The sequence below is a fragment of the Corella eumyota genome, chromosome 1 (assembly GCF_963082875.1).
Source record: "Corella eumyota chromosome 1, kaCorEumy4.1, whole genome shotgun sequence".
NCBI lineage: Eukaryota > Metazoa > Chordata > Ascidiacea > Phlebobranchia > Corellidae > Corella > Corella eumyota.
Genome location: NC_137490.1, coordinates 456,555 through 526,227, shown reverse-complemented (window position 1 = coordinate 526,227; position 69,673 = coordinate 456,555). Strand labels below are relative to the sequence as shown.

Here is a 69,673-nt window from a genome sequence, read left to right as displayed (position 1 = left end):
CCCGCAAACCACAAATGCCAGTTCTATTATTTACATATACATAGACTATACGGGTTGTTTACTAAGCTTTATTATATGTAATTCATATAAAAAAAATGTAAATTCTTTTTAAATGAAAATGAATAAGTATATTGTTTTTTTGTGGTATGTATTTATAAAAATTTTTTTTAATAAAAACATGTCGTTACCAATAAAAGATTTTAGCAATAATATTTTTAAGAATTTAATTTTATATATATTAAAAATATTTATTTCATTTTTGGATAATTTCAATATCAAATGCTTTAACTTGGAGTTCTAGGAAAATTAATTTAATTAAACATTCAGGCTATTAATAAATCCTATAATTATATTCTTTTTTTGGTAATTGTATTAAATAGTGTAGCTTCATTACAAAAATCATGATTTTTCTTGTAATTATTGACATAATTTTAGTTGCATAAATATATATATATAATATTTTTTTACTATAAAATAAATAAATAGTGTAATAACTGAGTTTAATATATTACTAACACATACAGTTTTATGTTTTTGTATTTTTTAATCAATAAACTATAGAAAGTCTTATGTAAGATGTTGTTATATAAGCGCGATGTATTTTATTGGCAGAACATTCAATATAAATTTTAATCACTTCTGTGGGATTATAACAAAACAATGAAAATCTGTTTTGGGTTATGACATAATAGACAAAATTTTAACACCATTTATGTAACAGGTTAAAAAAATTATTGTAAATAGCTTAAAAAAAAAAATTAGTCAAGCAAATAACACCTATGTTTAGTGAGTCTAAAACCGTAAAATTTACACCAATATTTAATTCCTGGATCATGTAACTTTTACAGTTTTTAAGTTGTCCAAGTAATAACAATGGCCGTGCATATTTTTGGCACTAGACATAATATTTCATAAACCAGTTAAACTAATAAGCAAATTTTGGAACTACAAACATAACATGATCATGATTAAATATCTTACAACAAATCTAACAAAAAAAAGTTTTTTCAAGCATAAAAATTTTAGCATTAACTCTCAACAAAAAATATCTTAAAATAAATAATTCTAAAAAAAAAATTTTAGTTTTTTTTGGCGTAAAGGATTAATTAAAAAATTGTTAATTAAAATGTTTTATTTACCTTCATCTTGTTGGCCTGGTGGTTGGAGTAAAGTCGGGTTGTCGAGTAAATACTTAAGTGTGAGTGAAGTCTCATAAGATTCTCCACTCAAACTGAGTGAAAATGGGTTTAACTCCATTTAAGTCATTAAAGTTTTTTAGAGTAAAGCTTAGCTTTTTATCTATTAAAAAACAAAAAATAATTTTATAAATTGTTTAATCGATTTTTTTAATTTGAATTTGTTAATCAATATAAGGCTAGCAATCTACAAAAAACTAAATTTATTATGTTTACACAAAAAACTATTTTATTTTTTTGTTTTAAGAAAAAAAAAGGTTTTCTCTTGTCATTAAAAAAAGAAAAAAAATTTCAGCAAATAATTATGAGGTCAATTTTGTTTAAAAAGAACATGAAATCAAAACACGTTTTGATTTTGACTTTTAAAAAAAACATGAAATACTAATGATCAATTAAATTTCTATGTACGTCAAATTCACAAAAAAGAGAATTCTAGAAATATAGGAACAAAAAATGTGCACCAATTAAAAATTTCATTTATATATATATTTTTTTTTTTTAGTTTTTATATTGGCAAAGATGTAAATTCAGCTCTAATGAAATATCTCTACAGTAAAAAATTTAACTTTAGAATTTAATAAATCATAAAATATTAATTTAAAACTTTATTAAACCAGTGTTTAAACAAATTTCATGTTAAACTGCTTCCCTCAGGCAATAAATTATTTGTTTTTGTTTGGTTTAACTTAAGGCGATAGAAGCTTAAACAAAATGCATATCCAACTTTAATATAAACTTACTTAATATGTAAAGTTAATATTAAGCGCTGCCCTAAAAATTCCCTATAACATTTCACTAACATATTTTCTTATATTTTTAATCATTTTATATTTATGGAACTATTATTTCAAACCAAACCACAAATTTTATTCAATTTAAACATTATAAGTATATATATAGACTTATACTAAAAAAAATTTTTAAATTTTTTATAAAAAAAAATAGTCATTTTTATATATAAAAAAAATTAACAAAATGCTTTACACGCTATGTTAATTGTACACAGAAAATTAATAAAAAAATGTTGTCCTAAACCAACAAAAAAATGTTTTAAAAAATTTTCAATATTAAAAAAAAATATGTATGTATATTTTATTTTGAAACGCTATCACAAATCTATTTCCTGGATATTTAAATTATTTTCAAATTTAATAATATACATTAATATTTAATCTGTTAATTATTTTAACAAATATTTGATTATTGAATTACTAAATATTTATTTAGAAAAATAATTTCCAAATTTTAATTAATAATTTATTTGAACAAATTAAAATTTTGAATAATTTAAAATGAAAAAAACCTAGAGTTTCGAATAAGTAATAAATTAAAATTTTAAATAATTTAAAAGTGAATAATTCCACAAAATAATGAATTTTCGTAACAATAAAACAAGATTTAATTTCTAGTTCCTGGTATTCTCATTAACCATAGTTGTTAAAATTAACAACTAGTAATTAAAACAAAATTTAGGTAATTGTTATTAAAAACATCACAGTTACGAAAAATATAGATACCAAAAATATTTTAAAAAATTTACAAAACAAAAATGTGCTTTGAAATTTAACAATAAATTAATTTTTATTTATATTAGAACTCTTAGTGTAGCAGTCTAAACCCAAATTTATACAAATTTTAAAACGTTAAAAAATAGAAACCTAACAACTTTATCTGCTTTTTATATGCACAAACACAAAAGCAATTTTTATAAATATTTTAAATTACCATATTTTGATTTTTCAAAAAATGACTACACCTGCAATCTGACAATATTACCAGTCTGACGATTATAAACTTAAAGTCGAGTCGCTCTAGTAGTCTGTGGATTAGACAAGACGAACAAATATCTTATGCTAACAACCCAATATCTGTACATGACCAATAATTTATAAAGCCTTAATGTCAATATAAAAATGCTTTAAAACCAAACTTCACAATTAACCGGCAGCGTGGTGTAGTGGTAAGAACACTTGCTACACCACCATGAGGTCGTGGGTTTAATCCCCACTGATCACATGCTGTAGTGCCCTTGAGTAAGGCGCTATAAATGGTATGAACTCTTGCTGAGCCAGCACTTAATCAGCAGTATAATTATCGGGCAATTATAATCTATAATATCCCAAACTGCCACAGGCAACTCGAGACTGGGTCGGAGTAACTAATGTTACTCTATGTTTAAGTCGCGCATTCGACTTTCCCACATCGAGGATAAAGATATATACAAAAAAAAAATTAAATTTATTATTTTTTTAATAATTCTTTGTCTAAACCCAAATTTATTAGAACTCTAAAATGTTAAAAAAATATAAACAAAACAATTTTTTATAGAAGCCTAAAAAATAGCCACTTAAGTTACCATAAATCACATTTAAGCTAAAAAAAAACGGCTTTACCTGTAAATTAACAGTTTTAACAATCTGACACAGACACTTACAAACTTGAAGTCAGGTCGGTAGTCCGGTGGTCGGTAGATCAGACAAAACGATAAGATATCTCACGATAACAACCCAATATCTTTACGTGACCCCACAATTTATAAAGCCTTAATGTCAACACAGTTTTTGATAGTTACATAACATTTTTAAAACGGGATATTTTGTGCACGAAATTCCCAGAACAATTCCATGACGCAGCAAAACATTTTATTGACGTTTGGATAGTGCAGCAATCACTTTACATGGACATGCAACAAAGTTCGTCATACTTGAACAACTTTATCCTCTATAAGTAATTTTTTTTTGTATATATCTTTATCCTCGATGTGGGAAAGTCGAATGCGCGATTTAAACAAAAAGTAACATCAGTTACTCCGACCCAGTCTCGAGTTGCCTGTGACAGTTTGGGATATTAACAATTATAATTGCCCCATAATTATGCTGATGATTAAGTGCTGGCTCAGCAGGAGTTCATATCGTTAATATCGCCTTACTCAAGGGCGCTACAGCATGAGATCAGTGGGGATTGAACCCACGACCTCATGTGTGGTTTAGCAAGTGTTCTTACCACTACACCACGCACCCAGTTAATTAAAAAAATTAAAAATTTCTTTTTTATTTAATTAAGTTAATATAAACTGTATTTATTATTAGCAAATATTTCAAATAATTCAATCTTTTTGTAAATATTTACGAAATGTTATTTTTTTATGGGTAGTCTGGATTAAAAATAGATTTTACTATGTTTAAAGATAATAATTTTAACACATTTTATTAGAGTAATTTATTGCATAACATTTTTAATATAACAAAGATTTCATTGTAAAATAATTCTTTAAAAAACTGTAAAGTTAAATTAAAGATGTAAAACATTTTCTAATCTTAGAAAATGTTAATTAAAAAATTAATTGTTGATAAATTTTTCATCATTTAACAAATAAAAAAGTTTATATTATTATATAACGGTATCTACATATACCAAATCAAGATATAAGGTTAACAATCATTATTTATACTTTTTGCTGTTAAAACAAAGTCAATTTGAACTACCTTCTCTTAACAATTAAACAAATCAAGTATACGATTACTTATTTTTAAATTGGTTAAAAACAAAAATTAAAAAATTAAAAAAATGAAGTTAAATTTTAGAAAACTGTTTTGGTCAAAAATTGATGAATTTCTTTTCCGATTTCATCGGGAGAATCTTCTTGTAAGAAATGCAATCCTTTTACTGTTACGGTTCGTTGGTTTGGCCAATCACAAACAACCTACATAAATAAGTAAGATTAAGAAAAACCTTGAAGCTAACATCATATAATTGGATTGTTAATTAGTTAAATTTTAAACACACTAATACTAATGATTAGGAGATTTAAATAAATTATCTTCAAAAAAACAACAGAAAAATTTTATTAAAAACTAAACATTTACCTTTCTTATTGCATCAGAAAAAAATCCCGGGTCTGCGTTGATATAAAGTTTTGGAAGATTTTTGGAAGTGGAAAGAAATTCGTTGTAGGATTTTGCATAAGCAACAACATTAGTTGGTCCTATGTTGAAGTTATAAAAGTTTTAATTGTTTAAACTTTTTAATTAATTAATAGCACAAAAAAAAATTTTATACACATAACGTAAAATGGATTTTGGAATTTTGCATCAAAAAAGCAACATAAATTAAATGAGTTGGATAAAAAAACAATTTTGCGTTAAGTATAAATAGTTTGTGCCTTACTATGGTACCAGTCAATATGTTAATAGAGTCAGCAGTAAGGTATTAACTCAAGACTTTTGGCAATGAAGCGTATGTTTATGTTTGATGCATTATTGTTTTGTAAATTTATTATAGCGGCTTATACACAAATATATTTTATTTAAGTAAATCAACAAACCATCTGAAGTAACTGGAATTTCCCTGGGCCATGTTAAAGTAGGTCTCCTATCTTCACCACGGTTCAAGTAAGGTCTGAAATAAACTTCCTTTTCTTTATCCTCTAATTCTCTTATAATAGACCTTGGTAGTAACAGTTCAACAAACAAGTTGTTCTCCAAAACCATTTCTTCACCTGGAAGCAATTGTTAAAATATTACTGGCAAAGTCAATTAAAGACTGGGTCAAGGTAACAAATGTTACTCTATGTTTAAGCTGTTTAAATGAACAGTCCACATAAAGGTACTGTGGTATAGTGGTCAGAATAGTTGGCTTCACTACATAAGGTCCTGGATTTCATCCTATCTGCTTCTATGCTGTAGCACCCTTGTGTTAGGCGCTATAAATGGTATGGAATCCTGCTTTGCCAACACTTAAACAGCAGATTAAATAATAAAAAATATAAGCTAAAGCATCCCAAACTGAAAAGGTCATTTTAAGAATGAATGGGTCTGGGTAACAAATGTTACTCTTAGTTTAAGCCATATAGTCAACCTTCTCACATTAAGAAGAAATAAATACAAAAAATATAAATACCAACATACAAACAAAAAAAAACTGACCAGCTGGGGACCTGAGGGCTTGAAAAACATTCTTTGCAAGTTCTGGAAAGTTGTCCCAAGATGGGATTGGGCCGACCAAGCTCTCCATATGAGTGATGGATTGAACTCTTTCTTGGTTTAGGTTGGCCCAGTGAAAACCTAAACCAGAACCCCAATCATGGATAACCAAGTTGACCTTAAAGAAACAAATAAAAATTATTTTTATTATTATTTTTTTAAAGACATTTAAACATAACAGGACTACAAATCTTCTAAAAAATGTTTAAGGCAAGCGTTAAAAGTGCCACAAGATGTCAGCAGAATTATAAATTTTATAAGTTTCTTTAACAAATTTTATAACATTGAGTAACATCAGTTACCCTGACATAGTCTTAAGTTAACATTATCAGTTTGGAATATTATAGATTATAATTGCCCGATAAATAAACTGCTGATTAAGTGCAAGCTTAGCAGAAGTTCATACCATTTATAGCGCCTTACTCAAGGCTGCTACAGCATGAGAGCAGTGGGGATCAAGCCCTGCCCCTTATTTAACCAAAACACCAGCCGCTGGTCAAATTATGAAATTTGAACTTTTAAGGATCATGTCTTTCATCACCTTTTGTGGCATTCCAATAGTTTCCATCCATTTAGTGAGATATTTGAAATGATCATCGAACGTATATTTCATTCCTTCAACTTTGGTTGATTTTCCCATCCCAATAAGATCGGGGGCAAGACATCGAGCCACATTACTCACATGAGGGATTATATTCCTCCACAAATACGAGGATGTAGGGTTGCCATGAAGAAATAAAACAGTGTTGTCAAAATTTCCACCTAAAAATTGTAACAAACATTTTTATCCAGCAAAAATAAAAAATAAATAAGTGATAAAAAATAATAGTTTAAAAATAACATAACTTAGAATAAAAATTTTTAAAAAAGGCCTATTTATATTTAATTAAAATAATTTGAACCTGTATCTATGTAACTCATTTTTCCATCATAAACATCAACTTGTTTTGTCATAGAACAATAACATTTTGTTTTGTTGACAATTACGTTTGATGAAGTCACATGACCCATTATTCTCTGAAGCCTGGTGTATTTAGAACTCGCTAAAACACTCATTTTAATTGTTTTATTATTAACAAAACCTAGAAATCTCTAAAATTAAATATTCATTACATTTTTCTTTATTTCAAAAAATTTTGCAAGTTGTATTTTTTTCAGAAGTTAAATACATCTTTAATGCCTCAGCAAGCGTTTTTATCCCTTATAGCACTTTATCTAAAGGGCGCTACAGCATGGGAGCAGTGTGGTTCAAACCAAAGATCTCATGTTTGCAAAATAAAAATTTATACTTTATTGCAAACGTGACTTGGCAACTTATTAACGATCTTGAATGTTTGTTTACTTTTTACGGATCAATAAACACCGTTCTTATTTTTTATACTTTATCCTCGATGTGGTAAGGACTGCTTCGCGTCTTATTAATTATATGCAGTTAGTATTTAAACTGTTCTGTATTAAAAAGGTTAATACAACGCCACACCACTTCTTAAATTTTTGCTACTTTATTGTGAGAACACATAAAATTCTCCTTTTCTAGGTAAGAATTCTATTTGACTCGGTTAAAATAAGAAATTCTATTTGACTCGGTTAAAAGGTACACTAAACTTTTTTTATTTTTACTTATTGTTCATGTTAAAAGGTCACTCACAACCTAAACATAAAGTAGCTTTGTTACCTTGATATAAATTATAATTGTTTGTTTACCTGGGTTTGGTTCACTGTCATCAATGCACGAAAAATCGAATAAATAAAAAAAAAAAAATTGATTAATTGATAGCTCAGAAGATGCTTATACTGTTTATGTTTGCTTGTTTAAGGCTGCTTTGGAATGGGAGCAGTTGGGATCAAACACAGGACCTCATTAGTGAAGCCAAATGTTTTAAAAACTTCACCACTCTTTCAATAATCTTGGTGGTTGGTACTTTTTAAGTAATGTTACAACGTTGTTTTTTTTAGGGTTAAAATGAGGACTTGTTGTCCTTTGGACATGAACACTCCAATGTTGGCAACAGCTGACACTGTTGTGTAGGCAACAATGCTAAAACTGAACATCATGAAAATGGTAGCCTTTAATTCTTTAACAGGCAAAAGAAATACAAACAGAAGTAACCAACAAGCAAAGTGCTAAGTTTAATAGATTCCATTGTTACAGAATGTCCAGAAGCCCGATGATTTTTTTAATATGACATTAATAAAAATGTCTATAGGCATTTTTCCCTCTTTAAAAAAGCAGACTTCAACACATTTAAAAAACTTAAATAATTTATCTTGCCAATTTGTAATGTATAAAACATATTTATAATGCCTAACTTCTTTTTTTTTATTTCTTTTTGTTTTAGTGTTTTAACTGGGACTGGGTTTGGTGACCATGCCATAAAATAATTAAAATCTTTATGTAAACATTAATACTTTTGGCATGTTTTAAATCATTAAATTGATTTTGTCATTTTTTTCCGTCACATTGTTGTAATATTAATTGTATATTGTATTTATTATTTACTTTTATCAATGCGCGAAAAAAACAAAATAAAAAAAAATAAAATATATCATATTATGCTAATTTGAATATATATATATTGCATGTAATGTATTATGTAACATCTATACTTAAATTTAGCAAACAAAAATATTTATTTTGTTTGTTTAAGTTTTTTTTATGATTTAATTTATTCAAGTTATCGCATTTTCTAGTTAAGTAGTAAATTTAAATGGAGACCAACTTTGGTTATTTGTTTTAATTAAATGAGTTTTAACGGCCAAATTTTTAAATTGATTTAACAGTATTACAATGCTATTGTTTTTACCGTTATGTTTTACATCTTGAAATTAACTTAGTTAATTGATCAATAAATTTGGGGTTAATTGTGAATTTATTTTGTAATTTTTGCTGGTGAATGAAATCAATAAAAGTTTACATAAAAAAAACTCTTTAAGACATTTTTTTAATTGGATTTTTAAAGATGGTTTGTTTTATGATTTGGGACTAAAGCAGCATTAAAAATTTTAACGACTTTATATATTTAAAATAGGTAATAAAGATTGCAGATAAATAAAGGTTTTGTTATAAATAAATCAAAAATGAATTCTTTTGTTACTTTATTGAAACATTACCAGCTTTACATAACTGGCTTTAAACTAAACGAAAAAACAATAATATAATTAAACAATAGATTAAAACATATAAAAACATTAATTTAAAAATAATAATTGGAAAGTAGATAATTTTGTCCAATTTATTGGCCTTTAAATATATTAAGCTGCCATTCATAAGAGTTGTAACCATATTATAACCATTTAAATTGCTGACTATTGGGCACTATTATAGATGTTTAAAAAAACTAAACAGAAAGCATTAGGCTATTTTATATTTTGAAAAATAAATGTGGATTAAGTTTTTTTTTGGTCAATAAATTTTTAACTTAGTAATATTTTAGGAGTACGGTTAACAATTGTTTGACCTGGTTTTGATAAATTAAAAAAAATCGAATTTTAAGATTATTAATTTGTTAAAATCAAAACCAGGTCACTCTGGTTTGTTGGTAATAAGCCATTGCACCACGACAAGGTCAACCAGAAAGCAATGGGTTAGTTCTAGGCCAACACCGGAATTTTATGGGAGTCGTCAGGAGGAGGTAAGGTCAGAAACCCATAAAACCCGGCAAAAACCTTTGGATGTATACGGCGGACTAAAACTAACTCTCGGTGGTTGTACCTATTAGCAGAATATCGGTCTGATTGCGATTGGTTCTGAACCACTAAAAACGAATAGCCTAAAGTAACATAAACTGAACTGAAATACTGTAAAACTGTGATGATGTGATTGATATTTTGATTTCTTTAATTTAGATTGTTGACCTAAACCTGAAAACCTTAAAAAAAAAGCAAATTTATGTGAAGCTGAAAAAATAAATGGTTAGGGGTTAATCTTAGTTAGCCCGTAGAGCTGAAAAATAATTGGTTAGAGGAAGTTGGGTGAAAAAAATATGGCAAGCAGAATTGAATTGAAATCCAAAAATTGAAGTTGTTAGAAGACTTGAAAATGTTGATTCTTGAAATTCTTTAAAATTTCTAAGTCTAATTTAAATAAATTTTCTAAACCACCGAGCTAATATTAAAATGTTTCTAACTCTAAAATAACTAAGTCTTTAAATTTTTTTAACTGTAATCTATAAGTAACTAAATGTTTTTTAAAACTTTCTAACTTGAAAATAATCTACAAATCTTCTAACTGTAATCTTTAAGTAACTGAATGCTTTTTAAAACTTTACAAAAAGTTTTGCTAACTTTGCCATTTTATTTGAAATTTTTATACTTTATTTGTATTTGTAATTCACTTTCTATCGCAACTACAAACGACGGAATTGCAAGCAAGAGTAAAGCGTTGTAATTTTAGCGAACCGAAATTCAAATTCTTTTACGGAAGAATTGAACAATTTATTTTAGTGTCGCAACACAAGATATTATAACACAATTAGTGTTTAAATTCTTTTCTGTAAGAATTTTTTTCAAGTTAAAATTTTTTTCTGAAAGAATTTAACTTGAACTATGACACCACATTAGTGGTTATCATAGCACCAACCTTTATTTGTTCCATCTTCGGTCCTGAGTTTGGAGGTCAAGAGTTCGATAAATGTTTTGAAGTAAAAATCCAACAGCAGCTCAAATTATCTACTATCAACTTTTTAAAAACTTTTAAATTTCATTTTACAAACTAGATAAATAATTTGAAATTTTACAAAAATTTGAAGACTTCATCCATAATCTTTTTCCTCCTTTTTTGCTCTGCGAAGGCTTCTAATCATATCACAATATTTACAAAATATAGAGAAGTTTAACCCAAGCATGGAAAATACTTGACCAAACTTTTAATTAGAAAGGTAAGAAAAAGATCATACCAGTTAGAAAACTAATATGATGGAGAGCGGCGGAAATTGCGATCGGTTATCCGAATTGCGCGTTTACCGATATCCGTATACATCCAGATTCGCTTCGAAATTACGAAAACCGAGTGAGGCTTGTCCTCTTTACAGATGTTTAAATATAAGTTTTAATAGTTAATATAGTTATTTAAGTTAAGTTACTTAAGCCTACAGTTTAAGGACCCCCCCCCATTATCTTAACCTATCTCCTATCCTAACATGACCCCCCCATTAACCCTATTTGTTTAAGGGCCTTAGTTGCAACAATGTTGCAGTTAGGTGAAAAATGAAGTGCCAGAGGGCGAAGCATTACACACATTAGAGCTATCTTAGCCTAGTGAAAATTAACAAGAAGAGTTTAAATAGAAAAAGGGATAGAGTTAATTAACTTAATTAATGAGGTTTTTTACCATGAGATTCGATTGTGTAGTGTGGTGTTACACTACGCAGATTGAATTGTGTGGTAATATAACCACCAAGGTTGAATTGTGTGGTAACAGAACCACTGAAGTTTGGTTGTGTAGTCTGGAGTGGAATCCACAGCTTGGAAGGATAGAAGAATCTTTAAAACAATTTTTTTTTTAATTTTTATGGTAATAAAATATTGGTAATCTTTTAAAACACTGTTATAATAAGCCACACATATATAAGTTTAGTCCACTAATCATAATTACTAAAAAAAAATTAACATTTAATAAATTTAAAAGTCAAAATAATCTACATAAAACAATATCAAAAAATTGGACAATATTACAAAGTGGTTTACACATTTTAAGGCAAAGCTTATAGAAAATTACAAAATAAAATAAAACTTACCTTGGAGCATTTGAAGATCTAACAATTCCACGTTGCCCATTTTGCAGAATTATCATCCTTGAACCATTCTGTTAAAACAAAATAAAAATATTAAAACTATTGCCATTAAAAACCAAATAAATATTAATGATAATGAGTTTGAAAAATATTATAAAATTAAGGATGCCATATGTTCGCTAGTCATCAGCATATATGTGATGTAAACTGTGTTGTTTTTAATACTTTTGGCACATCCATATCTTTTTTTTGTATATATCTTTATCCTCGATGTGGGAAAGTCGAATGCGCGACTTAAACATAGAGTAACATTAGTTACTCCGACCCAGTCTTGAGTTGCCTGTGGCAGTTTGGAATATTATAGATTATAATTGCCCGGTAATTATGCTGTTGATTAAGTGCTGGCTCAGCAGGAGTTCATACCGTTTATAGCGCCTTACTCAAGGGCGCTACAGCATGAGCTCAGTGGGGGTTGAACCCATGACCTCATGTGTGGTGTAGCAAGTGTTCTTACCACTACACCAAGCTGCCGGTTATATTAAAAGTTTATGTTTAAGAGATGTAATTACCTTGGATGTGAATGGTTTATAACTTCATTGCTTTTATGTTAAAAGCCTTAATCCATAATAGGCGTTGTAACTTTGCCTGAAAAAATAAATTTAGATTAATAAACATACAAAATCATGACATTTTATCTAAACTATTTTATAACCATTTTATAATAAATATAATTATATCAGTTAAGATTTTTTTAATAACCAGTAAGACCATTTTATAGGATATATAAAAAATTGAAATTACCTTTTATTATTGGATACTTTAACAGTGAACTTGTCTTCTTGTTTGCTTTATTTTAAATATGTACAGCAATCTAAAATCAAAATAGTTATGTAAGAGTTAAGCAATCTTATCATAAAATTGGCAGTTTTGTTTAATTTGTTGGCCTTTACATTAAACATACACGTATATATATATATATGGTCCACCAAACTCCATTACATATTATTAGTTGTATTTACCTTATATCGTAATTGCTGTAGCTTTGTTAAATGAATGATTAATTCCGCGTCTTTAAATCCCTCCTAAAAAATTTCAAATTTAATATTTTAACCCCTTTTTAAAATGTTGTTTTTAATCATATTTTTTTTATGGTTCTACTAAAATGTTAAAGCTGTGAAAATAATAAGATGTAAAAACTGTAAGTAACAAGAACAATATGTTTTAATTATCATAATTACAAAATAACAACAACCCATCATTGTGGGTATCTAATTAGCTAATTTGATCTTAAATTTAACAAATTAAATCTTTACCGGATGCCAAGTAGATCCAAATTGTGGAATTGGTTGCCTTATTTGCAGAAACAAAAATCATTTTCAAGCCATCTAAAATAAAAGCAAAATTAATTTTTCCAAATTTTTTAAACCCTATTACTTTAGTTGCATTAGCTAACTAAGAAGAGTAATATTATTTGCCTGAAAATACATTATATAGTTAAAAAATACAGTTGGTTGTAATTACCTATTTTGCGAATGGCTTTAAACTTCATTGCTTTTTTGTTTAAAGCCTTCACCCAAATAAGGTATTGTATTTTACCTGTAAAAATAAAATTAAATTAACATTAAATTTTAGGCACCAACTAAAAAAAAGGATATATTCGATTATTACTATTATAAATCTAAATTTGATTTTAGTTTCACATTACCTTTCAAAATTGGATTGTTTAGCTGGTTAATTGGTTTCTTGTGTAGCGTGAAACATTTGTACGAAGTTATCTGAAATAATAAAATATTGTTAATAAAATTTTTAAAATTTATTGCCTTCCAATTTTAACTGTCATATTACGATTGCAACTCTCAACTAATATTCATGATAATTTACTCACACACCACAAACACAAGTGTTTTTCATATTGTAGGCTTAAAAGTTAAGTGGTTAATAATGATATCTACAAGCTTTATTAAATATCTTTACATATAGATAGTCCTAGGATCAAAAACAAATTAAATTTTACCTTATAGCGTGATAACATCGTCTTTTTAGAATAATTTTTGTCTGCATCTTTAAGATCTCCAGTCATCCTATATTCCTCCAGTTACAAGATTCCAGTTCCTTTTGATAACTTCTTAAACAGTATCCCTATTTTTTCCTATCCCTAAAACAGTATTCCTATTTTTTCCTAAATCAGGATTCCAGTTTTCCTCCAAATTGATTCCAATTCCAGTTCCTTTCCATAAAGAATTCCAATTCCTTTCCATAAATAATTCCAATTCCTTTCCATAAAGAATTCCAGTTCCTTACCATAAAAAATTCCAATTCCTTTCCATAAAAAATTCCAGTTCCTTTCCATAAAAAATTCCAATTCCTTTCCATAAAGAATTCAAGTTCCTTTCCATAAAAAATTCCAGTTCCTTTCCATAAAAAATTCCAGTTCCTCTCAATAGAATAATTCCAGTTCCTTTCCATAAAGAATTCAAGTTTCTTTCCATAAAGAATTCAAGTTCCTTTCCATAAAAAATTCCAGTTCCTTTCCATAAAGAATTCTGGTTCCTTTCCATGAATAATTCCAGTTTCTTTCCATAAAGAATTCCGGTTCCTTTCCATAAAAAATTTCAGTTCCTTTCCATAAAGAATTCCAGTTTTTTTCCATAAAGAATTCCAGTTTTTTTCCATAAAGAATTCCAGTTTTTTTCCATAAAGAATTCCAGTTCCTTTCCATAAAGAATTCCAGTTCCTTTCCATAAAAAATTCCAGTTCCTTTCCATAAAAAATTCCAGTTCCTTTCCACGAATAATTCCAGTTCCTTCTCATAAAAAATTCCAGTTCCTTTCCATTAAGAATTCCAGTTCCTTTCCATAAAAAATTCCAGTTCCTTTCTATAAAAAATTTCAGTTCCTTTCCATAAAAAATTTCAGTTCCTTTCCATAAAAAATTCCAGTTCCTTTCCATAAAGAATTCCAGTTCCTTTCCATAAAGAATTCCAGTTCCTTTCCATAAAAAATTTCAGTTCCTTTCCATAAAAAATTTCAGTTCCTTTCCATAAAAAATTCCAGTTCCTTTCCATAAAGAATTCCAGTTCCTTTCCATAAAGAATTCCAGTTCCTTTCCATAAAGAATTCCAGTTCCTTTCCATAAAGAATTCCAGTTCCTTTCCATAAAGAATTCCAGTTCCTTTCCATAAAAAATTCCAGTTCATTACCGTTTATGAATTGTTTTCAAAGTCCATATAAATTGTCTTTATTGCATTTGCAAAGTCATTTTTGGTAAGTTTTTTAATGTTTTTTAATGTTGTTGTCAAATGTCTTAACAGCACTTTCAGTTTTAGTATTTCACCAATACAAATAAATAAAAATATATAAAATAGAATGAATAAAAATACATTTTCAATTTTTTTTTCGGGCATTATATAAAAACTAACTCAGTTTAACTCAACTTTAATGTCCAGTAATAACCCAACAATAATATGCCAATTTAAAACAAATGTCAACTTTACTAATGATGCTAAGTAGTAGCAAATAAATTAACGTAACTTCAGAAACTGAACAAAATTTATTCCAAACTTTTAGGAGACCAAGTTTATAAATTTTTGGGATATGCCAATTTTGCAAAAGCTCGCTTGAGCGCTTATAATTATGATCGCAAAAAGCAAATGCAGCAGCAGTTAGTAACACCATGCAAAAAATAAAACCCATGCAGTTCATGCAGCTTACATGCAGGGGAGGTAGTCAAAAATCATAAACTTGGTTTTCAAACTTTCAGAATAAAATATTGTTCAGATTTCTAAAGTTACGTTAATCTATTCGCAAGTACTCAACTCCATTAGTTTAGTTGACAAAATATTTTAAATCTTTATATTATTGCTAGGCATACCTTCTATTAACATTAAGTTAAACAGGTATAAATTTGAGTTTATAAAAACATTAAATATATTGCGTTCGTTTTATAATAAAACGATATAATTACAAAGAAGTATATAAAAATTAATATAAATTAAGTTAAAAATGTCTAAATTAGTGTTTTTAAAATCTAGTTATTGCGTTCGTTTAGAGTAAAACGATATAATTACAAAAAAATATATAAAAATTAATAAAATATATATATACATTATACAACAATTAAGTTAAAATTTTATAAATTTGAATTTTTAAAAATAGTAAAATTATTGCGTTTGTTTTATATTAAAACGATATAATTACAAAAAATAATAAAAATATAAAAATTTAAAATGTATAAATTTGTGCTTTTAAAAAAATGTATAAATTTAAAAAAGTTAAAAATGTATAAATTTGTGCTTTTTCACCATTATATGTACTATAATCACTGCGTATGTTTGTAAATAGAACAAAATCTAATAATAAGTATGTATAAAAATAAAAGTGCTTTGCACTATAATGTATAAGTTGTCTGTTTTAATTTACAGTCATTGTTTGTGATATTGTTCATATCTGTAGTACAACTTTTTTGTTGCAATAAAGTTTCATAACTTACTAAAATCTGCATAACAGTTAAAAGTTTTCCATAAAATCTTCTTAAATCTGCATAACAGTTCAAGTTTTCCAAATTTCATTTAAATTTACAAACAGTTGAAGATTTCCAATGAAAATCTCCAAGTTCCCAATCCAGAAATCCTGTAATAAAAAAACACATTTTAAAATTTTATAATTGTAATTAACATTTTGTTAAATTAATAATATCAAATAATATGTAAAAACTAAATTTTTAAATAGTGGCAACTAAAGATGCCCAACTATGTTTAAAGGGTTACTATAACGTCACAATGCGAGGTGTTTTAAATCATGGCAACGATAAGTGACTTAGATATTAGAAGGGTTAATATCAGGTGGTAGCTGCAACACATTTTAAAAACCCTTAGTTTTACATGCTGTTTGGAAACGTTTTAAAAGCACTTGTAACGCAATATATTTTTTACTTAAGCGAGTAGTGACAATATTCACCCTAATTCCACTATAAAATTACTTTAACAATAATTTATTCAGCTCGAAAATCCGCAATTTTTTCAAGTAAGTGATTAACAATTTAAGATTTAAGTATAAACATAAAACAATTTCAATTTTGCATTTTTTAACGAAAAATTTCACGTGGTATGATAAAGCGCTCACTGATAAGGAACCAGACAGTTAAGATAAATATACATAAAATGGCGGATTCGCGCCAAAATTTTTCCATAAAAATTGGTTTAAATTCAGCAATTTTTAATTTTTTTCGAAGATCAGCGTAAAAAAATATGCCCAGCGTTAATTAACAGTCTTTACTAAATTTTTTATTCATTATCGTTATAACTTATTATTTTAATCATTTAAATTTAGTAAAATCGTCAAAAATATCGAAAAACTAGCTAAAGACATGTCAACAATGTGTTAAAACGATTATAATATCATTAGTGAACTAACATTGTTGTAATTTATTACCAATTGTCTTATAACAATTGCAATATAAAGTTCTTTATGTGAAAAAGTTCTTCAAATAATCGCAAAAAACTATATTATTCTTACGTCATAATATATATTAATACAAACCATTGTATATTAACAAATAACTTATTTTGTATTGTATAAAAATAGCGATTGTTTTTTAATAAAGCAAATACTTCAAATTTAACAAACTTACCAATAAAGAGACATCTAAGAACGGAGCTCCAAAACACGTGCGCACAGCTGGACTGCGAAGCGAAAAAAGACTTTTAGGAACGCCCTGTGACGTCACAAACCACGTTCCCGCGTTTCAGTCTAGAGCAATTCTTGTGTCGACATTCCAGCGCTAATTGTTTTTTTAATTAATTAGTAAATTAATAGTTATCCTCATTTAAAAGATACTATTTAGTATTTTGTGCAATAATTAAAAATATGTTATTTTAATTCGGTTATTTTTCATTTTTTTATGCTAAAATGATTTCAATTAATAACCGTTTATTACTAATATTTATTACTAATAAGTATATTAATATTATTATAAGACGTCCATATTTCTCGTATAAACTATTTTTCATCATTTTTTATCTATATTTTTGTTATTCCAAGATTTTATATTCTTTGTTATGTGTTTTCCTGTTCTATTACAGGCAGCGTGGTGTAGTGGTCAGAACACTTGGCTTCACTACATGAGGTCATGGGTTCGATTCCCACTGCTCTCGTCGTGCTGTAGCGCCTTTGAGTAAGGCGTTATAAATGGTATAAACTCCTGCTGAGCAAAAACACAACAAGTAAATTAATTATAACGACATCTACAACTCAGTTTCAAATTTATTAAAGTTTTAGTAACGCATTCAATTACAAAAACAAATAATTAACGCTAAATCTTAATACAAAAAGATAATACAATTTAACCTATAATGAAGTTTAGTGGACAATATATATGTTTATATATTAGTTTATATGCCTAAACCATAGGCCTACAAAATAATTAAAACTGCCATTTGTGGTGTGCAGGTAAATTATAACAGGCAAATATTAGTTATAAGTTGCGACCATATTACAACAATTAAAATCCAGTAGGATGAGCTTTTTACCAGTAGAAATAATGCGAACAGTTACTTATAATAAATTAACACATATAATAACAAAATATATTGTTGTATATATATTAAATAATTACATTATACAGATAATTCATCATTTAAGTCATTTTGATAAATTTAATTTCCGTCTTCTCCAGTCCACACAAATTCAACTCCTTCTATGTCGTCACAAAGCATCTTGTTAGTATGACGTAATGATGATGTCATGGTATTATCCTCATTAAGATTGAAAACCTCAAACACTGGAGTTATAGATCCAACTGTTAAACCGGGCGCAGTGGAATTTCCTGAAAATTAGTTTTGTTTGTTAAAAAAGTTATTCTCGATGTTGGAAGGACTTATACAGCCTTTTAGCTTTGCTATGTAAGGTCCTGGGTTCGATTCTCACTTATTCCATGCTGTCCTTGGGTAAATCGTTTTAAAGAAATAAACTTTTATCATTCCAAAAACCAATCGACAGCATGAGAGTAGTGAGGATTAAACCCACGACCTCATGTGATGTAGCACGTGTTCTTACCACTACACCACGCAATTCCAAACTGACAAGAAAAAAAAGGTTACTCTATGTTAAGATCGTGAAGTAGATCTTTCCACATCGAAGATAAAAACAACAAAAAAGATTGATTGTACTAATAATGTAACATTAGGTTTATCTATGTGGTTCTTTACACACACAGCTTTTTTTCTTTTTTTTTTTGCACAGCTCTTAAGAGTATAGAGTAATGAGTAATAATGTTACCTCCTTTAAACTAACTTACCCCTTCTAGAGTTGCCGCAATGTGGAGATAAAATAACTTCCTCTTGAGCGATTCTCAGCCACGCGATGTCGCGCACAGCAACGAGTCTTCCTGTCGTCTGACGTTAAAAAAATAATATTATATTAAAAAAAAATTTGAAACCTATGTTTTATATTTATTTATCATTGATGTAAGAAGGTCAACTTCACATTTTAAACATAGAGTAACATCAGTTACTCCGACCCAGTCTCGAGTTGCCTTCGGCAGTTTGGGATATTATAAATTATAATTGCCCGATAATTATGCTACTGATTAAGTGCTGGCTCAGCAAGAGTTTATAGCGCCTTACTCAAGGTCGTTACTGCATGAAAGTAGTGGGGATTTAAACCAGGCTTATGTAGTGAAGCTAAGTGTTCTGACCACTACACCGTTTTTGTTTAATAATAATAAAACTTACAAACCTGCGATGACACATTCACTCTGTTTCGTTCTATCTCTTCTTTTTCACGAATAAGGTTCTGAGTTTTTGTGAGTTCGAAAGAAAGTTTCTTGGAAACCCTGGTAATGTTACTTAATTCGATTTCTTTTGACGTAAATTCGTTTGTGAGTTTCTCAACTTTATCTTCGATTAACATCTCGTTTTTCTTAAGGTCATTAAACCGTGCAGTTATGACGTCATAATTTTGATTTAATATTTGATTTCTATAGTTGATGTCGCGCAGCTGGTTTTCAGTTTCAATTAAAACTTGTTTTAATTGATTTAATTCTTCCATTCCAACCTTAATTAATTAAAACTCTGTTAATTAGTTATTTAAGTAGTCAAACGACGTGACCAAGATTATTTACATTTTTTCCAAATACATTTTAAGCTTGCAAATTTACACAATCAACTAACTAGTTAAAGCATTAGAACAATTAGCTTTACTACATAAGGTCCTTGGTTCGATCCCCACTGCTTTTCTGCTGTAGTGCCTTCAGAGTTAATTGTTTTATTTATAGGGAGCAGTCACAGGGCCAACTTGTGACGTTATACAAAAGATGACGTCACAACGTTAGTAGATTAGCCAAAACAAAATAAAGTTTAAAAATTTTGGATTTTAACTTTTTGTTTGTTTTCCGTTGAAATTCTTTTCATTTCTTCGTTGTTCAAATTCTCGTTCGATTCTGTGACGTCATCTTCACATTTCTTTAACTTTTCCAACAAAACTTTTTTCTCGGTTTTTAGTTTTTCAATTTCTGACGATTTTCTATGTCACAATACATATAAATTATGACGTCATAAGAACAAATTTAATACAATTGGGAAATTTAAACCCCGCTGGTTAAAGTGCATAGAGTGACGTCACGTTTAATGACGTTACTTGGACTTACTTTTCAAAAATATGGTTTGCAAGTTTGAGCGCACTTTCAGCATCTTTTCCCGTGATTGTGACGTCACTGAGATCTTGAATCGATTGTTCGTAATTTCTTTCCGCAATTGTTAACCTCAACTTCGATGACTCGCACTAAAGTCACGTGAATTTAAGAAATTAAACAAAAATTAATAAAATTTAATTAATTAAACTTTTTTAATTAAATAATTATTAAAACGAAAATATTCAATTAGAAATAAATTCAAGTTTGTAAATAATCCAAAGAATAATAATTAGTAATTAATAAATTGCAATTCTTACTTTAAAAAATATCCAATTAAAATTAAATTTTCAATATAATTAAACAAAGTCTATTTTAAACTTATAATTAAAAAGATTTACACAAAAAAAATAATAAATTAGAAATAAAAATTCCTTTTTATATTAATTTTTAGTTAATATTAATGATTTATTTAAAAAAACACTAATTAGAAATAATTAATTAAAATTAAAAATAAAGTTTTACGTTTTTCTTGGCTTCATCAAACTCAAATTTCACCTCAGAATTCTTGGTTTTAAGTTCTCCGATTTTATTATTATTCAACTCATTCTTTAAATTATTTTGTTCCAACAAAATTTGTTTTTTTAAATATTGATCTCTGTGGATTAAATCGTCTCGCATTCGCTCCAGACTAAAAATATAATATTTCGAAAATTGAAACTAATTATTTAAACTTATGTAAGCTTAATTAATTATGATTATCCGAATAATAATTTTTATTTCATTTTTTTTATCGAGTATTAGTATTAAAATAAAAAAAAAATAAAAAATAATTTTATTTGAATATTATTAGTTGATTTTAATTACTTTAAATTTTAATTACAAACTGTTTTATTTTATTAATTACTATTACCTTATTACCGTTGTTTTATTTAATCATTTTTGGGGATATTAGTATACTTTAGTATATAAAAGTTACCAACTTAGATAAGGAAAAAATAAAATAGAATCGGTAACAAAAACTAGAATTTAACTTAAAAATATTCAATTAATTTTAATTAGTTAAAATGTTTATTTAATCACCGATTTACTTCAGCTTTAAAAAACTGATTTCCTTCTTTCAGTTTTGTTCTCTTATTCGGGACTTTCCCGTTTGGAACTTTCCCGTTCTTCATAACCCCAACAATTTGACCCCGCAATGACCCCTTTAACCCCACGGAATCGAATAAACTGTCACGTGACGTACTTGATATGACGTCATCGACAGCGGATGGCGTCGGAGATGTTAATTTAAAACGTATGAGCTCTTCCTTTGTTGCGTCACCGTTCAGTATTGATGACGTGACTTCTTGTGACGTCACGGGGAAAATATGCTTTGGTGACGTCACGTGGTTGTTAGGGAAAATCGCAGGCAAGGTCACGTGATTATTTGTTGATGTCATAGGTAAAGTTAGATGACTTGGTGACGTCATAGGTGAAGCAACGTGATTGGTTGTTGGCGTCAGAGGTAAAGTTAAGTGACTTGGTGACGTCATATTTATCGCAGCAGTCTCGTGTTCCATTATTGATGACGTCACAATCAATGAAAGAGGAAATTCGTCAATGAATGAAGTGACGTCACAATTCTCATTATCTGAACTCCAACTTTCGGAAATAGAAATTTCCCAACTTTGTGACGAAACAAACGAATATTCAGATTCACTAGTGACGTCACAATTTCGCTTATTTTTCAATCTTTTGTGTAGAACAATTTTTTTGCCTAAAACTTCAAATTGTTCTGTCCAATCTACTATATTTGTGACGTCACTATTCCTTTCTATGACGTCATAAGTTAACCCAGTGTCCGCGGTTTCTGTAAATCTTTGTTTATTTTCGAAATTCTGAAAGTTTTTGTTGAGAGCGAACCCGAAAACACAAAATGAAATTTTATTAAAATGTTGGTCCATGTCTAGTTAATTATTTAACAGAAACTTTAAACTAGATCGACCTTTTTAAATTAATTAAACAAATTAATTAAAACATTTTCTGTTGTTTTAAAACTAAAATATCAATTTAAAATAATAATTTACTCTTTTTTTAAGTTTAAAATCCTAAAATTAACTTGTATTTAAAGTTTTTAAATTAGAATTAATTTTAGTTTTCGAATTTGGTAAAATGAAGTCTTCATTAAATATTTAGAAGTACGTTTAATATTTCTTGTGACGTCATAATCCGTATGTTACTTCAATAATCTTCTAAAAACTGTCTTAATTTTTAAATTTATTTTTTATAATCTTTTGAAGTTTTTTATTAACTTTATTTTAAAATAATTAATCTTTTTTCAGCCACTAAAAATACACAAATAAATATAAGTTCACAAATTTAAATATTTATTCACACAAAATAACAAAACTGAAAATAAATCGTTCTTCAAATTAAATTCATTCTGAAAAAGAATAATTTGGTTAAATGATTTTTAGATTTTTTGTTAATTTTGGCAAAGTTACGGACAAACGAAATGTTTGATTCAATAAAATCACCACACAACGTTGTATAATACAATATTTTATTTCAAATTCATAATTTTAAAAACTTTGATCTTTTTTCTTCAACTTTAAAATTTTTCACCTAAAAAAATAAAAAACAATTAATTTAAAATTAATTTTTTATATATTTATCCTCGATGTGAGAAAACTTCACAGCCTAAACATAGAGTAACATTTGTTACCCCAACCCAGTCTCGAGTTGCCTGTGGCGGTTTAGGATATTATTGATTAAAATTACCTGATAATTATGCTGTTGATTAAGTGTTGGCTCAGCAGGAGTTCATACCGTTTATAGCTCCTTACTTAAAGGCGCTACAACATGAGGTCAGTGGGGATCGAACCTAAGATCTAAAGAACCTTTAAAATTTGAATAAAAAATAAAGCCTTACAATTCAGTGTCATCAAATAAATGTTACAGTCTAACTTTCATCGGCAGAAACAAAAATAATTTTGTCTTTGCTCTGTATTTGTTCAATTTCTGTAACAAAAAAATTTCGTAATATTTAAGGGTTTCCAAAACTAAATAAAGAGTGTTTCCAATTAAATACCTTCTGTGGCAGGGTCCTCTATAACCACAAATTCCTCCTCCTCCTGAAATTAAAATTTAACGGAAACATTAAAAGAATAAAAATTTTAATTAAGATTTATCACAAAATTCGACTTACAACTTCTTGTACAACTTCTTCAACTCCTTCTTCATTTTCATCTGAACAAAAAATTTAATAAAACAGGTTTTCCAATTAAGTTTACACAGCAAATGACAACATACCATTACAGGGTGCAAATTATTTTGATTTGGAAACTTTGTTAAACATGCAACAAATTAAAGATTCACCTACCTTACACCTTTCTTATCTTTCTTCTGTTTTATAAAATCTTCATTTTTAAAGAAGGTTATTCACTTTAAAAATCGTAAACAAATCTTTCTGTAAATTTCGGCCCAAATTTTGTTGGAAAACTTAATTTAGCCCGCGAAAAATTGTTTATAATAAACTTAAATTTATGTTTAAAATTATAAAATGCGGTTCTGTCTACATTTCAAAGTTTTAATACAATATATATACTTAAAAGTTTTGGTACAAAATGCTTTTTTAATCTTAAATGGTATATTGTCGTTTGCCCGTAACTTTGCCAGTTGTTAGTAAAATCGAATTAAAACCTCATGCATTTAGAGTTCTAATTAAAGTAAAATGGTATCAAATTAAAAAGATAAATTCAAATTATTTAATGAGGTTTTTTAACCTTATAAAAATCAAAAAAGACTTAATAAAATTTTAATAGAAATTGTGTCATGTTTATTTAAATTAAATAATGTTCATAGAAATCATATAATACCTTCTTCTTCTTCTTCATCGTCATCATCATCACCTCTTCGTTTTTTAATCTAAAAATTTTAAAAGTTGAACTTTGGTTGAGCTTAGGGAATAACAATAATTTAATCTTGGTATATATATATGTTTTTTTATATATGACCTTATCCTCATTGTAAAAAGGTCAACTTTACAACCTAAATATAGAGTAACATCAGTTACCCCAACTCAGTCTTGAGTTGCCTTTAGCAGTTTGGGATATTATAGATTATAATTGCCCGATAAATAATCTGCTGATTAAGTGCTGGCTCAGCAGGAGTTTATATCGTTTATAGCCCCTTACTCAAGGGCACTACAGCATAGATGTAGTGGGGATCAAACCCACTTTATAACAGTTTGCATTAATAGTTAATAACAAATTTTTTTTTAAATATTGTTTTACAATTTGATTTTTGCCGATAAAATATTGAGGATAAACACTTACCTGCTCTCTTATTGTGACCCATTCGTCGTTACTGACAACAACATGTTTGGGTCCATACTGGCCTGACTCATATGCCTCAATTCTGTTATGAACCCCGTTCGTTATGTATATACCCTGAATAAAAATTGAAATAACTTTAAACTGTAATAAAAGAACAATTTTAGGTCAACCAAACCCAAACCTTTGTGATGTTTCTTTTAAACTTAAATTGTCATTAGGTTAAATTAACTGGTTGCCAAAAAATTTTAAATAATGCAACTTCTAACTATTGAATTAATATATTTAAATTTTTTTTGTTTTTAATCCAATAGTATTTTTAACTAAAACACACAAAACCCTAAAGTTTATAAAATATATTTAAAAATAAAATAAGAAAAAATAAATTTTAAAACACTAAAAAAATTAATTAAAAGAAAAAATAACAACTAAAAATTCTTACAATTAACGCGATTGGGACCCCAGCAAACACAAGCCAAGCCACTGCCTGTTTGCCCGAGATGTCGGGGCCATGACCCATAAATCGCCTTTGGGTCACAGTTTCAGCTCTTTTCAAGATAGCTAGGTTATAAAAAAATAGAAGGATTATAATCTAACCAGAACATGATATAGAGTATTGCTTTTATGTTCTAAACAATCAACAGAAACGTTATCATGTAAAAATAATTCATATTATACCAGACTGCTAAAGTTAACTCAAGACTTGGTCGAGGTAATAAATATTATTCTATTTTAAGACAATGAAGTCAGCCTTCCACAGTAAAAATAAATAAATACGAGAAATATTTACTACAATCTAGCAGAATAAATGGGGCTAACATAACAAAGATTAGATTAAAAATGTTTAGATCTTACATGGATTTGTTTTCCTCGTCAATGTTGACATTTTTCTTGCAACTGTCAAAGTTTTGGAGTTAAACAAACGCGAAAGGAGCATTTTGAACGTTTAACGTTTAATAAGTTTAAAATTAAAAAATAAACCTAAAAAGTATAAAAAAAAACAATTTAAAGAAATATGTGAATTTGAACAAGTTAAGTTATATTCTTTTTAATGCAGAAATACGTTTTATTAAAAACAAATTTTAAAAAATGTGTACGTGCAAAAATTTCAATGTCAAAATAAGCGACATTTTATTCTTTTGTTAATTAAGTAAAAAAATTGTCATTAAATGTTAAAAACTGTTTACTAAACACTTGGTTTTTTAGTTTTCGTAGCAAAAATATGCTTTTTTATCAAGTTTAAACCGATTTTTTTACAAAAAATTGTTAAAAATAATTTCTATGGATAAACTTATAACCTTTGACCTTGTCATTTTATTACGTGTTGCCAAACATAAAAAAAAATTTAAAACTAAAAGTTTATCCCCAAATTAAAATTAAACGTTAAGCATTTTAAGAAATATTAATTACTATTTATATATTCTAATAACATTTCTTGTTTTTTTTAATTATTGTCCAGTTAAAAACACTGAAATTTAATAAAAATTACTAACACGGTTGACTAAGCATCACGTGTAAAGATTGTTTACAAAAAATAATTTCAACTAAAAACATTAAAAATGGTGAGTTTAATTTATCATAAATTTATTTAAAAAAACGCAAGCTAAACAGAATTGAATACAAGTTTGTTTTTATTTAGCCTAAAGTTACCAACCAACGGATGAAACGAATTCATCCAAACAGTAGAAAAGCAAATCAAATCACAAAAGTTAATGGAAAAGTCTCGAAAAAAATCGACAGAATTAAAGAAAAAGCTGCCAAAATGGATGCCACAGTCACAAAATATTTGTGGTTTCAGGAAAATATGAATCAAACAGTTAGTTGTTATAACAACGAAATGTTAGCAGAGCTGATGGAAAGGTGAAAAAGTTTGTTTTTGTAACGTTTTTTAAGCTTTCATTAAACATTAAATTGGCAGCATGGTTTATCTGTAACACTTGGCTTCACCACATAAGGTCATTGGTTTAATCCTCCGCTGCCTAACCACTGTTGTGCCCTTAAGTAAGGCGATATAAACAGTATGAACTCCTGCTGAGCCAGCACTTAATCAGCAATATAATTACCGGGCAATTATATTCTATAATATCCCAAACTGCCACAGGCAACTTGGGACTGGGTCGGAGTAACTGATGTTACTCTATGTTTAAGTCGCGCATTTGACTTTCCAACATCGAGGATAAAGATGTATACAAAAAATTATATATTCTATAATCCCAAATTGCAAAACACAACTTGAGATTAGGTCAGTATAACTGATGTTAATCTCTTTTAAGCTGTGAAATTGGCCATTTTAAATTAAGAATAAATAGAAAAAAAGTGTTTTTATTTTTGATCAGATATTTGTCGAGATTCAACGATGAAATCGAACAAATCCAAATAATCAACAAAGTAGGAAAGAGAACGACAACTCATCATGATACAAGGCACAGAGCAATAATATTGGCACAAGAACATGAGCAAATGTTGTACCTAAGTTCTGGGGTTCAAATCCCAGACATTTTCAGCAAAAAGTCTTACAGGTTCGAGAATAAATTTTAAATTATTTTTAAAGTTAAAAAAAAATTATTTTTAAATGTTGCCAAGAAAAAATTTTGTTTAAATTTCAGAGAATTTAAAGAATGGGACGGAAACCCGAAATATCTTCCGAAATTAAAATTATTCAACTTTTCGAAACCAAAAACATTAAATAAAATTGAAACTTCATAAAAACAAAAGTTTTTTTGTTTTTGTTTTATTTCTATTAAGTAAAATAATAAATTGCAGCCAAAAATACAAAAATTTATATAAATAATATTATTTGAAATTATTGGCAGCTTTTTTAAGTTAGTTCACTTTTAAAGCAGGTTTATTTTAAATTAAAACCCAATTTTTTTTGTACCCCTACATTATTCAAACTCATTTGGATTGGGACTTAACAATGATATCACAGGAACTGTTTATGACATCACACTGAACCAACAGGCATGATTGTTGAGTATAATCGACCAACACATTCTTTCAACATTTCTTCAATAGATTGGTCAGTTGGACAACTTACCTCCTGTATTTAAAAAAAAAATTAAAATATTTTTGGTATTCAGTTAATTCAAATAAAACCTATTTCGAATATAAACAATCTATTTATAATGAAGCTAAGTTGATACTATACATGTGTAAATCCAATTTATAGACATACAAAATAAATAAAACTGCCAATTGTGGTGCATAGGTAAATTATCGCTGGCAAAATTCAGTTTAGAGAAATATTGCAATTCAATACTGAAAGTAGGGCTAGCTATGGACTAGTTGTTATAGTTTAATAACATAAAATTTTGTAAAAATATAAACAATATTTGTGTTTAAAAGTTATAGAGAAAAATGGTTAAAATATGTAAAAGTTTGACTAGAAATAATAATTACCCTTGTCCGTGAGTTAATAACAACTTGAGTTCCCTCAATATTTAAATTAATTTCATCTTTCGAGGTTTTATCCTCACCAGGAATTGGAACTTTAAAAACTTGCTCTCCAAACATACTTTCAAGCATTACCTGAAATTAGTTAAAAATTATACCTTTTTTGTATTTATTTATCCTTGATGTAGGAATGTCGACTTCACAGCTTAAACATAAAGTAACATTTGTTGACCCGACCCAATCTTGATTTTTTTTTCCAGTTTGGGATATTATAAATTATAATTGCCCAATAATTAAGCTGCTGATTAAGTGCTGGCTCAGCAAAACTTAATACGGTTAAAAAGGCTTAGGAGTGATACAGCATGAGTGCAGTGGGGATCAAAACAGCAGCATGGTGTAGTGGTAAAAATACTTGCTACACCACACATGAGGTCGTGAGTTCAATCCCCACTGATCTCATGCTGTAGCACCCTTGAGTAAGATGCTATAAACAGTATAAACTCCTACCAAGCCAACACTTAATCAGCAGCATAATTACTGGGCAATTATAATTTATAATATCCTAAACTGCCACATGCAACTCGAGACTGGGTCGGAATGTTTAGGTTGCGCATTTGACCTTTCCACATCGAGGATAAAAATATCTACAAAAAAACCAAGGACCTTAAAAAGTAAATCAAGTGTTTAAACCCTTATACCATGCCAGTCATATTTAATATAAATACAAAAATACTGAAAACAAATACACAAAAATTTTTAAAACAAATTCTACCTCCAGTCTGTCCCTATATTCTCTATATAAATCAGGTTTTGTGATTCGTTGAACGGGAACCTTTCTTGCTTGAGGGTCGGTATCCACTCTTAATATGATGGCTAGTACTGCATCTGCATACATGTCGTTGACAGGGTTGGCTGTCCACTAAACAATGGGGCATTGTTAAAATAATTATGGTTAAACAAAGGGTTAGTATGTGTTATTTGAAAAATTTTAAATAGTAAAAAAAAACTATGAACCACATATAAACATCTGCTAAGCCAAAAACTAATTAGCAGGTTAATTATCGGGCAATTAAAATTAATAATATTTCAAACTTTTAAAGTAAACTTAAAACCTGGTTTGAGCATCAAATATTATTCTGTGTTTAGGTTACAAAGTTGGTCTTTTAACTTTTTTTTAGATTTATATTTTTATCCTATATGTAAAAAGGATGTTTACAACCTAAACATAGAGTAACATCAGTTACCCCAACCCAGTCTCGAGTTGCCTTTGCCAGTTTGGGATTTTATAGATTATAATTGCCTGGTAATCATGCTGCTGATTAAATGCTGGCTCACCAGGAGTTTACACCGTTTATAGCGTCTTACTCAAGGGCGCTACAGCATGAGATAAGTTGGGATCGTAGTAACCAAGTGTTCTGACCACTACGCTACACTGCCAGTTGCTAGTTAAAAATAAATATATAAACTAATCTTAATAAAACAAGGGTAAACTGACCTCTAGTAGTAACATATTGACTTCCTTCACCACTGTAATAGCTCCAAATATTTTCAACCCTTCTTTGTTGTTGTTAAGTTTAAGTGAGACCACGTCATCAGAGAGTTGATGTAGATAATATTTAAGTAGAGAAAGAGGAGAAGTGAATGATACGGATTGACGTTGGGTTAGAACAGATCGCGTTAAGTTGGTGTGCGCTATATGAAGGTTAATGTAAGGAAAATATTAAGAAAATGTGGATTAGAAAGTGAAGAGGTTTGTTAATTACACAAAAAAAAATTGAAAATCAAAAAAACAAAAATTTTTAAATATTTTTAAAAGTTTGAAAAAACATTTACTAAATTATAATAAAACCCAACTACCTTTTATTACTTTTTTTATAAGTTATTTTTTTGTGTATATCTTTATTCTCGATGTGTGAAGGTCGAATGCGTGACCTAAACATAGAGTAACAACTGTTCCCCCGACCCAGTCTCGAGTTTTCTTTACCAGTTTGGGATATTATAGATTATAATTGCCTGATAATTAAGCTGCTGATTAAGTATTGGCTCAGCAGGAGTTCATACCGTTTATAGCAAATTAGTTAAGGCCTCTACAGCATGAGATCACTAGGTATTGAACCCACAACCTCATGGTGGTGTAGCACGTGTTCTTACCACTACACCACACTGCCAGTCAAATTTTTGCATTTAAACTTGTTATAAACTTTTACAATGTAATTTTACTTACTAGATAGATCAGTAGGAGCAAGAATGTGATAATTAAAATTTCTTTTCACTAAAACTCCAGAAATTACATCTCCATGTTTCGGTTTCTTTATTGCAAGATCTCCCATTACTTTTGCCATTTTTTCACCCCTAAAAAAATTTTAAAATTTAATTTTATGTATGTAAAAAAATGTTAGTATGGTTGACACGGAATCACAAAATGCTTTTACCTTTAAAAAATGTCTGTGGTACTTACAATTTAATTTTCAAAAATACTGGAAAATGATTAACATAAAAAACCAGGTTACCATATTTTTTTGTGTGACGTAGAAAGTACTAAGTAGCATAGTTAATGTATACAAACTAGTACTTTCTACGTCATCACAGAGCGGGCTTCCCTTTTCTTTTTTAAAGTTGTATAACTTAAAAAGTAAGTAAAAATTTTGGAAGTTAAAACCATTTTTGTGTTCAGTGACAACCAACTTTTTAAGTATAAAAATAGTGCTAATATATCACTTTAATAATAAGTGAAAGTGGTTTAAACCTACTTAAAGTAAAGTTGAACTGTTTCCGTATTCTTTGGGTTGTGGATCTGTATCGAAGTTTCTACGTCGTCTTCATATTCTCGGATCAACGCGGCTTTTAATCTCGACATCTCGTTTGCTTCCCCATGAACTAAAACCTAGACAACATGGGGTTCAGTGTTCGAGTCCCAATGGAGGTAAGATTTTCATATAACATTATCATATTCATTTCGTCACTAATATGTTTTTTTTAAATTGTTTTTGGATAAAAATTAATTAAAAATTTCGGTTGAATTTTTAGACTAATTATAAAAAGTAAAATTAGTTTAAAATTAAAAAAAGATATGAAATAAAATAAAACTGGTTTAATTAGTAAAATCAAATGAAATTTTAAAGCCAAATTAACTTTCCTGTTGTTTAATATAATAAAATAATTTAAACATTTTTAAAATTGCAAACAAAAAAAACCTAAAATAAATTGAACACAAAGTTTCCCCAAAATATTTAAAAATTTAAATATTTCTCACCACATGAGGGGGTTTCATTGCTCTCACAAACTCGGAACATTGTTTATAGTCAACATGGGCAGAAAAGGAAATATAATCCACCGACATTTTAAGAGGAACTTTTTGACCCGACATCGTTTGTACCTCGTCAGGTTCATTTAAGATATGCTGTGAAAGGTGAAACACTTTGTTTAATGGGTTTAGGTTTTACTTTGTTAAAAGTGTATGCTATGTGTGTATATATATTTGTTTCCCATTTATTAATGTAGAAAGGTTGACTTCACAGTCTAAACATAGAGTAACATTTGTTACTCTGACCCAGCTTTAAGTTGACTTTGGCAGTTTGGGATATAACTGCTAGCATAGTGTAGTGGACAGAACACTTTTTACACTACATAAGGTTCTGGGTTCGAACCCCAGTGATCTCAGGCTGTAGCGCCTTCAAGTAAAGCACTTTAAACGATATAAACTCCTGCTGAGCCAGCACTTTATCTGCAGCTTAATAATCGGACAATGCCAAAGGCAACTCGAGACTGGGTCGGGGTCGCGCATTGACCTTCTCACATTAAGGATAAAGATATATACAAAAAAAAATTCAGGGGTCCTTGACATTTGTGGTCAAACCCAGGACCTTATGTAGTAAAGTGTGTCAACCACTACACTATGGTATTTGTTAAAGTGTAAAAACCATTTCATTTAAAATTTAATTTACATAACTTGAATCAAATTTTACTAAATGATTGCGTATCTAATGTTTTATTTAAGCTATCATGTCAATAAATCTGTCAACTTGACAAATTGGAAAGTAGTAAAAATACTGTAAGAATATCAGTATTGATCAATAATTAGTTCATCTTCTCTTTATAAAAACAACACAATTAAGTTTCAAAAGTGTTCAACCCTACTAGTAGAAACTAATATAAGCTATCAAAAAGCTATTATCTTTAAAATAGTTTAACTTAGTTAAATCAATAAAAACACAAACCTTAGCAAGAGTGCCTTCCACACAATACCCCGCTACTATCACACCATTCCTTCTGTCCGTGCACCAGTTCTCAAATAACTCCCTACTTAACCCACTTTGCATCATCCCGGGTGAAGCCATCACCACAGAGGGTCCAACATCATCAAAGTGTTCAGTTCCCTGTGAGGATAACTCTTAGTTCATATTTGTGGAATTTAATTTATTGGTAGGTTGGTGTAATTGTTAAAACACTCTTTTTACTTCACGAGGTCCTGGGTTTAATCCCCACTGCTGTGCTTTAGCATTGTTAGATTTAGCCTAACTAGGTTTGATTCTCACTGCTGGCATGTTGTAGCATCTTTGAGTAAAACGAAAGGTTCTGGGTTTAATTCTCACTGTTTTCATGCTGTAGCATCCTTGAGTAAGATCTAGGGTTCTGGGTTTGATTTCCACTGCTAGCATGTTGTAGCATATTTGTATAACACTTAATATTCTAGGTTGGATTGCCACTTCTGGCATGTTAAAGCATCCTTAAGATCCAGGGTTTAATTCCCACTGCTGGCATGTTTTAGCATCCTTGAGTAAGACTTGAGATCCTGGGTTTGATTCCCACTGCTGGCATGTTTTAGCATCCTTTAGTAAGACTTGAGATCCTGGGTTTGATTTCCACTGCTGGCATGTTTTAGCATCCTTGAGTAAGACTTGAGATCCTGGGTTTGATTCCCATTGCTTTTATGCTGTGGCACTCTTAAGTGAGATGCCTTAATTTTATGTTTTTAATTAGTATTATAATTTGTTTAGGATTTCTTATGTCTTCAAAAATACTTTGAATCTATTCTACCTTTAAATTGGAGATATGTTTAAACTGGAATGGATTTGAAACATTCAGTTGTTTTTGTATCTTCTGGTTCATAGCATTAGAGTAAGTTTGGTAAACAGCCATGCACTTCTTTGCTAGACTTGAAGCATAATAAATTGGAATATCGTGCAACTCTGGATGGTGGGCCCAGTAATCATCTAAAAATGTTTATTTTTAGCAAATTAATAATAAACTGGCAAAGTGGTGTAGTCGTAGAACACTTGTAACACTACATAAGGTCTTGGGTTCAATCCCTGCTGCTTTCATGCTGTAGCGCCCTTGAGTAAGGCGCTATAAACAGTAGAAACTCCTGCTAAGCCAGCTCTTAATCAGCAGCATAAATATCGGGCAATTATAATATATATTATCCAAAACTGCCACAGGCAACTCGGGACAGGGTTGGGGTAACAAATGTTAATCTATGTTTAAGCTGTGAAGTCCACCTTACCACATTATTAAGAATAAAAATATTCAACAACAAAAAAATTCTAAAAATATAATAATTATAATAATTTTTTTGCACAGCCACAAATTTGTTACAACTTTTGTTGCCACCCACCAAGAATGAGTAACAACTCCTGTGCCCTCCCCAGAGCAAACACGGGAATAAGACATCTTCCACCCCTGTTGACAATATCTTGAACAGTCCCAGTAAACCTGGCTTCCCTCTCCTCTCTGGCTTCATGTAAATGTGTCCCATAAGTTGCTTCCTATAATATAACCTTATTAGTTGGAATCTGTCAAAATTTCACCAAAATTTAGGTCAAAAAGGACATTTTTCCTAGAGGAGGGTTTGGGTAGAATGGAGTTAAAAGAAAATATAGAATTGTAGCTAAAAGACGCCTTTTTTTGGGGATATGGTTTTTGGTACTGCGTTAGCTTGGTAAAAAGTTTAAAGTTTTATGACAGTAGTTTACAATATAAGTTGGGTGATTTTTGTCTATACATTTTTTTCTGGTGGTTTTAAGTAGCCAATGCATTAGGCCTCACAACATAAGGTCCCTGGTTTAATTCCCACTGCCTTCATAACATAGCTTCCACAAGGTTGTGAATAAATGCTAAGTTACAAGTAATTTACAACTTGACAATCGCACAAAACTGCCATTTCAACAATGGACTAAAACTGGTGAAAAAACAAGACATTGAGACACTAAAAAATTAAATCAAGTTGCTGCCCTAAGGATAGAGAAAAGTGCTTACCGTAATTAAAACATCAGGTTTCACAGCAGGTATCTCTGCCGCCATCAAGTGTCTGTCTTCTTCCCTCGAGTAATCTCCTGTGTAGAGAATTCGAACTCCAGCAATCTCAATCATAAACATCGCTGCTCCAAGAACATGACCTAAAATTAGAAAAAACATCAAGTATAAAAAAAAACAGTTAGGGTATAATCCATAATAGAGCTTAGTGAGCAATATATATGTATGTAGGTTTATAGGGCTACAAAATAAATAAAAAAAACTGTTGTTTGTGGTGCTGGGTAAATCATTGCAGGCAAATATTAGTTAAAAATTTGCGACCACGACAATAAAAATTCAGACCAGAGAATGGGCCATTGATTAATTTATTTTTGGTATTTTATCTTGGTTTAAGTTAATACTCAGTTTGTTTAACACCTAAAATAGTTTTAACCTGCGTGGTAGCACCAGAACTTGACCCCACTGACTACTTTCTCTTCATGGAAGTTGATCGTTTCAATCCTGGACATGGAGTCCTCCAAGTCTGTCTCAGTGTAAAGTTGGTCCTCGGTTGATATGTTACTACAAAAACATTTAAATTAACATCAGTGCTATGGTGTACTGGTTAAACACTTGGCTTTACTGCGTAAGATTCTAGGTTTAATTTCTACTACTTATTATATCCCAAACTGCCAAAGTCAACTCGAGACTGGGTCGAGGTAACAAATGTTACTCTATGTTTAGGCCGTGTCTCTATGTTTAGGCCAAGTCGACCTTACCACATAAAGGATAAGGATAATTGACATAACTATTAGTTAAAAAAAATGTTTATATTAGAATTGTTAATTACAACATAACATTTAATATTGAGAAGGCAGTTAAACAAAACATGGGGTAATTTTTGGTGCCATTTTTAGATTATTTAAAAAATTTTTCTTGACAAAGTTTCAACATAACAGCATAAGAAATTAAACCCAGGACCTAAGGTATCAGGGTTTATTAAACAGAAGCCTATAAGTAATGTCCATTCCCCAAAACTACTACAAATATCAGCAAAAAACACATTAAAATAATTACCTGACTTTGATGTAGTCAGAAAGTAACCATCTATAAATTGCTTTGGTGGCATGGGTCATAAAAACTCGACCTTTGAACGGGGTTTTCTGTAAAAACCACGGCAACCCTCCGGCATGATCAAGGTGAAAACTAAACAAAATAAAAGGGCAACTCTGTTTAGTATATTTCCGCAAAGACACTAATAAAACAATATACTTTTTTGAATTAAAAATAAATGTAAATACCAATAATTGGTTGTAATATTTTCGTAACAGAAGGTATATACATCTTTAACAAAAAACCTTTTTATTAAACAACAACAATTTTATTAAAATCATAATTTTAGAAAGTTTAAGTAAAACCAAAATCTAAAAAAAAAATGGTTACAAAATTTTATTCAAAATATTAAAAAAAAAACTAAAAAGTAAAAGCTAAGAAATTCATGGTGTATGGTAGTAAAGTTAAAGCATTGTTTAACCTAAACTTACTGTGTAACAAGAAGTAGATCTATTTTCTCTGGGTCAGCAAAGTCAATATAAGGGAGTCCGGCTAATCCACTAATTCCTGGATGTATACCACAATCTAACTATAAGGTTTAAATATATAACAAGGTCACTAGATTTTAGATTAGAGTGTATTTAAAGTACTAAAAGTTAACAGTGTTAAAATTATTTTTAGGATGCTTACAAGTAAAACTCGAGACTAAACTGGGGTACTGTTATATTACTCTATGTTAAAGTCCTAAAATTGACCTTTAACATTAAGGATAAATTGTTACAAGAAAAATTCTATTGATCAATATATATAGTTTTAAATGTATGTTAAGTTAAGTTCTATTTTAATATAAGACTTAAAAAGAAAACCTTCAATTTAATTTTAATTTAATTAATCTTACTCATTATAACAAATACTTTCGACATTATAACAAATACTTTCGACTAGTTATTTAAATCCTTATTGTAAACACTTTGAATTAATATTTATTTTGCAGGACACTTACCATAATTTTCTTTTCTTTGAACTCGAGTAAATGACATGACCTTCCAACTTCTTGACCTGCTCCTCTATATACATAAACAAAAGTTTAATATTTTAAAAAAATTAAAGATACAATTACTTTTGTTTATAAACAAATAATAAAACTAATTTATTGTAATGGTTTTGTGATTAAATATATTATGTTTAATAACTAAGTTGTTGAAATTAATTTTTTTAAATACCAAAATATAATTTAACACAGTATGCAAATAATGGGTATATCTAGTACAACAAAATTGTAATAATTTAATAAAACTGCAACAAATAAATGTAAACTTGAATATCTTTAACTTACAGTGGTGTAATTTTTAGGAGGTCGCTTTCCAAATGGGGAACGTCTTCTTCCACAAATTCACTCATTTTTAAATTTAATCTAAAACCTAACAAAATGGTAAACAATATAAAAAGTAGGTTATATATTTGGTAACATTTTAATATGTTTTTTGCAACATGGCAATAGAGCAATTCAACCAAACTTAAATTCAATAAAAAAACAGTATATATAAATCTAGCGTAAACACTTCAACAAAATCAAAACAAAAAATAATTACAGAATTTCATAGTTTTTATAAAACTTTCAACGGCAGTTGTAACTCAACTCCACTTTTCTTTTCTTATTTTGCAACGAGCTGAAGAAATTTGTGATGTCATTTTTTGTCACAACCTTACCCTCGTCTGCAAACTTTCTCAGGTATTTGCTCAACCCTTCCTTCATTTCATTAAAACCATGAATCATTTCGACCTGTTGTGTATGTGGCATACCTTCCAACATCACTTTATCATCAACGTGAGAATATCTCCGTCCTTTTTCTTCATAGGACTTCACTGTATCCTCTTCATTGGTTAAAAACACCATCTTGTTATCCTCGTATTTCATTAAACATTGCTCACATTTGCACAATATATTTCTCCATCCATTAGGCCAGAAGGTGGCGCCAGTGATCGAAACTGGTTTCAATTTTTCAACTTTACAAATTGTTTTTGTTTCTTGTGTTTCTGGTTTAATATCTCCAGATTCTTTAGGTAAGTTTTCAGTGTGATCTTTCTGAATATTTTTAGGTGATTGTGAAGTTGTAGGCTCAGATTGATCGCTGTTTTTCTCAACATTTTCTGGTAACTTTGCATCATTTTTTTCACTAGTTTTATTGTCATCATTTTCACATGTTTTCTCAATTTCAACATCTTGTTCTTGCTCTACCTTTTCTACTTTGCTAGGGGCGACGAACAAGAAACTATACTTGTGTAAAAACTCGTTGTTTTTTGAGCAATCAAAACAAATCATTTCAGAAAACTCCATGTGCGGAGGTAATTTTGTGTCCCCAAGGTGGCGTCCATGATACCAATCTTCACAAACAACACATTGGATCATTTCATCGGCAACATCATCATCAGGGTCGGGGTAAGGACGATCACACGAGCAATATAAACCCTCAAAGTTATGATTGTAAACATTTTCCGAATTGGTCGGTGGTTTTTTGATGAAATTGCATTTTTTGTTGAATCTTGAATTGCCGCAATCGCAGCGAAAGTTGCGTTTTGTGTATAACTCAAATAAGTCATGACCCTTATGACACTCTAGTGAGCAAGCTAAGCAAACCCCTGCTCTTGTGTTAGAGCAAGTATTACACGCAAACACAGCTTGACGATCGACATATCCTTGTTCAAACGTACACTCAGTTTCATCACTTCCTCCTAGGACGGCATTTGCCGTGGCTTCTAATTCATGGTCCTCCGCAATGACATCCTGCAGTGACAACTCCTCCTCTCCAGATTCCATTTCATCTAATTTTCGTTTTTCCGACATTTTTAGATGTAAAAAGTTGTCTAAAATATTTAAACTGTATAAAATAATGCATTCTTTTTACATAGATTTATCTTATAAATATACAATTAAACCTTTAACGTAAGCTTAGCTAGTCCGAAGAATAACTTTACAATATTGCCCTTTCAAGCTTTTGAACAAATATACTTTTCTTAATAAACTAAAAATGAGTTTGATAGTTGGTTAAACATTTTACTTGATGGTATGTGTTATTTTTCACCCCATATTAGTTAAGGATTTAAACGATGTTAGTGGGAATCGAACTTACGACTTCCTGCATTGAATTAACGCATACGCACGTGTTTTGTCCGTTTACCGTCTGACCGTTTGTGTCTTAAAAACTAAAAGATAAAAACTAAAATAAAAATAAATGCCTACAACCCTTCTAATTAAAGTAATCATATATAGCGTAAAAACTGATTAATTAATTTACTATTTTTTGTTTTATTGACAACCTTAAAAGACAGAAAAACAACAAAAATAACAACATTAAACTCTCTGAAGACATCGAGTTCACGATCGACCAATCAAATCGCTCCAAACATTACGCATGATTGATTTTCCCGGTTTTTCGTAGTTATCCTCAATTTAAAAATGTAATATTTCATAATACCCAAAAATGCCTAAAAACAACGTTTTACTAACAATTTAGAAATATTTTAATAACCCCTTTTCTACCCTTATAAAATGCCGTTAATTTTTTTTAAATACCGTTAATTATTCGGCCGATTTTTCGGTAAAATGCCTCTTTTTAATTTAGTTTTAGTTTTGAAACAACATAAATGCATATAAGTAATTTATTTGGTTATAACAAAACGTGAATACTTCATAAAGCAGTGGATACATAGCAACTAATATAAAGTTGAGATAACATAATTATAATTAAACGCTTATTATTAATTAATTTACTAAATAAGTAATACAAAAAACAAAAAGAAATGGACATTAACAATTGCAAGAAATAAAAAACAAAGAAAAAACAATGTTATTTGGCTTACACATCCAATGTAAATGCATGACACAACTTAACAAAAAATGTTTTTACAAATTCTTTAAAAAACTTAATATTTGTATCGTGCAAAAATGAAAACAATGAAGAAAAGAAAAATATTTAACAACAACACAAAATTCAACAAAGTAGATTGCATTTTAATTAAACTAAAAAGTTGTTTACAAAAATGAAATATAATACTCTGTAGATGTTGGCACAGTTTTAGCAAAAGATTTTTATTTAATTTAACAGAAAGTTTTTACCCAAAAAATTTGGCACAATTTAAATTTTATGATGTCACAATACACTTACTACTGTTGTGATCATGATATCATATTCATGTTTTTTTGCAATGACATCACAAAACATGAAATCATTATGTTATCATAATCAAAATAAAAATATTTTTAACTTATTCAATCTCAGTATAACGACATCACAATACCAACCTAATGACATGACATTCACAATTTCATGACATCACAATCACGACTTTGTAACATTACAATAACGACCTTATGACATCACAATCACAATTTAATGACTTACGATCACTCAGGCACTCGTTTTAAAAAAGTAGCAGGAAAAAGTCCAGTTTTTCCTGATCGCTGGAGCGTGCCCTCAAACCAACCATAAGGGTCGCGTCGGTGAACCGCGACGATGTCTCCTTCCTTCAACGACAACTCACCCGGATCACTGGCTGGGTAATCCATAACTGCATAATACCTGTGATCAAATATTAGGTTGAGTGTGTTAAATATAAGATGGTGTAGTCTATAGTGGGTAGAACACAACACTTGCTACATGAGATTCTGGGTTTAATCCCCATTGTTCTAATGCTGTAGCGCCCTTAGGTAAGGCGTTATAAACGGCATGAACTCCTGCTGAGCCAGCACTTAATCATCAGCATAATTATCGGGCAATTATAATCTATAATATCTCAAACTGTGAAAGGCAACTTGAGACTGGGTCGGAGTAACTTATGTTACTCTATGTTTAAGTCATGAAGTCGACTTTCCCACGTCGAGGATAAACAAATTTCAAAAATTAAAATGTAAGTTGAAAAGCCAAATATAAAAACATCAGTTAAAGTATTTTATAAAAAAAAGCAACAATCCATAATCTTACCTGTCTCTGGTTAAAGGTTTCACATTTGGTTTGTTTTGTTCGGAACCCGATCGACTTCTAAAATTTAAATTTCAAAAGTTAAAATGTTTAAAAGAAAGTAAAGAATTTTATTTAAAATTAAAACAAACTTTAACCTGGTAGGTGGACTTTTTGGTGACTTTTTTGCGCCCCCTGAAATCATTTTTAAAATCAGATTGCCTTTTTCCTTTTTCTAAAAATTTTAAAACATTAAAATTATGAAACTTTAACCCTTTTTTAATTAACTTTAATTTTTATTATTTAATACAAGTATCTACAATTGAGCGGTGTAGTGGTAAGAACACTTGCTACAGCACACATGAGGTCGTGGGTTCAATCCCCACTGCTCTCATGCTGTAGCGTCCTTGAGTAAGGCGCTATAAACGGTATAAACTCCTGCTGAGCCAGCACTTAATCAGCATCTTAATTACTGGGCAATTATAATCTATAATATCCCAAACTGCCACAGGCAACTCGAGACTGGGTCGAAATAACTGATGTTACTCTATGTTTAAGTCACGCATTTGACTTTCCCACATCGAGGATAAAGATATATGCAAAAAAATAAATAAAAATATGTATATATGTTCAATTTATAGTTCTATTTAATAAATAAAACTGCCATTTGTGGTGTGTGGGTAAATTATCATGTACAAATATTAGTTGAAGTTGCAATCACGACAATTAATATCCAACAAATAATATCCTGGTTGTATTGTGGGCTATAAACTGGTAACTATATAGAATATAAATACAATAATAAAACTTAAACATATGCTTATAAATAAACTTACTGAATTCTGTTGATTTGTCGCAGTATTTTGTTGATTTCCTGATTTTGTCGCAGACTTTTGTTGATTCGTTGATTTTGTCGCAGAACCTTGTTGATTCGTTGATTTTGGAGCAGCAGGTCTGGGAGGTGGTATCTTACTTGGGACTTTCCCCTGTTGTTGATCTTTTTGTTGTTGTTGAAATTGTTGATAAGTTCTCTGTAGTCAAAAAATATTTAAAATTTGGAATAAAAAAAAACGGAAAAAAAAAATTTAATAAAAAAAACGAAAAAAATGTTTACCTCTTTTGGCAATGTGACCTTGGATGTTGAAGGTCGCGGGGTCACTGAACTAGTGGTTGAGGGTCGTTGGATCACTAAACTAGAGGTTAATGCCTTTAGGGTCACTGAACCAGAGGTCAGAGCTTTGGGGGTCACTGAACCAGAGGTCAAAGCTTTGGGGGTTACTGAACCAGGGGTTAAGGCTTTGGGGGTCACTAAACTAGATGCTAAAGGTCGTGGGTTCACTGAACCCAAGGTCAACGACCTAGGAGTTAATGACGAAGAGGTCATAGGTCGTGGGGTTAATAATAAAGGTTTAGAGGTTGTAGCTGGGGGGGTTCTAAAAAAATAAAAAAATTTAGAATCCTATATTAGTGATTTTCTTGAGGTTCTAAAGCCATTTTGTGATTCATTGTCAACCATACTAACGTGCTATATACATTACTTGTAAAATTCCAAAACTCTTTAACATAACACTTTGATAATTTTAACTTAACTTAAATTAATTTCCAATATAATAAAACATACTTGTTAACTTTATTAGGGGTAATATAGTTCCCAGGTATTGCTCCAATTTGTTTGGTTTTTAGATTTAAACCACGACACCAACCATCGTTACAAACTTCTAGAATTTTAAAACTTTCGCCTAAAATACAAAATTTTAAACGTTTTTCCACTTTTTCGAAATTCTCAAAATATTGAAAATAAAATTTTTGATTTTTACACAAGATAATGAATATGTAATTAGTCGATAATTAATTAAAACTAAAAATATATTTAATTATTACCTTTAATTAAGGTAAGTTCGTCAGGTTTCTGTGCTTGGTAGGAATAACTTGCTGTTACTCTAAAAACAATATTTTTATTTATTTAATTTTTGGTCAAAAAAAAGTGTTGTCAAAAATTCTGGGGAAGTAAGTTCTATTTATATTTGGCAACACTTACATTTTATTTGGTGATAGTAATTTGGAAACACTGGAAGTTGAAGAAATTTTGTCTGAAGAGTTTTTCTAAATTTATTATTTTATTAAAAAAGTTATTTTTTTAAATTTTAAATAAAAAAATAATTAACTCACGTTGCTACTAGGTTGAGGTAGTTTAGTTGAAGTTATATTATTTCCCGATGAATTATTTGATGATGCTCTAGCACCACCACTGGCCGCTTGGGTTGTTGGGGTAACAATTTTGTTTGTCCTCGATTCCTGAGCAGGCGTTTGGACGTCTCGAGTACTAAAAAAAGAATAAATTTAATTCAAATTTTTTGTTTGTAAAATTGCTAAATTCTTATATTATTAGAACTAATAACTTAATGATTTTTTTTTTTTTTTTTTAACAATTTAATGATTGTATTGCAAGGACTGAAACTAACTTGTTTATGCCCTCTAGTGGCCTTGATGACGATGAGGCCTCTAGCTCCATCGAGTGGCGATGTGAAGTAAAGTTTTCTTTTTGTTTGCCTGAAAATTTAAGTTTAAAAGTTTTACACAAAAAAAAAATTAATTATTTAAATTTAGATTTTCTAAGTTTAATTTTTTACCCTAATTAAATCTATATGATTAAATAACAAAAATTTTTAACAAATTTTTCTAATTTTTGTTAAATTTAAAGAGAAATTGAAAATTGAAATTTAATTTTCTTACTTGCATAGAAGGTGGGAAACGAATGTCGTTTCTTTGTGTTCTTTCCGTGTTTGTTGCTCTCAATCCTCCTTGCTGCTGCCCCCTTGTGGTGACCTTTACCCTCTGAGGATAAACTCATGTCGTCCAACAATATTTTTGCTTTGTCATTCAACTTTAAAACAAAATTTATAAAATAATTTTATTTAAATTTGACTTAAAAAAGGTTTTTTACATTTAAAATAAATTACTGAAATATTAATAAAAATAATTTTACTGTTAGTTTGTTTGAACAAAAACCATTTTTCTAAAAACATTATTCTACTGGAAAAAAAGATATTTTTATTATTGTTTTTCAATTTGTAAAAAAAAAATTGAGCCAAAATCTCAGTAAAATGTTGTTTTTAAAATTTGTTTTGCAGAAATATGTCCATTAATAAAAAGTTTTTTGGTAAATTAAAAATCCTTTGATAAAAATGGCAGTTACCATTTACAACTTAAATTTTTTAAACAAATTTTTAAACATGAAATACCTGGACAAAAGAAAGAGGAAAAATTCCAATTTTATCTCGAATCATTCCTTCCACCCAATTTTCATCAACTCTTCTAATCAATAATATCACCTCATTCTAAAATATTAGGTTCAATTATAGAAGACAAATATAAGGGTTATTATATTTATGAATCTAAGTAAAGATCTCAGGGGTAAAAAACTAAGTTTTGGCTAACAAGTAAAAAGTTTTTTTTAATTTAAATTTTTTTTTTTTAATTTAAAAATATTGAAATTTTGCTATAAAATAGAAACCTTCTGAAACTTGAGACAATCCCGATCCTGATCATCGGAAGTTGAATCGAAGTCAAACAATGCAACGCAGATCGCTCGTTCAACAGGAAGAGGATGAATAATCTGGAAAAGAACAAATTTATAATCTATAAATAATAAAGTTTAGTCGACAACATAAAAACATTTTTGATGTCCAACTTATCGACCAATAAAACAAATAAAACTGCTGTTTGTGGTGTCCAAGTAAATTATCACAAGCAAATATTAGTTGAAAGTTTTGACCATATTACAACAATTAAACACTAATCTAAGGTGGATCACTGACTAGTTAAAATAATGTTTAAAAACAAGTCTACCTTGACAAAATTGGAAGGAAAAACCCCTATATGAGAGTTACATTCTCCGCTCATCCAATTTTCATCGATTTTCTTCAACAAGAAAATGGTGTCGCCTTTCGAGAAAGACAAATCACTGAAAATAAACATTTTTTACTTTAGAAAAAAAGATTTTATCAAAATATTTTGGCAGTTTTGGATAATTATAATTTCTTATTAATTTGGTTTTCGAGAAATTTGTTACAGCAAAAAGTGGTAAGAATCAAACCCAAGACCTCTTGTAGTAAAGCCAAGTTAACCACTTCACCTTATCATTGGTTACAAAAGTCAATTAAAAACAATTTAGGCAATAAAATAAAATTTGTAAGGTTGAAATGACAAAACTTTTAAGTTTCGAACATAAATCTGGTTTTCAATCTTTTTAAAATTAAAACAATAAAGATTGTGTTACAAAGTTATAAATTTTTAGTTTATTTTTACACAAACCTTGGCAAAGTGGAATTGTAATCAAACAAGGCTTTAGCTCTTGGTTTTCCTAGTGTCTAAAATAAACAAAATAAAAAATAGTAAAAAAGTTAATTTTTTAACTTGTAACAATAGCATGTCACAATATATCAAAAGAAAAATTAGATAAAAATTGGCCATAACATATTGTAAAATATATAAATATTTTTCCAATAAAAAATAGTTTAAAACATAATTAAATAGGCTATCAAATAACTTAATATTAAATTTTGCTTTTTAAATAAGATTAAATTATTGAAGTGTTTAGTAAAGTTATGATTAGGATATTATAAGGAAGTTATACAGGAGATTATAAGTTGTTCTCATTTCCTTATTACCCATTTTTATTATAACTTAAAGGAATTAAATTATAATCAACAACTTTAATATTGTAAATAGATTTATTTTAATTTTGTAAAATTAATTAATTAAAATAAAATTTAAAAATTTGATTTTTTACTTTTTGAACGACAGGTTCACTGTTTGTTCGTTCATGCGAAACAATCTTAGAACTCTGGGGTAACCCTGTTTTTTCAGCATCTTTAGCACCTCCAGTGGCGACAACTGACTCCGTTAAAATTCCTTCAACTTTAAGAAAAACATTAAATAATTATTTTCACACTAACAGTAATAAAATATTAAACAAATATATAAACTATGACATCACAATATTTAAATATGATATCACAACCTGAATGCCTCCTAGTGTCTACTTTTATCTCGACAAATTTTTTTTCCTGCGATTTTATTCCGTCCAGTAAACGAATCAACAAAATATTCGACGGTAACTCATCGACTTTTTGTCGCACGACAACTCGACATTCCGGACAACGTAGCTCCTTGTGTGACCTCACAATGGAATGTAAACATGACTTGCAGAAAGTATGCTGACATGGCAAAACCTGAGAAATTAATAAATTTGTTTAGTTTATTCAAATTTTTTTATTTATTTATCCTTGATGGGAGAAGGGTGACTTCATCACCTAAACATAGAGTAACAACTGTTACCCTTCTTCTGACTCAAATATTGAGTTGCCTGTGGCAGTTTGGAATATTACTAATTAAAATTGTTAAACAATTAAACTTCTTATTAAGTGCTGGCTCAGCAGGAGTTCATACCGTTTATAACGCCTTACTCACCACTACATCAGGCCTGCCTGTCAGTGTAGTAGACTTTAACTAAACCTTAAACACTTTTACTAAACCTTAAAACAATAAAAGCACAGTTGTTGTGTAAGAAGTAATAGAGTTAAATAATATACTTAATCCCAATGCTTTATATCAAAGATAAGGGGTGAAGTTTAATTAACAAAAATCAACTAAATAAAAGTTTTTTTATTGTAACAAATATTTGTGTTTGCCATAGATTTTTACTTAAAGATCATTTAAGTTCGATTTATTGATAAACAAAATTAAGAAATGGTTAAAAAGTAATTAATTTAATTAAAATTGAATAACGTTCTAAACGTTTACCTTGTTTTGTTCATCCAAAGGTTTTAAACAAACCGAACATTCTAGAATATCGCCAAGAAATTCAGAATCCATTTTCTTAAATCACCAACTGATATTACTTGAGTTTACAACTTCTCACATTTTTACAAACCTAACTGTTTGCCTGCTTGTCTGTCTGTTAGTCTAACTGTCTGATTGTCCAAGTAAACAAAAAAAATAACAAAAACCAAGAAACAGGGTAGTAACTTTATTTTTTTTTTTTTTTAATTTTTTTAAATATTTATAATAACTTTTATTTTTGCGCGCTTTTTAATTGGATTAATAAAAGATTAAATACAAAATATCACCAGCAACACTTTATTATTTATATTAATTTTTTTTATTTTTTTTTTACATATAAAATGTTTTATGACGAGAACACTTAACTTTACTACATGACATCCTTGGTTCGATTCCCACTGCTTTTGCTGTAGAGCCTTCGTGCAAGACACTATAAAGGGTTTAAACTTTTGCTGAGCTTACACTTAATCAGCAGCGTTATTTAACATTAAACAATTTTTTTAGTTTTAATGAAAAATGTCGACTTTACAGTCTAAACATAGAGTAACATTAGCTACCCTGATCCAGTTTTTGATCGACTTTGACAGTTTGGGATATTATAGATTATAATTGCCAAATAATTAAGCTGCTAATTAAGTACTGGCTCAGCAGGAGTTTATACGGTTTACAGCGCCTTACTCAAGAACGCTACAGCAAAAGAAAGTCGAACCCAGACCCTTGTGAATTTAAGTATTTGACCACTACACCACGCTGCCGACAACTATAAAAAATTATAGGTGAGACCACAGAGTATTTCTATGTATTTAAACCAATATAAAACCATTTAAGTAATACAAAAACCACTTAATTCTCAAATAAATTTTGAATCGCCATGTTTACATGGTTAATATTTGATCGTAAGTTTGTTCTATTTGCAAACAGTTTTATTTGTTCTTGTTTAGCTTGCTGTTCTTCTATTTGTTTTACTGATAACTTTATATTAATCTTTTAAGTGTTTACTAATTCATAACAACTAAACAAACTTAAAATATTTAATTATTTTTATTTTGTTTTCGAAATCTAAATATTTAATAAAACCAAAAAAATCATGAAAAATTAAACGTTAATAAAATTAATGTGACGTCACAAACAAAATATTCGCATTTTCGATTTACTTTGGGCCGAACTTTTACTTTTTTTAAATTTTCTTTTCGATTCCCATCAAGTTAGTTTCAGAATTATCGATATAACTCTGTTTTTCTTTATCGTTTGGCCAATCAGTAGCTTGTTTGTAAGCTTCGATTGCCTCGGTGTATTTGGAAACTGCTTTGCTGTATCGAGAATTGCGTCCATACCAGGCACCAATGTTGTTTAAGAGGATTCCGTAAACATTATATTTTTGTTTATTCCCGATCGTATTCATCAATCTAAGCCCCTCTGTATTTGTTTGAAAGTTGTCGATACCTGTCAACGCCTCGCAATACCCGATATGACCCGAACATTTGCTCAGTTGAACAATTTTTAGTTCCTCATCTACTCCAGGTAAGTTTTTCATTCTTGATTTAAGTTCATGCATGAGTGGGATCACGTGATGTTGTGCAACACTTTTCATGTTTTGATCTTCCTTCAACATTTCTTTAACTGAATCATTTATTCTTCTAACACACCACCTCATATTCTTAACATCATTGTCCGGGTTTTTATTATCCTCTAATAAGGAAAATGCGATCGAGTTAAATAGAATGGACTTCAGGTATTTCTTCTGGGTACGAAGATCATTAGATACAGATTTAACTTCTGGTGCAGTTAGCTGAGTTTTGTTTCGAATTATTAAAGTTATTTTGACCCGAATGTCAGAAACCGAATCCAACATATTTGCTTCTACAGAAAACTTGTACAAAGAAACCAAATTCGAAATACTTTGTATTTCTAGATCGTATTTTGATTGCTTTAATGCTTTAACATAGGCAAGGTCAGAATTTTTTTCAATGCGAAGTTTGGCGATTATTTCTATAGTAAAATTAAATATTTTCGAAATAATATATAATTTTTTATTAGCTCAATTAAAAATTTAAAACGAAATTTAAAATTAAATAAGTAACAAAGTTGATTAACCTAAAATTTACATTGTGACGTAACAAAGTTTTCTCAGTAAACAAAATTATCAGAATTTTTGCAGTAAGAACTTTGTTGTCAGTTTTATAAAAGTTTTTACTTTACTGTGTACGCGATTTATAACAAAACAACTTCTGTTACGTCACAATACAAAGATCTTGGTATGAAATGACTCTAATTATTGTCATAAAACCTAGTTTTATTGCTTTGCAAAGTTTATAATACAAGTTATTTATTAAATGCAATTCATTTTTCAAGTTTAAATAATTTTAAAACTAAAAAGAGGAAAATATTAAGACAAACCTTCGTATTCGATAATTTCCATGAGTTTTTGTGACGTCATAGACACATCTATAAAATAAATTGACAAATTAGGTATTTACAAAACCATGAACATTATTGTATAAATTAGTAAAACGTTTTTTTTACTTAAAAATTGATAAAGTTGGTGTCACTGAACACAAAAATGGTTTCAACTTAAAATAATTTATACAACTTTAAAAAAAAATTATTTAAAAGAAAAGGGAAGCTCTGTTTGTGATGACGTAGAAAGTACTAGCTTGTATACATTCACTATGCTACTAAGTACTTTCTACATCACACTAAAAATATGGTAACCTGGTTTCTAGTGTTCATCATTTTAAACATTTAAAAAAAATTAAATTGTAAGTACCACAGACATTTTTTAAAGGTTTTAAAACCATTTTGTGATGTTAACCATACTAACGTGATATATACATCACTTACAAAATTACAAAACTCTTCTATATAACACTTTAAACTACACGAGTACTAAATTCAATTGTTTTAACAGCTTACTAATAAATGTTTAAAACATGGAAGCAACGGGAATCAAACCCAAAACCATAGCTGGTAATATTTTCAATAAACATTATTTTATTCAGTTATTATATATCTACTACTTACCAGTTGTTTTAGCTTGTGGACTAGTCAGGCTTAATTGCGACGTTCTTGTTGATAGTGACGTAGTTGATGACGTCACGTTGTCAGACTGAAAGAGTTTCGAACCTAAAGTTTGTTGGGTCACGTGATCTAAGTAAGTTGGCATTTTTTTAAACAATATATCATTTTTTTTTTAGTTACGATTTAACTACTAACCAGTAGTTTTAACTTTTGGAAGACTCGATTGTGACGTGGGTGATGACGTCACGTCGTCGGCTTGAACGCCGTGTTCAGGTTCATGACCTCGGGTTTGGTTGGTAACTTGATCTATTAAATATTTTAGTTTATATTTGATAAAAGTTAACTTAGTTATTATTAATACATTCAATAAAGTGACGTCATTACCTGCATGTTCGATGTAAAATTCAATTTCCCTAAGAAAAAAACGATTTTTAGAAACTAAATTTTTCATATGTTTTAATTAAACTAACAAAATTTAAAATAAATTACTTATGATTGTTTTGGATGCATGTTGTGCAATAAAAAATCTGTCTTGGGTCGTCATTTACTATTGTTACGTCATTGTTCACCGCTGTTACGTCATCATCCGCCATTGTTTTAAAGTTTTCACAAAATCATAATATGTTCAATAGCTAAATAAACTTATTTTAAAAAGTTAGAAAACGTGAACTTAAATATTTAAAAGAAATGTTAATTAACTCAAAACTTTAAATTAACTACAAATACCTAATCTTGGTAAATCTGTTCAGCTAATTTTTTTTTTCATATCACCTTAAGGTGATAGGTTTTATATTTTTTATTGTACAGAGTGTGCTGTTTTTGACGTGTTATGAGCTATCCGTAAACGCCTGGCTTAAGGGCAAATTGTGTGGCAATGGTGCAGCTCAAACTCGGAACTTTTCGGCTCGTAGTCCGACGCCATGACCTGTTCGCCACACTACCGGACTGTTCAACCAATTCTAAACTAGAAAAAAAAAACTTAAAATCCCACCGCCCACTAGCGGCAAACAAAAATACCGATTAAGCGAAAACAAATTAACTTGCTATTTTTCTTCGTGGATTTTCCATGCTGCTGTTTCAATAAATAAGACTTGGTTGCTGTCTTAACACTTTATTACAAGAATCAAATTAATTTATATTGCTAGAAATTTACTAAAAATAATCGAACCTGTGTTTACCAGCAACCAAGTTAATAACAATCTAAAGATATTAAGTGAATTAAAGCCAAGTGTTTAACTAAATCTCGCTTGTTAACTAAATTCGTATTACGAAACCATAGTTTACAGTACGTACACACAGACTCGTTACCTAGCCAGAACTGATTTTTTACCGCGCGACAATATTCGAAGGTCTAATTAGATTCAGGGCAACAAATTATGGTAAAAAAGAAGGTAATACTACAATAAAAATACACCAAGGGTAAAATACCTTAATATAAAACACTTGAAACCTCCAGGCTTTAGACATAAAAACGATTACGTTACAGTAACAACATTTCTTTGAAATAATTCGCGAAAACATCGGCATCAGGTTGCCAACTACGTCACCATACCGTGATCACGTGACCAATTTAATTGAATATAGTTCGTTATTGAACGATAAGAACAACGAATTTGTGACGTCACAACCTATAATGTTACCTTTACAGTTACGGAAAATTACAAGTAAAAGTTTTTAAAAAGTTTCAATAAAATGAACGATAGTAAATCAAAATATTTTAAATTATTTAAACTAATTTCACAAATTCTTTGCGGTTTTGTTTTTAGAAAACTTTTCAACTTCAAATATTATCACTGTGTTTTTACTTCTATTATCTTTAAAGTATATCCTTGCCCTAACCATTTAAATTAACTTAATCCACCACCTCACTTGCCCAACCCCTCAGTAAGTAGCGCCGAGGTTAACAATGGCCGTCAAGTGCACATGTCTGCTATGCGCACAACTGGTTGTTAAAGCAACCGATTTTAAACTCGTTCAAATGTAAAAATCAAATAATTTTGTGTTTTAAAATATCCAACCACCGAAGCAAATTGTGTTTTTTGTTTTTGTTAAAAGACAATAATAAGAAGACAGCGTGGCTAGGCTCAAGTGCGCGACAAAAAACAAAATATTTTGTTAACGCTAAATTCCCGACATACGATTGCTTTTGAAAAGGTAACTCAACAAAACCTTTTTCTTTTGGATGAAAAATTAAATGTGTACGTTGTTATAGAGATTCGCTAACATTAAAAATATAATAAAGTTTTAAATCGGCTCCGAAAATATTCATTTGCTCTAAATATTTTGATGCGCCAACTTTAATAAAACAAAAATAAACTGTTTGTCCTCAATCTACATTTTATTTACAACAAAAATTATTAAAACTAACACAATAAAAAACCTAACAACCACTAATACTTTTGCGTCACAATAAACCTTATCATGTGATATTTAATTCCTGAATATTACTAAAACGTTGAGTAGTGGGTAGACTGTTTTAAACTATAATTAAAATATAAGATCTTATGAGGCTAAGAAAAGATTTTTATGTATTCAAATTAATACAAAACAAGTTAAATAAGGTTTGTTGGTTCTTCTAGTAAAACCCTGGAACGATGTCAACTTGTGTTGACTATTTGCTTCAACTTATAAGCAGTTTTTTTTAGTATATTTCTTTATCCTCGACATAAGAAAGTTGAATGCGCGACTTAAACATAGGGTTACATCAGTTACTCTGGCCCAGTCTCGAGTTGCCTGTGGAAGTTCGGGATATTATAGATTATAATTGCCCGATAATTACGCTGCTGATTAAGTTCTGGCTCAGCAGGAGTTTATACCATTTATACTCAGGGGCGCTACAGCACCCACGACCTCAAGTGTGGTGTAGGAGGACCGTAGTATAATTATGTTTTATCCAAACAAAATGTATCACTTACCTAAATAATGTTGTTTTAACTAAGATACCAACAATTTAGTAGGTTTAATAAACAATTGTATTATTATAACACATCATTGGTAGCTGTTGTGTTCACCTTTTTAGGCAAATCGCCCATTAAAGGGGCGACATGGAAATTGTATAATTTAACCTAGTGATAAGATTATTTCTTGGTTTAATATACAAAACTAACTGATTCGGTATAAGTTTTTAACTATATTTTGGTTTATTAATAAAGAACAGAAACAATTTCTGTACAAGTAAAACCAATTTCTATGATAACTGGCAGTTTTACAATTAAAATAAAAACATTATTTTTGACTCAAGTTACCAACTTTAAGATAACGCTCAGAAGTTCTGTAGACACCACGCTGCCGACAATTAGGATATAAAATATTATAGGTGAGGTTAAAAGAGTATTTCTATGTATTTAAACCAATATAAAACCATTTAAATAATACAAAAATTCACTTAATTCCCAAATAAATTTTGATTTTTTCGCGCCATGTTTACATGGTTAATATTTGATCGTAAGTTTGTTCAAGTATTTGCAAACAGTTTCATTTGTTCTTGTTAAGCTTGCTGTTCTTCTATTTGTTTTACTGATGACTTTATATTAATCTTTTAAGTGTTTACTAATTCATAACAACTAAACAAAACAAAAATATTTAATTATTTTTTAATTTATTTTTAAAATCTAAATATTTAATAAAACCAAAAAAATCATCAAAAAATAAACGTTAATAAAACCAATGTGACGTCACAAAAAGAATAATCGCATTTACAATATTATTACAAATAACTTGAACATCACGTGATAAATACAAAAACTTATTTGTTTTAATTAATTTTAAAGTAACCACGTGTTAGGAAATAATAATCGACAAAAAGTCAATATTTAAACACGACCACGCTGATATTTCATTAATTTTTAACCAAACTTTATGGTTGAAATAAGTTGATCGTTGTGCTACTCGATTTACTTTGAGCCGAACTTTTACTTTATTTCATTTTCTCTTTGCTGATTCTCAATTTATTTTCAGTTATGTTGATAAAACTTTGTTTCACTACATCATTTAACCAATCAGTAGCTTGTTTGTAAGCTTCGATTGCCTCGGTGAATTTAGAAACTGCTTCGCTGTATTGAGAATTGCGTCCATACCACGCACCAATGTTGTTTAAGAGATGTCCGTAAACTTGATATTTTTGTTTATTCTCGATCGTATTCATCAATCTGAGCCCTTCTGTATATGTTTGAAAGTTGTCGATATCTGCCAACATCTCGCAATACCCGATATGACTTAAACATTCACTCAGTTAAACAACTTTTAGTTTGGTGTTTACTCCAGGTAAGTCTTCCACTCTTGATTTAAGTTCATGCATGAGTGGGATCACGTGATACTGTACAACACTTTTCATGTTTTGATCTTCCTTTAACAATTCTTGAACTGAAACACTTATCCCATAAACACACAACCTCATATTCTTAACATCATTGTCCGGGTCGTTATTATCCTCGAATAAGGAAAATGCGATCGCGTAAAATAAAATGGAATTCAGGTATTTCTTCTGGGCATGAAGATCATAAGATACAGATTTAACTTCTGATGCAGTTAGCTGTGTTTTGTTTCGAATTATTAAAGTTATTTTGACCCAAATGCCAGGAACCGAATCCAAAATATTTGCTTCTACAGAAAACTCGTACAAAGAAACCAAATTCGAAATACTTTGTATTTCTGGATCGTATTTTGATTGCTTTAATGCTTTAACATAGGCAAAGTCAGAATGTTTTTCAATGCGAAGTTTGGCGATTATTTCTATAAAAAAATTAAATAGTTTTTAAATAATATGGGATTTTTTATTACTTTTTTTGGATTATTTTTAATGATTTAAATTTAAATAAGTAACAGAGTTTATAAACGTTAAAGTTTACATTGTGACGTAACAAAGTTTACTCACTAAACAAAATTATCAGACGTTTTGCACTAAAAACTTTATTGTCAGTTTTATAAAAGTTTTATCTTTACTGTGTACGCGATTTATAACAAAACAATTTATATTACGTCACAATACCAGAATCGTGGTATGGTTTGACCCCAATTATCATATTGGAATTTTTTTATTTTAGTTTTTTTAATTTATACAAAAACCAAAATTACGAATGTTTAAACGAACCTTCGTATTCGATGATTTCCATAAGTTGTGACGTCATAAACACATCTATGAATAACAATCAGTTTAAATTTCTATTTATAAAACTACAGATAAGTTTTCTTTATTATTTTCTTATTTGCTGATTCCGAATTTAAAAGTGCGGCCTTTAAGACCCAGTTATACCCAGTTAAGACCCAGTTAAGACCCAGTTAAGACCCAGTTATACCCAGTTATACCCAGTTAAGACCCAGTTAAGACCCCTTTAAGACCCAGTTAAGACCCAGTTATACCCAGTTAAGACCCAGTTAAGACCCAGTTATACCCAGTTATACCCAGTTAAGACCCAGTTATACCCAGTTAAGACCCAGTTATACCCAGTTATACCCAGTTAAGACCCCTTTAAGACCCAGTTATACCCAGTTAAGACCCAGTTATACCCAGTTAAGACCCCTTTAAGACCCAGTTATACCCAGTTAAGACCCAGTTATACCCAGTTAAGACCCAGTTATACCCAGTTAAGACCCAGTTATACCCAGTTAAGACCCAGTTATACCCAGTTATACCCAGTTATACCCAGTTAAGACCCAGTTATACCCAGTTAAGACCCAGTTAAGACCCAGTTATACCCAGTTAAGACCCAGTTATACCCAGTTAAGACCCAGTTATACCCAGTTAAGACCCAGTTAAGACCCAGTTATACCCAGTTATACCCAGTTATACCCAGTTAAGACCCAGTTATACCCAGTTATACCCAGTTAAGACCCAGTTATACCCAGTTAAGACCCAGTTATACCCAGTTAAGACCCCTTTAAGACCCAGTTATACCCAGTTAAGACCCCTTTAAGACCCAGTTATACCCAGTTAAGACCCCTTTAAGACCCAGTTATACCCAGTTAAGACCCCTATAAGACCCAGTTATACCCAGTTATACCCAGTTATACCCAGTTAAGACCCAGTTATACCCAGTTATACCCAGTTATACCCAGTTAAGAGCCAGTTATACCCAGTTAAGACCCAGTTATACCCAGTTAAGACCCAGTTATACCCAGTTAAAACCCAGTTATACCCAGTTAAGACCCAGTTATACCCAGTTATACCCGGTTATACCCAGTTAAGACCCAGTTATACCCAGTTATACCCAGTTATACCCAGTTAAGACCCAGTTATACCCAGTTAAGACCCAGTTATACCCAGTTAAGACCCAGTTATACCCAGTTAAGACCCAGTTATACCCAGTTAAGACCCAGTTATACCCAGTTAAGACCCCTTTAAGACCCAGTTATACCCAGTTAAGACCCCTTTAAGACCCAGTTATACCCAGTTAAGACCCCTATAAGACCCAGTTATACCCAGTTATACCCAGTTATACCCAGTTAAGACCCAGTTATACCCAGTTATACCCAGTTATACCCAGTTAAGACCCAGTTATACCCAGTTAAGACCCAGTTATACCCAGTTATACCCAGTTAAGACCCCTTTAAGACCCAGTTATACCCAGTTAAGACCCCTTTAAGACCCAGTTATACCCAGTTAAGACCCCTATAAGACCCAGTTATATTACTTTATTACTTTGACCTAGATATATTGTTTCGATTTAAAAAATTTTTACAGAAAGAAAACAAAAAATTTAAACGAAATTCCATTTTACCAATATTAAGACCTTTTTATGCGGAAGTTTGCTGTGAAGATATATAATATATAAATATAATAAAAATAAAAAAATTTCAATATTCTGTTATATCAATTTTAAAAGTAAAAATCCAATGTAGTTGTTCTTTAAATACAACTTACTTTGGGGAGGAATGGGATCTGTTGGTATATTTTCAAAAAGATCACTTAAAGCACTTGGCGATAATAAAAGAAGAAAATCACGTGGCGTTTCAATTTGTGATGACGTAGATTGGTCTACCATTGACGTACCAGGTTGTGATGACGTAGATTGGGGTACCATTGACGTAACAGGTTGTGATGACGTAGATTGATCTACCCTTGACGTACCAGGTTGTGATGACGTAGATTGTGCTCCTAATAAATATTTTATTATAGTTCATCTAACTTTAACTTGTCAATATTAACACTTACCTTTACTTATTCCAAATTCTTCGCTTTTCTTCCAGAAATTTGGGTCTCTGATGTAAGGTTTACTGTTTTTGCGTTGTTTCCATTCTTTTGGCATTTTGTCAGATTAGTAATTCTCTTTACCTAACCGTTACTTTTTACAATTATATATCAAAGCTGTCTTGCGTCGTCATTTCGTAGTGTTACGTCATCATCCGCCATTGTTTTAAAGTTTTTACAAAATATTAGTATGTTCAATAGCTAAATAAACTTATTTTAAAAAGTTAGAAAACGTAAACTTAAATGATTATAAGAAATGTTAATTAACTCAAAATTTTAAATTAGTTGTACAAAGAACTAAATTTAGGTATCTTGTAGAACTGAATTAAAGCTAAAGAAAACGAATTTTCTAGTTCTATTGTCTTCACCTTGCAAACCATCATGCAACTTTATGGTAATAATTAAAATATATTTGTTATGTTTGCACATACTTTAATTGAGCTTGCTTATGAAATAACCTTGTTTGCTTTTAAAAAATACCTTCATTTAATCAGTAGGCAAAAATATGCTAAAATAATGTCGTCATTGTATTCTTCATATATTGTAAAAGAAAAAGAATTAAAATATTTAAACAAAGTAAATGAATTCTTAATATACGATTATATTTAATAGAACAATGTCAATAAATAATATGTATTCAAGATTTTGAGATCATTTAATATTACAAAATTGATAAGCTTCGAATTTTTTTTTGTAATAAACAACAATAATTTTAAAGTTTAAATTAGTCTAATGTGCTTATGAGATGGCTTTATAAAAGCGTATACAACTTCATCGCCCACTAGCGGCAGACAAAAATACCGATTTAGCGAAAATAATTTAACTTGCTATTTTTTCTGTTTCAATAAATAAAACTTGGTTGCTGTCTTAACACTTTACTACAAGAATCAAACTTCATTTATAATTAAACTTATGTTTACCAGCATCCAAGTTAATATCTACCATATAATATTAACTGTTTAATTCTCATTGTTTTAACTTTATTTTGGTTTATTAATAAAGAACAGAAACAATTCCTGTACAAGTAAAACCAATTTCCATGATAACTGGCAGTTTTACAATTAAAATAAAAACATTATTTTTGAACCAACTTTAAGATAAACAAAGGTTATAACTCAGTTGTGTTTAAAAGTGTTAATTACACAAAATTGAAGTTGTAACCCAGCTGCGGAAGAAGAATTGAAGTTGTAACCTATTTATAAAAGAGAAATTAAGGTTATAACCAATTTGTGACAGTTCAACGGCGATGGCGGTCACGGTCAGAGTGGCGTGAGTAACCGCCACCACTGTCACGATCCCTGCTCCGATCGCGATAGTCACGCTCATCATATCGATCACGTGAGCGAGATCTATCACGATCACGGCGACGAGATTTTGATTCACGATGACGGGGTCGCTCTTCACGATCACGAGAACGATTACGTTTTCTCCTAAAAAAAATTTAAAGCATTTTTTAGACAATTTTTATATTGAGGGTTTGATTCCTACTGCTGGCATGTTGTAGCATCCTTGAGTAAAACTTGAAATCCTGGGTTTAATTTTCACTGCTGGCACGTTGTAGCATCCTTGAGTAAGACTTGAAATCCTGGGTTTAATTTTCACTGCTGGCATGTTGTAGCATCCTTGAGTTCCTTGGTTTGATTCTCACTGCTGGCATGTTGTAGCATACTTAAGTAAGACTTGAAATCCTGGGTTTAATTTTCACTGCTGGCATGTTGTAGCATCCTTGAGTAAGACTTGAAATCCTGGGTTTAATTTTCACTGTTGGCATGTTGTAGCATTCTTAAGTAAGACCTGATTTCCAGGTTTTAATTTCCACTGCTGGCATGTTGTAGCATCCTTGAGTAAGACCTGAGATCCTGGGTTTAATTTTCACTGCTGGCATGTTGTAGCATCCTTGAGTAAGACTTGAAATCCTGGGTTTAATTTTCACTGCTGGCATGTTGTAGCATCCTTGAGTAAGACCTGAGATCCAGGGTTTAATTTCCACTGCTGGCATGTTGTAGCATCCTTGAGTAAGACTTGAAATCCTGGGTTTAATTTTCACTGCTGGCATGTTGTAGCATTCTTAAGTAAGACCTGAGATCCAGGGTTTAATTTCCACTGCTGGCATGTTGTAGCATCCTTGAGTAAGACTTGAAATCCTGGGTTTAATTTTCACTGCTGGCATGTTGTAGCATTCTTAAGTAAGACCTGAGATCCAGGGTTTAATTTCCACTGCGGGCATGTTGTAGCATCCTTGAGTAAGACTTGAAATCCTGGGTTTAATTTTCACTGCTGACATGTTGTAGCATTCTTAAGTAAGACCTGAGATCCTGGGTTTAATTTCCACTGCTGGCATGTTGTAGCATCCTTGAGTAAGACTTGAAATCCTGGGTTTAATTTTCACTGCTGGCATGTTGTAGCATCCTTGAGTAAGACCTGGGATCCTGGGTCTAATTTTCACTGCTGGCATGTTGTAGCATCCTTGAGTTCCTTGGTTTGATTCTCACTGCTGGCATGTTGTAGCATACTTAAGTAAGACTTGAAATCCTGGGTTTAATTTTCACTGCTGGCATGCTGTAGCATCCTTGAGTTCCTTGGTTTGATTCTCACTGCTGGCATGTTGTAGCATACTTAAGTAAGACTTAGATCCTGGGTTTAATTTCCACTGCTGGCATGCTGTAGCATTCTTGAGTAAGACCTGAGATCCTGGGTTTAATTCTTACTGCTAGCATGCTGTATAATCACCAACAAAACTTATGACAAGTAGGACACCTAGTGTAAAGATACTTACTGTGTCCCTGATCCGAAGGATTTCTCCTCGATGCCATGCAAACAATCCTGTAGAGATCCGATCAAAACTTTTGCCCGTTCATCGCTTGCAACTTTTGATTGTTTGATCAATGAAATTGCTGTCACCAGTGTTTCTATCGCACTTCCATAATCACCTGACAAATATTCAAGTTTTTAAGCCAAGGTTTTAAGAAGATGTAGTGCCAAAAATTAATTAATAATTAATCAATTAGGTCGTTTAAAATTAAAGTTTAAGCAAGTTAAATAAGAAAGCTAAAGCAATGTTTTGGCCTTGGCAAACTTTTAGTTATTTCCGACAAAGTGTTTTACCTGAACTTGCATCGGAAACTGCTCTTGAGATCGCGGAGCTGGAAACAACTCGATTCCTCGTCATGATCTCCTCTACATCACCATCAGAGAGAGGAGGAGACTGAGATCTTCCTCGAGAAAAATCCTCATTTTGTTGTTGCAGGCCTAAAAAATATTTTAAGAATTTTTAAAATAAAATTTAAAAAAAGTGTTTACTTGAATTTTGAAAAAAAAAAAATTAAATTAAATTTTAATTAAAAAAGTGTTTACCCTAATTTAAAAAAAAAGAGAAATATTTTTTTACTTTGTTGTGGAACAATTGGGGGTGGAATTTGTCCAACAAGCTGGGATATATAAGATGCTGGGGGAGGTGGAAGTCGAACCCCGGGTGGTGGAACCAAGATGCGAGGCATCTGGGGCAAATGGAGGGGGGATCCTGGGGGGTGGGGCAAGCATCGAAGCTGGGGGGAATAACCCTGGTGGGGGAGTCTAAAAATTTTTCAAAATAAAAATTAAATTAATAAAAAGATTTATATCCCTTAAAATAATCCCTCTTTTTTAAATCCCTTAAAAAGTCCCTGATATTTATATCCCCCTTTTTTTTCTCTTAAAATATTCCCTGGTATTTATATTTCTTAAAATAATTCCTCCTATTTATTTCCCACATATTTATATCCCTCACCATTCTTGGAGGAAGACCTGGAGGTGGAATCCCAGGTGAAATGTTTATCCTTGGGGGTGGAATCTGCATTGGGGGGAATCCCCGGATTGTTGCGGCTCTCGCCGAAGCCACGATTGCAACTTGAGCTGAAAGTTAAAAAAATAAAATTAAAAGTAATATAAAAAAATTTAAAATATATTCACAAAAATAACATTTTAATTAAAGTAAACTATTTAAAAATAAAAACATTTAAAATCCTTTTAAAGTTAGCAAAAAATTTTAATTACTGAAAACTTACAGAAAGGAGGCGGGAACGGGGGTGGGGGTCCTCTTGGGGCAAACAAGGGTGGATTCCCCAATATAGAAGTCTGTGCAGGGGGGTTAGAGAAGGTAAGTTGTGGGGGAGGAAGGCTTCGAGTTTGCTGGGAGAAAGAAGGGGTCACTTGGGGAGCTGGTTGGGGTTTCGGGCTAGGGGCATTCCCACTTCCGCCAGATTTAAAAAAAAAGTTTATCCTCAAATTTAAAAAAATATTTAAGTTTTGTTGAGTCCCACTAATTACCACACAAGACTAGACAAGATGCGTTGAGTGTTTTTAGCTGTCATTAAATAAAGACAAAATATCGACAATGGGACACTTTCTATTAACCCAGCCCTAAACTTCTTCTAGGAAATGCCCTCAGTTGCCCTAATACAAAAACACAGTCTACGTGAATTCCACATTTTATGTTATATCTTGTGTGGTAACTGTATTGTCCTGTATGGCCTGGTTAGCAGGATTTTGTTTTAATTTTAATCATGTTTTGATTAGGGATAGGCCAAACGAATCCGAGTCCGAGTACTCGGCCCGAGTATTAAGCATATTTTAATACTCGTGCTCGTCGAGCATTTTTTAGTACTCGGACATTGAGTAATAATTTGTCATTTAAGATCGTATACGATTTACTAAACAAGAAAAAACACGAGGTTTGCCTTTTTCCAATAATTTATAATCTACTCTCAAATCTACTCTTATATTACGTTATTTAAGCAACAATTGCACAACTAATACACTTTTTACTACACTTTTTTACTAAATTTTACGCATAATAAATTTAAGACTTAAACATTTTCGTTTGGACTTAAAATGATATTGCTATCAGCGGTAAGTAGTTTTGCCAACGTTAAACCTTTTATAATCCATAAATACGTGTTTTTTGGCAAATTTTGCAGTTTTAAAATTATGCGGGAAAGATTTATCGTGAACAGTTATATACGTTTAAATGACGTCATAACCGAGTACTCGGACTCGGCCGAGTATCGCGACAAAATACTCCGGCTCGTCTAATCCGAGTAATTTGGATTTCAGCCCATCCCTAGTTTTGATTAAAAAGAATTAATGAAAATAAACAATTTTCAACCACAAACTGAAGTAAAAATTACTGAAGCCTATTTAAACAATAAAAATTTATTTTTTTTAAGGTTCAAATAACGTAATAATACAAGCACCCAAAACAACAGACATTTCAAAAATTTAAACCCCAAAAAAAATTAACTTTAAGATTCCAGTTAAATTTCCCTTTTTTTTTTATACTCACGAGCTTTTGATTGTTGTTCAAATTGGTTAAGACTCTGTCGGTTGCACGGAGTAACCACAGGACTTTGCCCATGCAGTTCTTTCTGGGGAAGTTTTTCCATAATTATTCTCGATGAAGATTCACTTGCGAGATGGACCAAAGCAAAACTAAAAATAAGTTAAAATTTTTTATTTGTAATAATTTAATTGCCTGTTTTAAATACTCTATTTTGCAACTAGTATATGCAATTGATATTAATATAGGCTATTAAAGTTTATTAAAGTTTTTTTATTGAATTATTGAAGTGTTTAGTAAAGTTATGATTAGGTTAATAAGAGGAAGTTATACAGGAGATTATAAGTTGTTCTCATTTCCTTATTACCCATTTTTATTATAACTTGAAGAAATTAAATTATAATCAACAACTTTTAATATTGTAAATAGATTTATTTTAATTTTAATTTCGTAAAATTAATTAATTAAAATCAAATTCAAAAAATATTTTACTTTTTGAACGACAGGTTCACTGTTTGTTCGTTCATGCGAGACAATCTTAGAACTCTAGAGAAACCCTGATTTTTCAGCATCTTTAGCACCTCCAGTGGTGATAACTGACTCCGTTAAAATTCCTTCAACTTTAAGAAAAACATTAAATATTTATTTTCACACTAACACTAATAAAATATTAAACAATTAAATATAAACTATGACATCACAATATTTAAATATGACATCACCACCTCAATGCCTCCTAGTGTCCACTTTTTTCTCGACAAATTTTTTTTCCTGTGATTTTATTCCGTCCAGTAAACGAATCAACAAAATATTCGACGGTAACTCATCGACTTTTTGTCGCACGACAACTCGACATTCCGGACAACGGAGCTCCTTGTGTGACCTCACAATTGAATGTAAACATGACTTGCAGAAAGTATGCTGACATGGCAAAACCTTAGAAATTAATTTTTTTATTTAGTTTATTCAAATTTTTTTTCTATTTATTTATCCTTGACGAAGGAAGGCTGACTTCTGGACCTAAACATAGAGTGAATTTGTTACCTTAACCCAGTTTTTAGTTAAATTTGCCAGTTTAGGATATTACTAATTAAAATTGTCAAACAATTATACTGCTGATTAAGTGTTGGCTCAGCAGGAGTTCATACCATTTATAGCGCCTTACTCAAGGGCGCTACAGCATGAGATCAGTGGGAATCGAACCCAGCACTTTAAGTAGTAAACCCAAGTGCTTTGACCACTAAGGTGGCCCCCTGCTGGTGTAGTAGATCTTTCGTAGAAACCTTAAAAACACATTTGTTTCATAGAAAATAAGGTTGGATGGGATTAAATAATAACCTATACCCCAACGCTTTTTATAAAAAAAGGGGTAAAGTTTAATTAACAAAAATCAGGTAATTAAAAGTTTTTTTATTGTAACAAATATTTGTGTTTGCCATAGATTTTTACTAAAGAACCTTTAAGTTCGATTTATTGATAAACAAAATTAAAAAAGGGTTAAAAAGTAATTAATTTAATTAAAATTGAATAACGTTCTAAACGTTTACTTTGTTTTGTTCATCCAAAGGTTTTAAACAAACCGAATATTCTAGAATATCACCGAGAAATTCAGAATCCATTTTCTTAAATCACCACCTAATATTACTTGAGTTCACAACTTCTCACATTTTTACAAACCTAACTGTTTGTCTGTCTGTCTGTTAGTCTAACTGTCTGGCTGTTAACAAATAAATAACAATATCCAAGAAACAGGGTAGTAACTTTATTTTGTTTTTTTTTAATTTTTTTAAATATCCTCATTTATAATAACTTTTATTTTTTGCGCGCTTTTTAATTGGATTAAAAAAAGATTAAATACAAAATATTACCAGCAACATTTTATTATTTATATTAATTTTTTTTATTTTTTTTTTACATATAAAATGTTTTATGACCAGAACACTTAACTTTACTACATGACATCCTTGGTTCGATTCCCATTATTTTTAGTTTTAATGAAAAAGGTCGACTTTACAGTCTAAACATAGAGTAACATTAGTTACCCTGATCCAGTTTTTGATCGACTTTGACAGTTTGGGATATTATAGATTATAATTGCATGATAATTATACTGCTGATTAAGTGGTGACTCAGCAGGAGTTTATACCGTTTACAGCGCCTTACTCAAGAACGCTACAGCAAAAGAAAATTGAACCTGGTGATCGAACCCAGGACCTCATGTAGTGCAGTTATTGTTCTGACAACTACACCACGTTGCCGACAACTAAAATATAAAATATTATAGGTGAGACCAAGAAAGTATTTCTATGTATTTAAACCTATATAAAACCATTTAAATAATGAAAATACCACTTAATTCCCAAATAAATTTTGATTTTTTTGCGCCATGTTTACATGGTTAATATTTGATCCTAAGTTTGTTCTAAATATTTGCAAACAGTTTTATTTGTTCTTGTTAAGCTTGCTGTTCTTCTATTTGTTTTACTGACGACTTTATATTAATCATTTACATGTTTACTAATTCATAACAACTAAACAAAACAAAAATATTTATTTATTTTTTAATTTATTTTTGAAATCTAAATATTTAATAAAACCAAAAAAATCATCAAAAATTAAACGTTAATAAAATCAATGTGACGTAACAAACAAAATAATCGCAATTACAATAAGAATAAAAATAACTTGAACATCACGTGACAAATACAAAAACTAATTTGTTTTAATTAATTTTAAAGTAACCACGTGTTAGGAAATAATAATCGACAAAAAGTCAATATTTAAACACGACCACGCTGATATTTCATTAATTTTTAACCAAACTTTATGGTTGAAATAAGTTGATCGTTGTGCTACTCCATTTACTTTGGGCCGAACTTTTATTATTTTTGCATTTTCTCTTTGTTTCTTCTCAAGTTATTTTCAGTATTCTTGATAAAACTTTGTTTCACTTCATCATTTGGCCAATCCGTAACTTGTTCGTAAGCTTCGATTGCTTCGGTGTATTTAGAAACTGCTTCGCTGTATCGAGAATTGCGTCCATACCACGCACCAATGTTGTTTAAGAGAGTTCCGTAAACTTCATATTTTTGTTTATTCTCGATCGTATTTATCAATCCGAGCCCTTCTGTATTTGTTTGAAAGTCGTCGATATCTGCCAACATCTCGCAATACCCGATATGACTTAAACATTCACTCAGTTTAACAACTTTTAGTTCCGCGTTTACTCCAGGTAAGTTTTCCACTCTCGATTTAAGTTCATGTATGAGTGGGATCACGTGATCCTGCAGAACACTTTTCATGTTTTGATCTTCTTTCAACATTTCTCGAACTGAAAGCATTATTCCCCAAACACACCACCTCATATTCTTAACATCATTGTCCGGGTCGTTATTATCCTCGAATAAGGAAAATGCGATCGAGTAAAATAGAATGGACTTCAGGTATTTCTTCTGGGCATGAAGATCATTAGATACAGATTTAACTTCTGGTGCAGTTAGCTGAGTTTTGTTTTGAATTATTGAAGTTATTTTGACCCGAATGCCAGAAACCGAATCCAACATATTTGCTTTTACAGAAAACTTGTACAAAGAAACCAAATTCGAAATACTTTGTATTTCTGGATCGTATTTTGATTGCTTGAATGCTTTAACATAGATTGAGTCAATATTATTTTCATTGTTAAGTTTGACGATTGTTTCTATAATAAAATTAAATATGTTTTTACTTTGTAATTTTTTATTAGCTATATTTGTTATATTTTTAATCATTTTTTTTTAATCAAATTAGAAAAAACAAAATTAAATAAGTAACAGAGTTTATAAACGTTAAAATTTACATTGTGACGTAACAAAGTTTACTCAGTAAACAAAATTATCAGAATTTTTGCAGTAAGAACTTTATTGTCAGTTTTATAAAAGTTTTATCTTTGCTGTGTACGCTATTTATAACAAAACAACTTCTATTACGTCACAATACAAATATTGCAGTATAAACTGACACGTACCAGCAGCTTGGTGTAGTGGTAAGAACACTTGTTACACCACACATGAGGTCCTCGGTTCAATCCCCACTAATCTCATGTTGTAGCGCTCTTGAGTAAGGCGCTATAAACGGTATAAACCCCTGCTGAGCCAGCACTTAATCAGCAGCATAATTAGCGGGCAATTATAATCTATAATATCCCAAACTGCCACAGGCAACTCGAGACTGGGTCTGAGTAACTGTTGTTACTCTATGTTTAAGTCGCGCATTCGACCTTTCCACATCGAGGATAAAGAAAAATTATTATCATAAAACTTTTCCTTTTCATTCGCTATGTTTATTTACGATAGATGAAACGAACCTTGGTAATCGATGATTTCCATAAGTTGTGCCGTCGTCGATGGTCCATCTAAAATACACAATGAGTAAGAAAATGTTTTATTAGAATACAAATAAGATTTTATAGTCTAGCTATACATGGAATTGTTTTATTGCTCCAACCAAAGAACTTGGTTGAATTATAAGTGTCCTTATTATTAAATAGGTGTCTAACTTACTTTTTGTCTGGTTCGGAAGGCTGACAACATTGGTAGCAAGGTCACTAACCGTTGGATCATTTGTTTCCATGTTGTCCTCTGACAATCTTGATGATTGAGCATTATAGGTTGGATCGGGAACCCCAGATGACGTAGATTGGCCTTCAAACGTTGACGGAGTATCTAGCCTCAGTGACGTAACAGTTGGTTGTGACGTGGGCTGGACTTCCGATGACGGCATGTTATCTGGTGCAAATGATCTAACAGATTGTTGTGACGTAGATTGGTCACTTATTACCAAGTGTTGAAGTGACGCAGTTGTTTGGTGACCTTGCCAATAAAATAATATTTAATTTTTAAATAAGTTAACTTTTGAATATTTTTAAACAAGGAAATGACGTTAATAATAAACTTTTCTTTCACTTCTAAGCTTACATTGTGACGTAACAAAGTTTACTCAATAAAAAAAATATTAGCATTTTTGTAGGCAAAGCTTTATTGTTAGTTTAATAAAAGTTTATTTTTGTTTTGTTCACTAATTATTACAAAACAACCTTTGTTACGTCATAAAAAAAACTTGCTTAATATTTGAGCACTTAGAAATTCTTTTCTCGAATCAAATTTTAGGTAATTTTAAAATTAAATGCGTTTTACGAATGTTTGAACGAACCTTCGTAGTGGATAGTTTCCATTGATTGTGACGTCACAGAAACATCTATAAACAACAAATTCTTAAAAATTGTTTATAAAACTACGTAGCCTGTTCTAAAGGTTCTTTATACTTACTTTTTTAAAGTTAAAAAAGCCTAGCCATATGTAGGCTTACTATATTACTTGAAATTAAAATTGTCCACAACCAAATATTAATATATTAGTGTCACTGAAACTTACTTGTTAGATAGGGTGTCTGGGTTGGAAGGCTTACAACATTGGTAGTTAAAATAGTTATTGCTGGTGGTGGATTATTTATTCTGTTGTTGTCTTCATTCATTCTTTCTATAAACGTGTTTGGGGTTAAAATATTGAGGTAGGTTGAATTGGGAACCTCAGATGACGTAGATGGGCCATCTAAACTTATGTTTTCTGACTCAAATGACGTATTAGGTTGTTGTGATGTAGATGAGCCGTCAAAGGTCAAGTTTTGAACCCGTGACCCAGTGGATTGACCTTGTCAATTAAATGTTTTTTAAATAATATCAAGGAATTAGTTAAAAAGGCTTACAACCAAATATTAATATATTAGTGTCAGTAAAACCTACCTGTTGGATTGGTTGTCTGGTTTGGATTATTTTCTTTGCCGATATCATCTAGTAGATTATTCATAGCGAAGGTTTGCGGCGATAGAACAGATATCATAGATCGACTTTCCAACGACGGCATGTTTTCTGACCCAAATGACGTTACATGTTGTTGTGACGTAGATGGGCCGCCCAATGACGCCGGATTTTGAAACTTGTGAAACCCAGTTGGTTGATCTTGCTGTAACCCCATTTGAGATTCAGGTTGTGGTTCTGGGAAAAATTTTTATTAAAAATTAAGTTTTAAGAAAATTGTTCATTCGTTGTTTTCATTTAGGTACAAACTTAACTGTTCATATTTATTAAGCTATACTGGTGGTATACGCTGATTATGCTTTAGTATTTTAAGGAAGTAAAACAAAAACTAACATCAACATTATATTACCTTGTGGGTTGTTAAAATTTCCAATTATTCTCTTGTAGTATTCCTCGTTAGTCATGCGGGGTTCACCAGTTATCTTGTTTATTCCACCTTTTTTTCTTTTTTTCGGTGGCATTTTGCTACTTTTTGTTTAAAAGTTAAACGATATCTAAGCTTTTAAGGTTTACCTACAAAAATTAAAATAATTTAAATATTTAAAAACCTTTGACATAATCTTGCAAAGGTTTGTTTAACCAAAACACTTAAACTAACATTAGGCCAAGTTTTAGGATCAAAAAAAATTATTTAGAAAGTTCCAAATCTTTGCGACAAGTTTAAAAAAATCCCCGACAATTTCCGAGTACTCAACACCAGGTGAATTCCCCACTGGTAGATTTTTACCAAAATGTAAATTAAAAAAAAAAACATATTTAATATAAAAATTAAGTTTAGAAGATGGCAAACAATCATTGTATTTTTCGTAATAGTTAACGACAGATAGAAACCCATCTTCTTAACATCATTGTCCGGGTCGTTATTATCCTCAAATAAGGAAAATGCGATCGAGTTAAATAGAATGGACATCAGGTATTTCTTTTGGGCATAAAGATCATCAGCTACAGAATCGACTTGTGATGGAGTTAGCTGAGTTTTGTTTCCGAATTATTAAAGTTATTTTGACCTGAATGCCAGAAACCGAATCCAACATATTTGCTTTTACAGAAAACTCGTACAAAGAAACCAAATTCGAAATATTTTGTATTTCTAGATCGTATTTTGATTGCTTGAATGCTTTAACATAGGCCATTTCAAAGTTATTTTCAATGTTAAGTTTGACGATTGTTTCTATAATAAAATTAAATATTTTTTTACTTTGTAATTTTTTATTAGCTATATTTGTTATATTTTTAATCATTTTTTTTTAATCAAATTAGAAAAAAACGAAATTAAATAAGTAACAGAGTTTGTAAACGTTAAAGTTCACACTGTGACGTAACAACGTTTACACAATTACCAAAATTATCAGAATTTTTGCAGTAAAAACTTTATTGTCAGTTTTATAAAAGTTTTATCTTTGTTTTGTACGCGATTTATAACAAAACAACTTCTAATACGTCACAATACAAATATTGCGGAATAAACTGACACGTACCGGCAGCGTGGTGTAGTGGTAAGAACACTTGTTACACCACACATGAGGTCCTCGGTTCAATCCCCACTAATCTCATGCTGTAGCGCCCTTAAGTAAGGCGTTATAAACGGTACGAACTCCTGCTAAGCCAGCACTTAATCAGCAGTATAATTATCAGGCAATTATAATCTATATAATATCCCAAACTGCCACAGGCAACTCGAGACTGGGTCAGGGTAACTGTTGTTACTCTATGTTTAAGTCGCGCATTCGACCTTCCCACATCGAGGATAAAGAAAAATGATTATCATAAAACTTTTTCTTTTCATTCGCTATGTTTATTTACAGATGAAACGAACCTTGGTAATCGATGATTTCCATAAGTTGTGCCGTCGTCGATGGTCCATCTAAAATACACAATGAGTAAGAAAATGTTTCATTAGAATACAAATAGGCTTTCATAGTCTAGCTATAAATGGGATTGTTTCATTGCTCCAACCAAAGAACTTGGTTA

At 30.2% G+C, this 69,673-nt stretch overlaps 9 protein-coding genes across 12 annotated transcripts in view; 1 reads left to right on the top strand and 8 right to left on the bottom strand.

Moving 5' to 3' along the window:
• LOC145750286 (hepatic leukemia factor-like) overlaps window positions 1-3,813 on the bottom strand; it is a 7,587-nt gene extending 3,774 nt beyond the window's left edge. Inside the window, exons 1-2 of one of the 2 annotated variants that reach the window (XM_082566282.1) lie at window positions 3,590-3,813; window positions 1,140-1,299 (exon numbers count right to left, since the gene is read on the bottom strand). In XM_082566282.1, the coding sequence (XP_082422408.1) occupies window positions 1,140-1,257 (118 nt within the window). In that variant the 5' untranslated portion in view covers window positions 1,258-1,299; window positions 3,590-3,813. The remainder of the gene's footprint in view (window positions 1-1,139; window positions 1,300-3,589) is intronic. The other variant, XM_082566290.1, reaches the window with a different exon arrangement.
• Window positions 3,814-4,416: 603 nt separating this feature from the next.
• On the bottom strand, window positions 4,417-7,265 carry LOC145751512 (coelenterazine h 2-monooxygenase-like). The gene is made up of 6 exons (XM_082567688.1): window positions 7,081-7,265; window positions 6,720-6,940; window positions 6,122-6,296; window positions 5,521-5,694; window positions 5,063-5,181; window positions 4,417-4,899 (listed from the first exon to the last, which is right to left on the bottom strand). The coding sequence occupies exons 1-6, from the start codon at window positions 7,232-7,234 to the stop codon at window positions 4,777-4,779; spliced, it is 966 nt and encodes a 321-aa protein (XP_082423814.1). The 5' UTR covers window positions 7,235-7,265; the 3' UTR covers window positions 4,417-4,776.
• A 15,618-nt stretch (window positions 7,266-22,883) lies between these two features.
• LOC145762758 (uncharacterized) lies at window positions 22,884-25,834 on the bottom strand. The gene is made up of 8 exons (XM_082574690.1): window positions 25,707-25,834; window positions 25,294-25,412; window positions 24,855-24,968; window positions 24,396-24,444; window positions 23,726-23,766; window positions 23,609-23,651; window positions 23,450-23,538; window positions 22,884-23,142 (listed from the first exon to the last, which is right to left on the bottom strand). Exons 1-7 carry the CDS (start codon window positions 25,786-25,788, stop codon window positions 23,480-23,482), a joined length of 507 nt encoding a protein of 168 aa, XP_082430816.1. The 5' UTR covers window positions 25,789-25,834; the 3' UTR covers window positions 22,884-23,142; window positions 23,450-23,479.
• A 561-nt stretch (window positions 25,835-26,395) lies between these two features.
• On the top strand, window positions 26,396-27,873 carry LOC145763904 (translation machinery-associated protein 16-like). The gene is made up of 4 exons (XM_082575458.1): window positions 26,396-26,413; window positions 26,491-26,711; window positions 27,188-27,370; window positions 27,458-27,873. Exons 1-4 carry the CDS (start codon window positions 26,411-26,413, stop codon window positions 27,555-27,557), a joined length of 507 nt encoding a protein of 168 aa, XP_082431584.1. The 5' UTR covers window positions 26,396-26,410; the 3' UTR covers window positions 27,558-27,873.
• On the bottom strand, window positions 27,249-36,950 carry LOC145763900 (cleavage and polyadenylation specificity factor subunit 3-like). The gene is made up of 16 exons (XM_082575453.1): window positions 36,865-36,950; window positions 36,532-36,595; window positions 36,020-36,117; window positions 35,553-35,681; window positions 34,930-35,057; window positions 34,500-34,639; window positions 33,859-34,009; window positions 33,282-33,457; window positions 32,462-32,620; window positions 31,498-31,644; window positions 30,995-31,128; window positions 30,469-30,596; window positions 29,740-29,936; window positions 29,017-29,163; window positions 28,251-28,379; window positions 27,249-27,891 (listed from the first exon to the last, which is right to left on the bottom strand). Exons 1-16 carry the CDS (start codon window positions 36,927-36,929, stop codon window positions 27,796-27,798), a joined length of 2,088 nt encoding a protein of 695 aa, XP_082431579.1. The 5' UTR covers window positions 36,930-36,950; the 3' UTR covers window positions 27,249-27,795.
• On the bottom strand, window positions 36,950-38,480 carry LOC145763901 (putative E3 ubiquitin-protein ligase UBR7). The gene has a single exon (XM_082575454.1). It carries the CDS (start codon window positions 38,371-38,373, stop codon window positions 37,147-37,149), a length of 1,227 nt encoding a protein of 408 aa, XP_082431580.1. The 5' UTR covers window positions 38,374-38,480; the 3' UTR covers window positions 36,950-37,146.
• Window positions 38,481-39,262: 782 nt separating this feature from the next.
• On the bottom strand, window positions 39,263-46,444 carry LOC145754667 (E3 ubiquitin-protein ligase SH3RF1-like). The gene is made up of 18 exons (XM_082570770.1): window positions 46,292-46,444; window positions 45,510-45,720; window positions 45,279-45,406; window positions 44,801-44,856; window positions 44,336-44,450; window positions 44,001-44,102; window positions 43,729-43,824; window positions 43,220-43,370; window positions 42,949-43,036; window positions 42,656-42,809; window positions 42,525-42,589; window positions 42,368-42,426; window positions 42,108-42,225; window positions 41,601-41,919; window positions 41,323-41,517; window positions 40,645-40,721; window positions 40,511-40,567; window positions 39,263-40,108 (listed from the first exon to the last, which is right to left on the bottom strand). Exons 1-18 carry the CDS (start codon window positions 46,361-46,363, stop codon window positions 39,934-39,936), a joined length of 2,238 nt encoding a protein of 745 aa, XP_082426896.1. The 5' UTR covers window positions 46,364-46,444; the 3' UTR covers window positions 39,263-39,933.
• Window positions 46,445-47,360: 916 nt separating this feature from the next.
• On the bottom strand, window positions 47,361-50,333 carry LOC145753938 (uncharacterized). The gene is made up of 7 exons (XM_082570481.1): window positions 50,075-50,333; window positions 49,838-49,980; window positions 49,733-49,761; window positions 49,544-49,654; window positions 49,352-49,477; window positions 48,728-48,775; window positions 47,361-48,319 (listed from the first exon to the last, which is right to left on the bottom strand). The coding sequence occupies exons 2-7, from the start codon at window positions 49,939-49,941 to the stop codon at window positions 47,508-47,510; spliced, it is 1,230 nt and encodes a 409-aa protein (XP_082426607.1). The 5' UTR covers window positions 49,942-49,980; window positions 50,075-50,333; the 3' UTR covers window positions 47,361-47,507.
• A 6,898-nt stretch (window positions 50,334-57,231) lies between these two features.
• On the bottom strand, window positions 57,232-63,556 carry LOC145763902 (cleavage and polyadenylation specificity factor subunit 7-like). 3 transcript variants are annotated; one of them, XM_082575456.1, is made up of 10 exons: window positions 63,396-63,556; window positions 62,997-63,131; window positions 62,574-62,784; window positions 62,341-62,468; window positions 61,855-62,000; window positions 60,578-60,769; window positions 60,301-60,425; window positions 59,923-60,107; window positions 59,640-59,783; window positions 59,326-59,464 (listed from the first exon to the last, which is right to left on the bottom strand). In XM_082575456.1, exons 4-9 carry the CDS (start codon window positions 62,418-62,420, stop codon window positions 59,765-59,767), a joined length of 747 nt encoding a protein of 248 aa, XP_082431582.1. In that variant the 5' UTR covers window positions 62,421-62,468; window positions 62,574-62,784; window positions 62,997-63,131; window positions 63,396-63,556; the 3' UTR covers window positions 59,326-59,464; window positions 59,640-59,764. The 3 variants fall into 3 exon arrangements, with proteins under 3 accessions (XP_082431583.1, XP_082431582.1, XP_082431581.1); XM_082575455.1 differs by lacking the exon at window positions 62,997-63,131; XM_082575457.1 differs by lacking the exons at window positions 60,578-60,769; window positions 61,855-62,000; window positions 62,341-62,468; ... (1 more) ...; window positions 62,997-63,131; window positions 63,396-63,556 and adding an exon at window positions 57,232-57,964 and having other exon boundaries at window positions 59,311-59,464.
• Between the last annotated feature and the right edge of the window lie 6,117 nt (window positions 63,557-69,673).

What these genes read in the sequence shown, in the direction of transcription:
- LOC145754667 (XM_082570770.1), bottom strand. Translation starts at nt 46,363, where the DNA reads ATGGATTCTGAATTTCTTGGCGATATTCTAGAATGTTCGGTTTGTTTA. An exon ending in CGAACTTACCTTAATTAAAG is followed by an intron (nt 42,226 to 42,367) that starts GTAATAATTAAA and finishes TTTGTATTTTAG; the next exon opens with GCGAAAGTTTTAAAATTCTA. An exon ending in AGGTCACATTGCCAAAAGAG is followed by an intron (nt 41,518 to 41,600) that starts GTAAACATTTTT and finishes TTTTGACTACAG; the next exon opens with AGAACTTATCAACAATTTCA.
- LOC145763901 (XM_082575454.1), bottom strand. Translation starts at nt 38,373, where the DNA reads ATGTCGGAAAAACGAAAATTAGATGAAATGGAATCTGGAGAGGAGGAG.
- LOC145762758 (XM_082574690.1), bottom strand. Translation starts at nt 25,788, where the DNA reads ATGCTCCTTTCGCGTTTGTTTAACTCCAAAACTTTGACAGTTGCAAGA. An exon ending in GACGAGGAAAACAAATCCAT is followed by an intron (nt 25,413 to 25,706) that starts GTAAGATCTAAA and finishes TTTATAACCTAG; the next exon opens with CTATCTTGAAAAGAGCTGAA. An exon ending in GGGTCCCAATCGCGTTAATT is followed by an intron (nt 24,969 to 25,293) that starts GTAAGAATTTTT and finishes ATTTTTATTCAG; the next exon opens with GGTATATACATAACGAACGG.
- LOC145751512 (XM_082567688.1), bottom strand. Translation starts at nt 7,234, where the DNA reads ATGAGTGTTTTAGCGAGTTCTAAATACACCAGGCTTCAGAGAATAATG. An exon ending in AGCCCTCAGGTCCCCAGCTG is followed by an intron (nt 5,695 to 6,121) that starts GTCAGTTTTTTT and finishes AATTGCTTCCAG; the next exon opens with GTGAAGAAATGGTTTTGGAG. An exon ending in AATTCCAGTTACTTCAGATG is followed by an intron (nt 5,182 to 5,520) that starts GTTTGTTGATTT and finishes ACTTCAACATAG; the next exon opens with GACCAACTAATGTTGTTGCT.
- LOC145763902 (XM_082575456.1), bottom strand. Translation starts at nt 62,420, where the DNA reads ATGCTGAAAAATCAGGGTTTCTCTAGAGTTCTAAGATTGTCTCGCATG. An exon ending in TGAACAACAATCAAAAGCTC is followed by an intron (nt 60,770 to 61,854) that starts GTGAGTATAAAA and finishes TTTTTAAATCTG; the next exon opens with GCGGAAGTGGGAATGCCCCT. An exon ending in CAGGTCTTCCTCCAAGAATG is followed by an intron (nt 60,108 to 60,300) that starts GTGAGGGATATA and finishes AAAAATTTTTAG; the next exon opens with ACTCCCCCACCAGGGTTATT.
- LOC145763904 (XM_082575458.1), top strand. An exon ending in TTAGCAGAGCTGATGGAAAG is followed by an intron (nt 26,712 to 27,187) that starts GTGAAAAAGTTT and finishes ATTTTTGATCAG; the next exon opens with ATATTTGTCGAGATTCAACG. An exon ending in TTCAGCAAAAAGTCTTACAG is followed by an intron (nt 27,371 to 27,457) that starts GTTCGAGAATAA and finishes TTTAAATTTCAG; the next exon opens with AGAATTTAAAGAATGGGACG.
- LOC145763900 (XM_082575453.1), bottom strand. Translation starts at nt 36,929, where the DNA reads ATGAGTGAATTTGTGGAAGAAGACGTTCCCCATTTGGAAAGCGACCTC. An exon ending in AACATATCTCCAATTTAAAG is followed by an intron (nt 32,621 to 33,281) that starts GTAGAATAGATT and finishes TTATCCTCACAG; the next exon opens with GGAACTGAACACTTTGATGA. An exon ending in TGCTCCTACTGATCTATCTA is followed by an intron (nt 29,937 to 30,468) that starts GTAAGTAAAATT and finishes ACCTTCATATAG; the next exon opens with CGCACACCAACTTAACGCGA.
- LOC145753938 (XM_082570481.1), bottom strand. Translation starts at nt 49,941, where the DNA reads ATGGCGGATGATGACGTAACAGCGGTGAACAATGACGTAACAATAGTA. An exon ending in TGCATCCAAAACAATCATAA is followed by an intron (nt 49,762 to 49,837) that starts GTAATTTATTTT and finishes TTTTTTTCTTAG; the next exon opens with GGAAATTGAATTTTACATCG. An exon ending in ATTTTACATCGAACATGCAG is followed by an intron (nt 49,655 to 49,732) that starts GTAATGACGTCA and finishes AATATTTAATAG; the next exon opens with ATCAAGTTACCAACCAAACC.